The sequence below is a fragment of the Pocillopora verrucosa genome, chromosome 11 (genome assembly GCF_036669915.1).
Source record: "Pocillopora verrucosa isolate sample1 chromosome 11, ASM3666991v2, whole genome shotgun sequence".
Classification (NCBI taxonomy): domain Eukaryota; kingdom Metazoa; phylum Cnidaria; class Anthozoa; order Scleractinia; family Pocilloporidae; genus Pocillopora; species Pocillopora verrucosa.
In genome coordinates, this window is record NC_089322.1 from 4664661 (window position 1) to 4725608 (window position 60948).

General features: G+C 37.6%; 5 protein-coding genes and 2 pseudogenes across 6 annotated transcripts; all 7 read left to right on the forward strand.

Moving 5' to 3' along the window:
* The first annotated feature begins 2606 nt into the window (after positions 1–2606).
* On the forward strand, positions 2607–4066 carry LOC136277039 (uncharacterized). The gene is made up of 2 exons (XM_066158655.1): positions 2607–2720; positions 3372–4066. Exons 1-2 carry the CDS (start codon positions 2663–2665, stop codon positions 4064–4066), a joined length of 753 nt encoding a protein of 250 aa, XP_066014752.1. The 5' UTR covers positions 2607–2662.
* A 4407-nt stretch (positions 4067–8473) lies between these two features.
* Positions 8474–10915, forward strand: LOC136284102 (uncharacterized). The gene is made up of 3 exons (XM_066173915.1): positions 8474–8788; positions 9543–9576; positions 10221–10915. Exons 1-3 carry the CDS (start codon positions 8474–8476, stop codon positions 10913–10915), a joined length of 1044 nt encoding a protein of 347 aa, XP_066030012.1.
* A 1225-nt stretch (positions 10916–12140) lies between these two features.
* Positions 12141–14571, forward strand: LOC131786719 (uncharacterized; annotated as a pseudogene).
* A 3616-nt stretch (positions 14572–18187) lies between these two features.
* LOC136276986 (uncharacterized) lies at positions 18188–21224 on the forward strand (annotated as a pseudogene).
* An 11377-nt stretch (positions 21225–32601) lies between these two features.
* Positions 32602–39015, forward strand: LOC136276949 (uncharacterized). Of its 2 annotated transcripts, none has more exons than XM_066158473.1 (4): positions 32602–32668; positions 32782–33106; positions 37262–37295; positions 37885–39015. In XM_066158473.1, the coding sequence occupies exons 2-4, from the start codon at positions 32795–32797 to the stop codon at positions 38580–38582; spliced, it is 1044 nt and encodes a 347-aa protein (XP_066014570.1). In that variant the 5' UTR covers positions 32602–32668; positions 32782–32794; the 3' UTR covers positions 38583–39015. The 2 variants fall into 2 exon arrangements, with proteins under 2 accessions (XP_066014570.1, XP_066014571.1); XM_066158474.1 differs by having other exon boundaries at positions 37909–39015.
* Positions 39016–48816: 9801 nt separating this feature from the next.
* On the forward strand, positions 48817–50890 carry LOC136276993 (uncharacterized). The gene is made up of 2 exons (XM_066158554.1): positions 48817–49123; positions 49777–50890. The coding sequence occupies exons 1-2, from the start codon at positions 49066–49068 to the stop codon at positions 50469–50471; spliced, it is 753 nt and encodes a 250-aa protein (XP_066014651.1). The 5' UTR covers positions 48817–49065; the 3' UTR covers positions 50472–50890.
* A 3563-nt stretch (positions 50891–54453) lies between these two features.
* On the forward strand, positions 54454–56899 carry LOC136284103 (uncharacterized). The gene is made up of 3 exons (XM_066173916.1): positions 54454–54768; positions 55524–55557; positions 56205–56899. Exons 1-3 carry the CDS (start codon positions 54454–54456, stop codon positions 56897–56899), a joined length of 1044 nt encoding a protein of 347 aa, XP_066030013.1.
* Positions 56900–60948: the final 4049 nt, after the last annotated feature.

A 60948-nucleotide genomic window follows, 5' to 3' on the forward strand; every position in this document is an offset into this window, starting at 1 on the left:
CTTGACTCTCCTCCGCGAATATTCTGACAGAACGTTACAATTTAATCAATATACTTGCCGCTGTTCCCTAGGGCAAAATCCTTGTTTTTCGGACTGTATATTTAATTTTTAAAAATTTTTGCGATGTTATTGTTTCTACTTTATCAGACTTTATTAAACAAACAAAAGACATCAAGAAAAAAAAGCCGAACGAAAAGCAAAAAAAAAATCATTAAAAATCACAGGGAGGGATCCTTTCATTTTTCTAGCAAATTCTCGGCACTATTTGGTATCTGTACATTTAGCCAGCCCTTTTTAGCACGTTTTATAACTGTAGCCAACAATCTGCAACATCATCAAACTTGTAAATGATCCAATTCTCTCGCTGAATTATGCAAGCCTTGCTATTTAATTTCCATTCAGGAAAGTAACTCCTCTTTGCCAGGTGTTTAATACAAAAGGCTGTGTTTTCATGATCAGTTTTAATTTTGTCTCTTACCAATTTTCTTTTTTTCAGCCTTCCGGTATTTCCATATTCTGTTTACCTAAAAGTCATGATAATTGCATTATAAACCTGCAAGACTTGTGCATTTCATTTAAAATGTCAAAATAGAGTTGTGGAGTAATTGGAAACGTGTTGTTAAGAAAACAAAATGTCAAAGCTGTATTGCTGTATCCAAATAGAAAAATAGAACGGTCAAGCGAAGATCACGGAATCATTATTTGCTAAGGGAATTTTATGCAAAGTTACTTTTTCTTCTTTACTGCTTTAAAATTTCATCCAATAAATCCTAAGGCTATGGACCGTTATTCTCTTGGAGCATGCGCTGAAGCGGGTCTTGCTATCAATTGGATAGTTGCCCTGGAGATCATTGGCTTACACGTGATGCTAGTGGAGAGTCGAGCTCAACCAAGTGAAAAATGATTGTTCGATCTTGAAAAAATTATCAAACATGTATTAATATATGTAATAAATGTAATAAATAAAAGGAAAAATATCAGGTTGAAAGGACTGGTTAACAAATAACATTAAATCATCTCTACAAAAGCAGGCCCTACTTTTTCATTTGCACTCAAAAAAGTACTTTTTCTTTGCCAGGTGTTTCAAACAAAAAAGATGTGTTTTCATCTCCAGTTTTAATTTTATCTCCCACCAATTCTTTTTGTTTTTAAATTTGCATTTTAAATTATTTTCTTCTTCGCTGAACTGTTTCATAAAAGAGCTTATCGCAACCTTTCCGGTATTTCCATATTCTGTTTACCTAGATATCGTGATAATTGCATTATAAACCTGCAGGACTTTTGTTTTCATTTAAATGTCAAAATAGAGTTGTGGGGTAATTGGAAACTTATCGCTAAGAAAACAAAAGGTCAAAGCTGTATTATTATACTTAAATAGACAAATACAATTCAGACGAAGATCACGGAATCAATAATAAATTTACAATTGGTACTAACGGTGCAAACTTATACACAAAGGTTTGAGCGTGTCGCGCGCTGTTTTTGTTAAAATCAAAGGGTGGGTTAAAATTTCTCTCCCTTTCTGTCTTGTCAGACAATTTTGTCTGAAGGCAGGTAATTTATATGATCCATACATTTACTAATCATAAGTTTGTCCTAAGATTCTCTCGACAGATGTTTCCGCAGGTCGAGTACCTATTTTTAGTCGTCTTGTTCTCGGCGGCAAAGACAACTGAAGGAGCCGAAAATGGCGTTTTCTTTCAAATCAAAGAAAATACTTTTTTCCAGCTACAGAGAAGAAAGCCTCTTTTGGTCTGGAGAAACTGATTCTTTGCTTTCCTGTTCGGTTTTGTGTGCGAGACAAGCTTCGTGCTGAAGTGCAAACTTTCTGGAAAACCCAGGACTTTGTTACCTTCTTGGCGGCGAAATGCAAACAAGTTCAGCAACTGAGCGGCTATTAAAGCGAGATGGCTCTTTCTATCTAACAAAGATATTTGGCATTGATGACATGGCATTTTTTTCGGTGACACCATCCGATAATGTACACCTTATCACGAACAAGTTCGTACTAGCAGAAAAAACTAGTACCGTTAAAATAAAAGGACAAATTTTGTTTCGTCTGCTACATCCGCACTAAAAATTTTAAAGCCGTCAAATTCCGTCAGCGGCCGATCTATTCATCAGACCAGCCAGCATAGTTTGCCAAGGGGTTTCACCCCCAATCTGCGCTTGTAAAATGTTTATGATGATTTGCCAAATTAAACAATTGCCAAAATAAACAATTTTTTCGCTAGTGCGGAATGGCCTTAATCCTCTTTCCTAGCTGCAGTACGGAGATTTTTTGACAACGATAATGATAACTACTATGATCATTTTATAAAACAAGAACACCGCAAACTTTTTGACTTAGCTCATCAGATCTACGTAAGAGACTTGGTCGGACGTTTAAAGTAATTTGCGCTTTAGCAGGAAAAAAGCTGAAACATGAGAGGACCTTTGTGGAGGGACGCGAATGAGTTGAGATGAGACCTTATAAGAAAAAGTTAAGACGACAAGACCCACAGAAGCTCGTCTTAGCATCAAGATCATAATATAAAACTTTATGAAACGTTCAGTTTTAAGCAGAAGCCACCAACAACTGAAATAAGACCACAGTCGCCCGGTGAACCTTCAACAATTTCGTACATATGCGCATGACACAAAGTACGGATACTAACTATAAATGTCTTGTTTAACTCCAATTCAGGTTCACCTTGCTGAAAGAGCTGATTCACCCCGAGGTGAGAGTTACGAATTCAGTATTATTAACGTAAGTAACCCGAGCGCTAATGTAAATTACTACCCATAGCTATTGGATAAATCTTGATGCACCAAGATAAACTTGGATCTTTTATAATTTTCAATTTCTTCATTTCCACCACGTTTTGGTGTCCTCCATGTTCTTCCCTCTTCCATTATCCCTCCTGGCCTATTGCTGCCAATTTTAGTTGTTTTTTTTTTTGCGCTGAATACTTTTTCCTTATTTTCTATTGTCATTAAAATAAAACACAAAAATTGGGACACTTACACAGCTACATAGAAAGGTTTCGAATGTCCTAGTAGTCGTTCGTTCACCTATTGGATCATTTATTTACGAGGTTAATATTGAGGAAATGATTGAGTTTGAATCCTAATTGTCTGAAACAGCTCAACGGAATTAAAAAAAAAAAAAAAAAGGAAAGAAAAAATCCAAGTTAGAACGCATGCCAAAAAACATTGGGCCGGTGTGTAAGTCTAGATCCTTTTAAATTGCTCAGTAACATAATATTGGTTCTTGTTTGATGTTCGTGACTGAATTTAGGTCGCCAGCTCTATTTTCCCTTACAAGGCTTCAGCACACGCAAAAGATACTTTACTAGACTCACTTTCAATTTTCAACTTTATGGCTATAGAGCAAAACACTTCTCTACCCGCTGGTTCTAACCAGCACTCAGCAGTAACCTCATGCCAGACTCTCCTCAAACAGTCTCCTGCAACGTCCACTGGTGTTTATTGGATCGATCCTGATGGTGGATCCAAGGCCAACGCTTTCAAGGCTTACTGTGACATGGATACGAATGGAGGGGGCTGGACATTAGTATGGAGCTATTCCTTTACTAACTACACTCATTTTAACGATGATTCAAATGCGATCACTCCTAGGCCAAATTGGCCGGTCAAAAATGAAGGGAATGTTCCAATCTCCACAATTTCTCCATTAAATGACACAGACTACAATGCCATGAACTTCTCACTCTGGAAAACACTCGGTAGACAGATCCTCATCAAAAGCGACATAAACAACTGGCTGTTGTGTCATCCGGCAGATGGCAGCCTGGTTGATTGGCAGAAAGGTGACGTCAACTGTACAATCACCAAATACGTGGCTGACCCAAGAGCATCAGCTTCGGCGCCTTCCAAGTTTTCACCATATATCAACTATGGACCAATGTTCCATTCGAGTGGGCGCTGGAACAGCTCCTTTTATTATTTCAATAGTTACACGTGCAAATATTGGCCTACCCATGATCCTTGTGGAAAAAATAGGCCAAACCAAAAGAAAAATGTTCTTGATCCACACGGTAACATTTATATTCGAGCTGAGTAGGAAAGACAGACAATGAGAAATCTTTACGCACGTATCATCTAGAGGACCTTGAGGGTATTAAACTGATAGAACTCTTCTTCTGTCGTAATTACTGAGAAAACCCCATCAGAAGAGAGAATTTTGAATCAGATCTTGGAGGCTGAAGGTTCAAGCTTGGTTCACTCTCGTAAGTTGACAGAAAGCAAGACACCAGTTACGCTCATCATGTGAGGTCGGGGGATTATCTTTCAGAATTTTACTTTCCCATGGAACTTTCGATAATTCAAATCACTTCGCGAAACTTTGACTTGATTAGGTTCCAATTTCTTCTTTGTTGTTGTACAACAAAATTTAAGCTCTCAATGTTTTTAATAATGACTACTTTTACCGCTGATGTTTACAAAACTCGTACCAACCACTAAACCAGATAGTGCAATCAGCTAGGGCAATTTTTAGAATAAAATGAATAAATAAGATTCATTTAAGGAAGACTGGATCAGTTACCCCATTAAATAATTGTCGCCACAGTTTTTTTTTTCATATTTCCATGGAAAGGCCAGGAGTAATGAGTAATGAGTAACGGGTTGAATAATGAGCATTAATTGATAGTAAAAACATATAACGAAGTTTGAAAATGGTATTCTGAGTGGAAACTTAGTTTGTCTTTTAGACTAATTACCTTCGAAATGCTAATAAAAACAACTTGTATTCCATGTTAAGACCATAGTGTGGTACGCTTTTCTTGATGATGAAAATGCTTTTCAAAGTGAAAAGGCTGACTCTATATTGACTTGTGCTCGAATGTATAGGAGAGAAGCTGCTTGTAAAGAAGCAAATTTCTTGGCGAACAAAACCACCCATTCGCTTTTTGACGAAGTACAACAGGCAAGAAAGGTGGAAATATTTGTAAAACGGGATGGTTCTTTCTATATAGAAAAGGTATTTCTAGAATTTTGTAGATTTTACAGATTAATATAAGTTGTGTTACCATTTCTTTCTTTACTCCGTGCGATTACAAAGGAGTGGAGTGAGAGCCGGATGTTTTGGGTAGTTTTATGCAATGGCAATTTTTTATACAACTTGTTCATGTTTCAATTTAGTTTTCACTGTCCTTTTCATTAAGTAGGAAATAAAATTTTTCTCATGTCCGTAATGTCACACAGCCGCTGTAACCTGATCAATAAAAGATCCTTAAAAGATGGGAGTCGGCATGTTTTATCGAGTCCGTTTTGTAATTATGTTTATTTTACATCTGTATCAATACATTTTCAAGTTTCGGTTGCCTCAAAAAATACTTCTCTTTTCATGTTGTGCCCGTCTACTTTAAATCAGATTACTTAAAATGACTCTGGGACAATTTTCCAACTATTGACTAAAACATTAGACGAGAGAACGGCAGAAAAGGAAAGGTGATAAAATTTAAGTTTAAAAATGAATATCTTTAAGACAAAAAGACCCCTTCCCTCAGCTTTTACAGTCATTAAAACAGAAAACTCAAACCTTAAGTTGATGAGGATCAGGTAATCAGGGCAAACATTTTGAAAAAGTGATCAGAGACAAGACTTCTTTTTGCTCGTCTTTTTAATCGAAATGAATACCTACTTTTTTTCAAATAAATGTACAAATTTAAGTGTAGCTTTCAAACTATGAATATGAGTGAAAGTTTCTTACTCAAGCGAAAGTCTGTCTGTTTTTGGCTCACTTAATAGGTTACCTTTCAAGGAGTCTCTAGTCCACAAGGTATGTGATTTTTTTACGGCAAATTTGTCCTTACACAAAGCTCAGTTCATGGTGGCTCACACTGGATTTCGTCATTTTTAAGTCACCAACTCCTCAAATGAATGATATTGCCACACCTTTTTGCGTGCTCGGTAGAATGTGTTTTCAAAAAATACCTATTCCGTCTCTAAATGTCACATTTAACACAACAGCCCTACAAAAACAACTCTTTTTTTAGGTTTATGTGTCTGTAACTTAAAGCAGAGATCGATAACCATATTTTTTGATCATAGGAAAGAACACGCCAGCACCCCGTGGATTAACCCAGCATTCAGCAGTCCCATCGTGCAAGACTCTCCTCGACCAATCTCTCCCTCCCTCCACAGGTATTTATTGGATTAATCCTGAAGGTGTGTCTCAGTCCAACGCTTTCAAGGTTTATTGTGATATGGAAGACCAGTGGTGGAGGTTGGACTCTAGTATTGAGTTAGTCCTTTACTAAATACAGCCACTTTCGTGATCGCTCAAATGCGATCACTCCAAGAACAAACTGGCCTGTTTGGTTTTATAGGTATATGCATGTTCCTGTCTCCGCAATCCCTTCATTAAATGAAACAGACTACAACGCCGTGAACTTCTCACTCAGGAAAAACTCGGCAGACAGATCCTCATCAAGAGCAACATAAACAACTGGCTGGTGTGTGATCCGAGAAATGGCAGCGTGGTAGATTGGCAGGAAGGTGATATCAACTGTTCGATCATCAAACACGTGACTGGCCCAAGTTACGAGTTTGTCCCATCGAGGTTTTCACCGAATCAAAACAATAGCTATGGGCCGCTGCTTTGCATGACCAAACGCTATAACAGCACTAATTATTATTTTGATGGTCACACTGAAAACCATAGGCCTACCCATGATCCTCTCGGAGGAAATAGTCCTAACCAAAAGAAAAATGTTGCAAATCCACATGGTAACATTTTCATTCGAGTCGAGTAGGAAAGACAGACTCTAACAAATTTCTACTCAAATTACTTCAGAAGTAATTAACTTCTCACAATATCAATACCATATCCACCAGAAAAGTTATTAAAATGAACGAACCTATCAGCAAAAGGGTATCATTTTGATATTTCTCTTTATTCTTTAAACTACTTTACTGTACAAGAGCACAGAAGCCAAAAATGAGAAATTTGAATCACATCTTGGAGGCTTGAGTGATAAGATGATGGCCCCACATCTGCTAAGGGAATTTTATGCTAAGTTACTTTTTCTCTTTTATTACTTTAAAATTTCACCCAACAAATCCCAAGGCTATGGACCGCCATTCTCTCGGAGCATGCGCTGAAGTAGGTCTTACTTTTAATTTGATAGTTGCTCTGGAGATTATTGGCTTACACGTGATCCTAGTGGAAGAGTCGAGCCTAAGCAACTGAAAAATGATTGTTTGATCTTGAAAAAATTATCAAACATGTATTTATGTAAAAAATAATAATGATAATGATAATGATAAGGAATTTATATAGCGCTCAAACTTTAAACAATATTCAGAAGCGCTTTACATAAGTTAAAGTTCTATACTAATTAAAACTAAAATATTCAAAGGCAATAAACATTAGATCTATCAAAACAAACTAAAAGCTTTCCTAAATAGAAATTTTTTAAGTTGCTTTTTAAAAACGGTAAGGCTACTACTTGTAGCCTACTAGTACTTGTAAGAAATAAAAGGAAAAATATCAGTTTGAAAGGACTGGTTAACAAATAACATATTAAATAATTTCTACAAATACAGGCCTACCTTTCCATTTGCACTCAAAAAAGTACTTTTTCTTTGCCAGGTGTTTCAAACATAAAAGATGTGTTTTCATGTCCAGTTTTAATTTAATCTCCCACCAACTCTTTTTATTTTCAACTTTGCATTTTAAATTATTTTCTTCTTCACTGAACTGTTTCATAAAAGAGCTGATCGCAACCTTTCCAGTATTTCCATATTCTTTTTACCTAGAAGTCGTGATAATTGCATTATAAACCTGCAGGACTTGTGTTTGCATTTAAATGCCAAAACAGAGCTGTGGGGTAATTGGAAACGTATTGCTAAAAAAACAAAAGGTCAAAGTTGTATTATTATACTTAAATAGAAAAATAGACTTTCAGACGAAGATCACGGAATGAATAACTTTACAATTGGTACAAACGGTGCAAACTTATTCACTAAGGTATGAGCGGGTCGCGCAGTTTTTTTTATTAAAATCAACGGGTGGGTTGAAAATTTCTCTCCTTTTCTGTCTTGTCTGACTATATTGTCTATAGGCGGGTGATTTATATGTTCCATACATTTACTAATCATAAGTTTGTCCTTAGATTCTCTCGACAGGACTTTTGTTTTCAATTAAATGTCAAAATAGAGTTGTGGGGTAATTGGAAACTTATCGCTAAGAAAACAAGGTCAAGGTCTGTATTATTATACTTAAATAGACAAATACAATTCAGACGAAGATCACGGAATCAATAATAAATTTACAATTGGTACTAACGGTGCAAACTTATACACAAAGGTTTGAGCGTGTCGCGCGCTGTTTTTGTTAAAATCAAAGGGTGGGTTAAAATTTCTCTCCCTTTCTGTCTTGTCAGACAATTTTGTCTGAAGGCAGGTAATTTATATGATCCATACATTTACTAATCATAAGTTTGTCCTAAGATTCTCTCGACAGATGTTTCTGCAAGTCGAGTACCTGTTTGTAGTCGTCTTGTTCTCGGCGGCAAAGACAACTGAAGGAGCCGAAAATGGCGTTTTCTTTCAAATCAAAGAAAACACTTTTTTCAGCTACAGAGACAAAAGCCTCTTTTGGTCTGGAGAAACTGATTCTTTGCTTTCCTGTTCGGTTTTGTGTGCGAGACAAACTTCGTGCAGAAGTGCAAACTTTCTGGAAAACCCAGGACTTTGTTACCTTCTTCGCGGCGAAATGGAAACAAGTTCAGTAACTGAGCGACTTTTACAGCGAGATGGCTCTTTCTATCTGACAAAGGTATTTGGCGTTGATGACATACCATGTTTTTTGGTGACAACTTCCGATAATGTACACTTTATCACGAACAAGTTTAAGGGCCTTCCCGCACTAGTAGACAAAATTAGAATTGCCCGGTTAAAATGAAAGGACAAATTTTGTCATGACAAATTTTTGTTCCGTCTGTTATATATAAAAGCTGTCAAATTCCGTCAACGCCCGATCTATTCATAAGACCAGCCAGCATAGTTTGCCGAGGATTTCACCTGTTTGTTTATGATGATTGGAAATTTGTCAAAATAAACCGTGACGTTTTCGCTAGTGCGGAATGGCCTTAATTTTCTTTCCTAGCTGATGTACGATAGAGATTTTTTAAAGCGATAAAGATAAATGCTACGATCATTTCACGAAACAAAAACTCCGCAAACTTTTTGATTTAGCTCATCAGATCTACGTAAGAGACTTGATCGGGCGTTTAAAGTAATTTGCGCTTTAGCAGGAAAAAAGCTGAAACATGAGAGGACATTTGTGGAGGAACGTGAATGAATTGAGATGAGACCTTATAGGAATGGTTGAGACGACAAGACCCACAGAAGCTTGTCTTAACATCAAGACCATAATTTAAAACTTTATGAAACGTTCAATTATAAACAGAAGCCACTAACAACTGAAATAAGACCACAGTCGCCCGGTGAGCCTTCAACAATTTCGTACATATGCACATAACACGAAGTGCGGATACTAACTATAAATGTCTTGTTTAACTCCAATTTAGATCGACCATCCAGAAAGAACTGACTTACCCCAAGGTGAGAGCTAGGAATTCAGTTTTATTAAGATCAGTAACCCGAGCACTAATGTAAATTACCACCCATAGCTATTGGATAAATCTTGATGCACCAAGACAAACTTGAACTTTATAGTTTTCAATTTCTTCATTTCTACCACGTTTTGGTGTCCTCCATGTTCTTCCCCTCTTCCATTATCCTTCCTGGCCTATTGCTACCAATTTTAATTTTTTTTTTTGCACTGAATACTTTTTCCTTAATTTCGATTGTCATTAAATAAACAAAAAAATCGGGACAGTTATACAGCTACGTAAAATGGTTTCGACTGTCTTAGTAGTTGTACGTTCACCAATAAAATCATTTATTTACAAGGTTGATAGTGAGGAAATGATTGAGTCTGAATCCTAATTGTCTGAGACAACTCAACGGAATTGTAAAAAAAAAAAGGAAAGATAAATCCAAGTTAGAACGCATGTCAGGAAACGTTGGGCCGGTGTTTAAGTTTAGATCCTTTTAAATTGCTCAGTAACATAAAATTAGTTCAGTCTTGTTTGATACTCGTAACTGAATTTAGGTTGCCAGCTCTATTTTCCCTTACATGGCTTTAGTAAACATAGAGGATACTTCAGTAGACTCACTTTCAATTTTCAATTCTATGACTGTAGAGCAAAACATCTCTCTACCCCCTGGTTCTAACCAGGACTCAGCAGTAACCTCGTGCCAGACTCTCCTCAAACAGTCTCCCGCTACGTCTACGGGTGTTTATTGGATCGATCCTGATGGAGGATCCAAGGCCAACGCTTTCAAGGCTTATTGTGACATGGAAACGAATGGAGGGGGCTGGACATTAGTATGGAGCTATTCCTTTACTAACTACACTCATTTTAACGATGATTCAAATGCGATCACTCCTAGTCCAAATTGGCCGGCCAAAAATGAAGTGAATGTTCCTGTCTCCACAATTTCTCCATTAAATGAAACAGACTACAATGCCATGAACTTCTCACTCTGGAACAAACTTGGTAGACAGTTCCTCATCAAAAGCAACATAAACAACTGGCTGGTGTGTCAACCGATAACTGGCAGCCTGGTTGATTGGCAGAAAGGTGACGTCAACTGTACAATCACCAAATACGTGGCTGATCCTAGAGAATCAGCTTCGGCGCCTTCCAAGTTTTCACCATATATCAACTATGGACCAATGTTCCATTCGAGTGGGCGCTGGGATAGCAACTTTTATTATTTTAATGGTTACACGGGCAAAAATTGGCCTACCCACGATCCTTGTGGAAGAAATGAGCCCAACCAAAAGAAAAATGTTCTTGATCCACACGGTAACATTTTTATTCGAGCCGAGTAGCAAAGATAGACAATGACAAACCTTTACACACGTATCTTCTAGAGCTGGTTAACTTATCTGCACAAAATCACTACATTACTTTGAAAACGTGCGACGAGAATCATCTGTAGGACCTTGAGGGCATTAAACTGATACAACGCTAAATTCTTCTATCGTAATTACTGAGAAAACCCCATCAGAAGGGAGAATTTCGGATCAGATCTTGGAGGCTGAAGGTGCAAGCTTGTTTCACTCTCGTAAGATGACAACAGGCAAAGCACCAGTTACACTCATCATAAGAGATCGGGGGATTATCTTTCAGAATTTTACTTTCCAATGGAAGTTTAGAGAATTCAAATCACTTCGCGAAACTTTGACTTGATTAGGTGCTAGTTTCTTCTTTATTGTTGTACAACAAAATTTAAGCTCTCAGTGTTTTTAATCATGACTACTTTTGCCGCTGATGTTTACAAAACTCGTGCCAACCACTAAACCAGATAGTTGCAATCAGCTAGAGCAATTCTTAGAATAAAATGAGTAAGTAAGATTCACTTAGGGAAGCCTGGATCAATTACCCCATTAAATAATTGTCGCCACGGGGTTTTTTTTCTTTTCATATTTCCATGGAAAGGCCAGGAGTAAAAGGGTTGAGTAATGAGCATTAATCAATAGTAAAAACATATAACGGAGTTTGAAAATGGTGTACTGCGTGGAAACTGAGTTTTCCTTTTTATGCTAACTACCTTCGAAATGCTAATAAAAACAACTTTTATTTCATGTTAAGACCATAGTTTTTTCTATTACTCATTCTGCATTTATAAACCTTAATTGATATATTTCAGGAGCTTTCCAAAACCACTTTGAGTTTTTTTGGTAATTGAGTACAGCCACCTGATCAAATCAATTCTCGTTAGATTTCTGGTTATTATTACAGGTGTTTTTGCCTTTTATGATTGTTTTCTTAGATTCATTCGATAAAAAAAGGCAAATTAAAGCTGATCTTTATTTCAAGGTTTTGAACCACGCGTTCTGAACTTCTGAACACTCAATCTTTTTTCCCAAAAACTCGCACACCCATACTTTCTCCGATCCCCGAGAGAATGATAAGTATTAACAAATAAAAAAGACCATAAAATCCTTTTATGTTGTACTCGAATGCATTGCGTTTATTTTTGTTTGACAAACAAAACTCAATAAAATGACAAGGAGTAAAGGTCTGCTCCCAATGTTACTTTTCCCATCGATGATGGCTTTAAAATTTGTGAGTAACTTCTCTTCAAAGTTTTGCAATATGTTAAGCAATAATCCAACAGGGTCCTCCTACTTTGACTGTTCTTCCTTATGTTATCATATTTTAATTTCCTTTCTTGCAGATCTTTCCTTGGGACATATTTGCTCTCATATGGGCTTTTTTGGTAACACCTAAGATATCTGCAGAGGAAGATCGGGGCATGTTCTTTCGCATAGAAGAAAACGCTTGTCTCGTCGATGAAAATGCTCTTCAAAGTGAAAACGCTGACTCTTTATTGGCCTGTGCTCAAATGTGTAGGAGAGAGGCTTCTTGTAAAGGAGCAAATTTCCTGGCGAGCAAAGGCACCTGTTCGCTTTTTGGCGAAGGACAACAAGCAAAAAAGTTGGAGAGATTTGTAAAACGGGATGGTTCTTTCTATGTGAAAAAGGTATTTCGTAAATTTTGTATACTTTGCCGTTGCCATTTATTTTTTTATTCAGTGCGATCTCAACTGAATGAAACTTTCTTTGAGAGCCAGATATTTTAGGCAATGCTGTGCGGTTGTTGTTGTTGTTTTTTTATTTTATTGTTTTCTTTCACATGTTTATGTTTCAATTTGGTTTTCATAATCCTTTTCGTAAAGCTTGACTGGAAATTCTATGTTCTAGTGTCGGAAATGCCATATAGCCGGAAGACCGGATCAATAAAAGATAGATGTCGGCATGTTCTATCGTATCCATTTTGTAAATGTTTGTTATTAATTCTCATTAATTTACTTTGAAGTATTGGAAAAGAAAATTGCACCTGTCGCTTTCATCTGTATGTACCCTCTCAGGTAGCCTGAATCAAAGACTAATTTAAATGAACCGTGATAAAATTCCACAGCAAGCTAACAGTTTAAAAAATTATTAGAGAAAAAACCTAGAGCAAAAAAAGATGACCATAATTGAACTTCGTTGCGGTTCACAGGTTGTCTCTCCTGGAATATCTGGTCCACGAGGTATGTGATCATTTTCTATATTCACCATGTCTTCCTTGTACCCAAAAGGGCTCCGTGATTAAGACCTATTCTATGAATAGAAGTAAAGCTGTTCGAAAGAACTAATTGTACCACACACCTTTTAATGCACCGCAACGAAAAAGGGGTTGACGCATAAGGTCACTGTAGCAACGTTCCACCCTGTAATTGAGCTCTGTACTTTTGTAACGCAGGGCAAATTAGTCGACCCCATTCCATCAGGACAAAGCAGCAGAGTGCCCATGCCCAGAATTGCACGGTTCAACCTAACATTTAGCGGTAACCGCGAGCCAGATTCTCCTCAACCAATGTCCCACTTCGACTTCGGGTGTTTATTGGATTGGTCCTCATCGTGAATCCCCTGTCAACTTATTCAAAGCTCTCTGTGACATGGAGACTGATGGGGGAGGTTAACTTAAACGGTTCGAAGTTTTTCCTTTCCTATATATATCACCAATTAAACTAATTTTTATGATGGTTTAAATGCATATCACCCCGAAACTGTAAAAGAGGTGATACTGGTCAAATTTTTATACCCATTCGCACATGATTGTATTGTCGATGAATAGCCCGACTGTTGCCAGTATGGAAATAAATCCTACTTCTGATCACCAAACATGTTGTTATCGTCTTTCCGAAACATCTGTTACCCTGTAGGTCAAAGCATTCCCTTGCACTCTGGTTCAACCCAGCATTCAGCAGGACACTCGTGTCAGACTCTCCTCAGTAAATATCCTACATTGATCTCTGGCGTTTATTAGATTGATCCTGATGGTGGATCCCAGGCCAACGCTTTCAAGGCTTACTGTGACATGGAGACTGATGGAGGAGGCTGGACACTGTGGAGCTATTCCTTCACTAATTATAGTCATTTTACGAGCAAATCAAATGCAATCACTCCGAGGCCAAATTGGCCGGTGAGACCCGAAGTGGATGTTCCTATCTCCACAACTCCTCCATCAAATGAAACAGACTACAACGCCATAAACTTCTCACTCTGGAAACAACTCGGCAGACAGGTTCTCATCAAGAGCAACGTAAACAACTGGCTGGTGTGTCATCCGGGAAATGGCAGCTTGGTTGATTGGCAGGAAGGTGACGTCAACTGTAAGATAATTAAACTCAAGCATATCATTTTCTTCTGCGCCTTCTGAGTTTTCGCCGAACCGAGCCTATGGACCGCTGTTCTTCCTGAGTACACCCTGGGGGAGCACTTCCTATTACTTTGATGGTTTTACAGGAAATCATTGGCCTACCCATGATCCTAGTGGAAGCAATAGGCCTACCCATGATCCTAGTGGAGGCAATAGGCCTACCCATGATCCTAGTGGAAGCAATAGGCCTACCCATGATCCTAGTGGAGGCAATAGGCCTAACCAAAAGAAGAATGTTGTTAATCCACATGGAAACATTTTTGTTCGACCTTGAAAATATTAAAGATGCATTAGTATAGGAAATAAATGGCATAAATAGAAAGTTAAATATCACTTTGAAGTTCAAGCCGGCTGATGACTCGCAATTCAAATTTAGTGTTTTGTAAACATTTTTTCTTGAAAACTTTCAATACATATTACTTTTAAAAATATTCAGACTGAAATATTGACTTCGGCATCTACGTTATTATTTTGTTTCATCTCAAATGCGTTTGCGAGGCCGGTTGGTAACAATAATTTTGCTCTAGGACACACATTTTTAAACATTTACATTTTCATTTGTACTCAAAACATTTAAGTTTCCTTGCTAGGTGTTTCAAACAACTTTACTGCAGTTAGATGTTCAGTTTTAATTCGTCTTCCACTAATTTTTTCGTCATTCATTTTTCCGTTGAAGCCTTTTGGATGTTCTTCCCAAATGCTGTTTATTTATAGAAGTCATGATAATTGCATTATCAACCTGCTGGGCTTTTGTTTTTCAGTTTAAAGTCAAAAAAGAGTTGTGGAGTAATTGGAAACGTATTGTAAAGAAAACAAAATGTCAAAGGGGTATTTTTTCTACTTAAATAGAAAAATCGACTTTCAGACGAAGATCACGTGCACGGAATCAGTAAATTTGAACTAATATATACCGATGGTGCAGATTTATTCACAAAGGTTTCTGTGTGTTGCGCGGTGTTTTGCCATTAAAAGAAAAGAGCGAGTTAAAATTCCCTTTCTGGATTGTTTTACAATTTTCTCAACAAGAAGGCAATTTATATGTTTCACACGTTTACTAAAGAAAAAAATTTGTCGTGAGATTCTCTCGACATATGTTATTTCAAGTCGAGTACCGATTTGCATTGGTCTTTGTTCTTAGCGGAAAATATTGACAAACAGAAGTATGTTGTAACATCAAGTTTTGTATCCAAAGGTACATAAAATGTTCCCTTGGAGGTGCAGGCCACCGATAAATATGAGCACATTTATTAATCATTATAGTATGCATTGTTTAACTCCAATACAGTTCGAACTCCCAGAAAGAACCAACTCACCCCAAGGTGAAAGCCACAAATTCTTATTGATAAGTCTTGATGCACCGAGATAAACTTGAATCTTTTACATTTTCCTAGTTCACCATCTCTACTCGGTTTTAGTGTCACCCTTTTCCACCTCCTCCATGACCCTTCCTTTCTTATCGTTGCCATTTTTAGGTTTTCTTTCGCACTAAAAAGTTGTGAGCAGTCTTCTAAGTTTCGTTCGCCGTCAAAACACGACACGAAAAGTCGGAACATGTATACAGCTACTTAGAATAGTTTCGAACGACTCTTGGGCCGCTTATTGGTATAGTATCATTGATCAGACAAAGTTCATAGAGAGGAAATGTTTTGAGTCTAATAATTGTCTGATACAGCTTAATGGAATTGTGAAAAAAGTCTGTAAAAGCGTATGCCAGTAAACATAAGGCTGGTCTTCGGGGCCTTGCCGTCGGAAAATGTAGATGATCATTTCGTCGTTGTTATGTTATACTAAGAGACCAGAAACACGTGGAAAAGGAAACGGAAACTCGTGATTATGATCTTTCTTTTGCTAGGGTAAAAGGTCGTCATATATCTTCAGCTCGTTAATTAAAAAGGTGCAGATTTATTAGGAAACGTGTGTTAGTGCGTTTTTGACAACACTTTCCCATATAAATGCTATTCACCGCATAACTGTAAACCAAAACAAAAAATTGCGCTATACATCGGATAGAGATTTATCTAGTGGATACCTATGTCTGCCCTTCGAAGAACCGGAGCCAGGTCTATATCCTTTTATATATATCCTTTTATATGTCCTTAGTCACGTGGTGATCTTCTCCAAGTTTTCACTGCACCAACAAAATCGGACCACTGTTCTATTTGACTGAGCGCTCGCATAGCTTTTATTACTATTTTGACGGTTACACAGGGAAGCATTGGTCTACCCATGATCCTATGGGAAGAACAGAGCCAAACCAAAAGAAAATGTTGTTGATCTACACGGTAACATTTTTATTCGAGCCAAGTGGCAAAGACATAGTAATAAAACCACACATATATCTTTCAGAGGTGATTGAATTCTTAAAATCATTGCATCCGAGAACTGGCAGCTTGGCTGATTGGAGGGAAGATGACATCAGCTGTCAGGTCATCAAGCACGTGACTGACACGTGAAAAGATACACCGGCATCTTTATTTTTTGAACGGATAGTAAGCTGTGGACCGATTTTCTAAGCCCTCAACCCGTACTATTATTTTCGTATCAAGAAAAGCGGATCGGACTAAAGTTGAGCAGCTTTGTTTTAAGACTAACAATGACTGTATATGGCTACTTTGGAACAATGGCGGGTTAACGGTTCCACAGGGTGTAACTGGCTTGTCCATGATCAGAGAGCATTTCATTTGTTAAATTAGTCTATGAAAGTTAGTTGCTCTGTAATGAGCACCTGTTCCCTTTATCCGTATATTTCTTATAGCACATTTACCCAGGGAAGGGTATACAAAACAGTCATAAGGAAAATTCAAGTAAAACAAATTCATATTGCTTGATTAGTTTTTCTTACTAAAAGACACAGAGAATGCCCAACCCCTGATGATATTTTAATAAATCAGCTGCAGTACCAAGATAGTACATTCTCTTGAAAATACTGTCAAATAAAATAATTATCACAATTTGATTAAATTGATTTATGTGAATTAAACGTTGTCTTGTATTGTCAATAACGTGAACCTTTTCGTTATAGGGGTTGATCGCGATCTTTAAGTCAAGTCACTACAGATTCTCGCTTCCTCATATTAAAATCATTCATTGACAAACCTAAGATTTTTTCTCGTATCACAAAATTACCACTTGACTCTCCTCCGCAAATATTCTGACAGAACGTTATTATTTCATCAATATACTTGCTGCTGTTCCCTGAGGGAAAATCCTTGTTTTTCGGACTGTATATCTGATTTTTATAAATTTTTGCGATGTTACTGTTTCTACTTTATTAAGTAAAAACGAACGAATAAAAGCAAAAACAAACAAAAGACATTAAGAAAAAAAAGCGAACGAAAAGCAAAATAGAAATCATTAAAAATCACAGGGAGGGATCCTTTCACTATTCTAGCAAATTCTCGGCACTATTTGATATCTTTAGCCTTCCCTTTTAGCACGTTTTACAACGGTAGCCAACAATCAGCACCATTATCAAACTTTTAATTGATCCAGTTCTCTTGCTGAATTATGCAAGCCTCACTTTTTCACTACCATTCAGGAAAGTAATTCTTCTTTGCCAGGTGTTTCATACAAAAGGCTGTGTTTTCATGTTCAGTTTTAATTTTGTCTCTTACCAATTTCCTTTTTTTCTTTTTTTTTTTAACTTTGCATTTCAAATTTTTGATATCTTCACTGTTACATAAAAGAACTTTTTTCAGCCTTCCGGTATTTCCATATTCTGTTTACTTAAAAGTCACGATAATTGCATTTTAAACCTGCAGGACTTGTGCATTTCATTTAAAATGTCAAAAAAGAGTTGTGGAGTAATTGGAAACGTGTTATTAAGAAAACAAAATGTCAAAGTTGTATTGCTGTATCCAAATAGAAAAATAGAACGGTCAAGCGAAGATCACGGAATCATTAAATTTACATTTAATATTGATGATACAGATCTGTTCACAAAGGTTTCTGTGTGTCGGGCGGTGTTTTTCCATCAACAGAAAAGGGTGGGTTTAAATTTCTCTTCCTTTCTGATCTTTCTGTCTTGTTTGACTATTTTGTCTATAGGCAGGTAATTTATACGTTTCATACCTTTACTGACTATACCTGATTTTGTGTCAAGATTCTCTTGACAGATGTTACTTCAAGTCGAGTACCGATTTGCAATCGTCTTGTTCTTAGCGACAAAGACAACTGAAGGAGCCGAAAATGGTGTTTTCTTTCAAATCAAAGAAAATATATTTTTCAACTTTGGAGAAGAAAGCCTTTTGTGGTCTGGAACGGGTTCTTTGCTTTCCTGTTCTATTTTGTGTATGAGGCAAGCCTCTTGCAGAAGTGCAAACTTTCTGGAAAAAGCCGGACTTTGTTATCTTCTTCGCGACGAAGTGCAAACAAATTTAGCAACTGGGCGGCTTTTAAAGCGGGATGGCTCTTTCTTTTTAAAAAAGGTATTTCACGTTGATTTTTTCACATGTTATAGTTTTCGGATGACAACTTGCGATCATTTTAGCATTATCACGACCCAGAAAACCGTTGCTCGATCTTTCCCATTAAAGGGAAGACTTTTCACAGCAAAACTGATTACTGTTTCCATCGTTTCAAGAGACAAAAACTCTACCAAATTTAATTTCAGTCAAAAAAAATTACGAAAAAGACTAGCGCGCCGAAGTAATTAAAAATGGAAAGTATTAAAGCGCATGAATATTCATAAAGAGCAGCATAATCAATCGAGATACGCGTTAAAGAAAGTATTTTGGTTTTATCAGCTGAGTTGATAATGTTAATTGGCCGCCTTCAAGAGATTTTAGAGCTGACGTCTCGAGCCATGGCCCTCCTTCAGCTTTAGAAACTCGATGTTGGCCAATTTACATTATCAGTTGATAAATCAAATTATCTTGTTATAAACCCCACCGACTTAACACCACCGCTTCTTTCGAAAATTACCCCCTTTAGTTAGAAATGGAGACGACAAGACCAATTACCAGATATTCATTTCAAAATTAAGCTTATCATCCAAGCACATAAATTGTTCAGTTATAAGCTGAAGTCACCAACAACTGAAAGCACACAATTACTAACCAATGAGCCTTCAAGAACTTCGTATGCATGCGCACATGCATGCATGCATGAGGTATGGGTATTAACTGATATATATTGTTTTACTCCAATGCAGGTTGACCTCCCAGGAATAACCACTTCAACCCAAGGTGAGAGCGGAAGATTAGTGTTGATATTGGTAACTAGGATACAGATTTAAACTGTTATATTTAACTCTCTGCAGCCTATCGTTAGTATGCATATTCTACATGCATACATTTCCTAAGGTACTGACAAAGAGAATTTCTTTATCTATCAAGAGGCTTCGTTAGTTGGCGATCATTTCCTTTATTTTCGTAATTCTGATTCAGGGGTGATTTTTTAATGAAAAATTAAATGCCAGTCACTCTCACGGGTAAAATGATTAATGAACAGTTGATAGCAGTTTCTTAACTTTCATACCGCAGAAATACACGACGCAAAAAATCGGAAGTTGGTAATTGCATGGTTTTGAAAGACTGTGATCGTGATATCAAAATTGTGATTTCGTGATAAAGTTGGCAAACATCAAAAATTTTAAAAATGAATAATACTTGCTTTAATTATCGTTGAATGGTCAGATCGATGAGCAGGTGAGAGAATAAGAACTAGACGATGAACTGGGAACTGGGAACTGGTCCTCAGCACAGAAATCTTTACGAAACCCAGTTTTAATCATTGAAAAACCTGATTTTTTTTTTTAACTTTGTGATCCAATAAGTCAAACCATTCCTTTGCACTCAGGCTCAACCCAGCATTCAGTAGTAGGTCACTCGTGCCAGACCCTCCTCAGGAAGAATCCTACTTCAAACTCTGGTGTCTATTGGATTGATCCTTTTGGTGGATCTCGGGCCAACGCTTTCAAGGCTTACTGTGATATGGAGACTGATGGAGGAGGCTGGACACTAGTATGGAGCTATTCCTTTACTAATTACACTCATTTTAACAGTAAATCGAATGCGATCACTCCGAGGCCAAATTGGCCGGTGAGATCTGAAGTAGATGTTCCTATCTCCACGACTCCTCCATTAAATGAAACAGACTACAACGCCATGAACTTTTCACTCTGGAAACAACTCGGTAGACAGGTCCTCATTAAGAGCAACATAAACAACTGGCTGTTGTGTCATCCGGGAAGTGGCAGCTTGGTTGATTGGCAGAAAGGTGATGTCAACTGTACTATCATCAAACAGGTGACTGATCCAAGTCACGAGGTGGTCCCTTCCAAATTTTCAACATTCCAAAATGGGTATGGACCGCTGTTCTATTTGAGTGTGCCCCCGCCTAACTTTTATTACTATTTTGACGGTTACACAGGAAATCATTGGCCGACCCATGATCCTCTGGGAACAAATAAGCCTAACCAAAAGAAAAATGTTCCTGATCCACATGGCAACATTTTTATTCGAGCCGAGTAGCAAAGACATAATAACAAACTCTTGCACACAAATACTTCAAAAGGTGATTAAAACTTGATTGCATTACCCTGAAAATCATTACATTACCTGGCAAACAATTGACGAAAATTAATCAGCGTATCAGCTAGAAAGTGTCATTCTGATAGAGCTCTTAACTCCTCCAACTTGTTTTCAATGAAAAAGCATTGCTACTGGAAAGAAGAATTTCGGATCAGATTTTGGAAACGGAAGGTTCACGCTTGATTCGCTCTTATGAGATGAGCACGAGCGAGATCTCCTACTTTGCGGAACACTCTATAGAGAACATGCGCCAATTGGTAACGCAATAAAAAAATGTGTAACGCAAAAACAACATGTATTTTCCTGAAAGACTGTACAGTTAACACTCTAAACGTTAAAATTGATGTTAATCTGCACAGAATATCTATTACACAATCACTCCATTAAACATGTTTAGAACTACAGTTTGCAATGTAAACCTTAGACTACTCAACAACTGTAGGCTTGATGGGGGAGGGGTAGGGAGCACCTCTACATTTGATCTAAGAGAGTTTGACTCAACAGCTTTAGGCTTGATGGGGGAGGGGTAGGGAGCACCTCTACATTTGACCCAATAGAGTTTTCCTTGCCCAACAGGATTTGGTAATCATTTTGGGCCTCACAAAGGGTATGAACCAAAGGGTATGTAGGTTCCTCATCCAGCGTCTTAAGCTGTTCGATGGAACTGTCGCTCTTATATACATAAAGTATAAGGATCTAGAAACTTCTCTAAAGAACTAAATTTAGTAGATTAACACGGTTTCTAAATTTGAACAATCACGTAAGTAATAGAACGTTCCAGAATGTTCTCTTTACTAGAAGGTCACGTCTAGATGACTTAGGATTCTAGAATACTCTATTAGAATGTTCTGGGACTTTACTTAGACAATTTTTCGTAACAGAAAGTAACTCCACTTTGCCAGGTGTTTCATACAAAAGACTGTGTTTTCATGTTCGGTTTCAATTTTGTCTCTTACCAATTTCCTTTTTTTTCTTTTTTTAACTTTGCATTTCAAATTTTTTATTTCTTCACTGTTACATAAAAGAACTTCTATCAGCCTTCCGTTATTTCCATATTCTGTTTACCTAGAAGTCATGATAATTGCATTATAAACCTGCAGGACTTGTCCATTTCATTTAAAATGTCAAAATGAAGTTGTGGAGTACTTGGAAACGTGTTGTTAAGAAAACAAAATGTCAAAGCTGTATTACTATATCCAAATAGAAAAATTGACTATCACAAGAAGATCACGGAATCATTAAATTCACATTTAATATTGATGATACAGATCTGTTCACAAAGGTTTCTGTGTGTCGGGCGGTGTTTTTCCATCAACAGAAAAGGGTTGGTTTAAATTTCTCTTCCTTTCTGATCTTTCTGTCTTGTTTGACTATTTTGTCTATAGGCAGGTAAGTTATATGTTTCATACGTTTACTGACTATACCTGATTTTGTCTCAAGATTCTCTTGACAGATGTTACTTCAAGTCGAGTACCGATTTATATTCGTCTTGTTCTTAGCGGGAAAGACAGCTGAAGGAGCCGAAAATGGTGTTTTCTTTCAAATCAAAGAAAACAAATTTTTCAGCTATGGAGAAGAAAGCCTTTTTTGGTCTAAAACGGATTCTCTGCTTTCCTGTTCTTTTTTGTGTGTGAGGGAAGCTTCCTGCAGAAGTGCAAACTTTCTGGAAAAAGCTGGACTTTGTTATCTTCTTCGCGACGAAATATTAACAAGTTCAGCAGCTGGGCGGCTTTTAGAGCAAGCTGGTTCTTTCTATTTAAAAAAGGTATTTTACATGTATTTTGTTTTACATGTTATAGTTTTCGGATGGCAACTTGCGATCATTTTAGCATTATTACGACCCGGCAAACCGTTGCTCGATCTTTCCCATCAGAGGGAAGAGTTTGCACAGCAAAACTGATTACTGTTACTATCATTTCAAAAAAACAAAAACCCTAACAAATTTAATTTCAGTTCAAGAAGACTACAAAAAAGACCAGAGCGTTTAATTCATAGCGCGCCGAAGTAATAAAAAAAGGGAAAGTATTGAAATGCATGAATATTCATGAAGAGCAGCATACTCAATGGAGATAAGTCTTAAAAAAAGGTATTCTGGTTTTATCAACTGAGTTGATAATGTTTATTTGCCGCCTTCAAGAGATATTAGACCTGACGTCTCGAGCCATGACCCTACTTGAGCTTTAGAAACTCAATGTTGGCCAATTTACATTATCAGTCGATGAAATAAAATTATCTTGTTATAAACTCCACCGACTCAACACCACCGCTTCTTTCCCCGTTTGGTTAAAAAATGGAGACGACAAGACCATTACCAGAAGTTCATTTCAAAATCAAGCTTATCATCCAAAGCATGAGCGTTCAAGAACTTCGTATGCAGGCATAAGGTATGGGTATTAACTAATATGTATTTTTTGACTCCAATGCAGGTTAACCTCCCAGGAATAACCAGTTCACCCCAAGGTGAGAGCGGAAGATTAGTGTTGAGATTGGTAACTAGGAGACTGATTTAAACTGCCATATTTAGCCCCTTATAGCCTATCGTTAGTATGCATATTCTCCATACCAGTCTATATACATTTCCTTGGGTGCTAACAAGGAGAATTTGTTTATCTATCAAGAGCTTCGTTAGTTGATGATCATTTGCTCTATTCTCGTGATTCTAATTCAGGGTTGATTTTGCGATGAAAAAATAGATGCCAGTCACTCTTAGGGGTCAAATGATAAATGAAAAGTTAAAGCAGCTATTTAACTTTCATACCGCAGACAAACACAACGCAAAAAAAACGGGAGTTAGGCATTGCATGGTTTTGAAATATCAAAATTGTGACATCGTAATATAAAGTTGGCAAAAATAAAAAATGTTAAAACTGAGTAAAACTTGTCCAAAATATCATTGAATTGTCAGGTTAATGAGCAAGTTAAGGAATAAAGATTAGATAACGAGTTAGAAACAGAGAACTGGTCTTTAATACAGAAATCTTTGTGAAATCCAGTTTTAATCATTAACAAACGTGTTCTCCATTTTTTCAAAACCTTGTGACCCATTAGGTCAACCCATTCCTTCGCACTCTGGTTCAACCCTACATTCAGTAGGACACTCGTGCCAGACCCTCCTCAGGAAGAATCCTACTTCAGACTCTGGTGTTTATTGGATTGATCCTTTTGGTGGATCTCAGGCCAACGCTTTCAAGGCTTACTGTGATATGGAGACTGATGGAGGAGGCTGGACACTAGTATGGAGCTATTCCTTTACTAATTACAGTCATTTTAACCATCACTCGAATGCGATCACTCCGAGGCCAAACTGGCCGGTGAGATCTGAAGTGGATGTTCCTATCTCCACAACTCCTCCATTAAATGAAACAGACTACAACGCCATGAACTTCTCACTCTGGAAACAACTTGGCAGACAGGTGCTCATTAAGAGCAACATAAACAACTGGCTGGTGTGTCATCCGGGAGATGGCAGCTTGGTTGATTGGCAGGTAGGGGACGTCAACTGCACGATGATTAAACAAGTGCCGGATGATCCGAGTAACACGTTGGTTCCTTCCCGTTTTGTTCCAAACAGCTATGGACCACTCTTCTCCTTGAGTTGGTCGTGGAATACCGTGTACTACTATTTTGATGGCTCTACCAAGAACCATTTTCCTACCCATGATCCTTCCGGAACAGATTCGCCCAACCAAATGAAAAATGTTGTAAATCCACATGGTAATATTTTTATTCGAGGCTTATAGCCAAGGCAGACTGTAACAAATTAGTTCTCACACACAGAACGTCCAAGGGCCGAATACTTTCTTTGTAAATATAAATACATTACCCAAGTGATAAGAATCGATGAAATGATCAGCTGTTTTATTTAATGTTGCACCAAATCTTGATATGCTTATAGCTGCGAAAAGGAAGAATCTTGCACCTAATCATGAAGCTGACGTTTTAAACATATTTTAGGGTTAGACGAGCACAAGGGAAGTGTTGGCTACGTTCATCATGTAAAATCAACTGATTATTTAACTGGATTCTCTTTTTAGAGCAATTTTCGATGGGTGCCGAAAGTAACCCAGGATTGCTTTGTTTGTTTACCGACGATTCCCCATAACCTGAGACTTGAGGAGAGGCTGTAAAGGGCTCGAATTACCTTGATCACGATTTTAGTTCTTCTGAACTTAGTATATTGTTTGTTAGTGCTAGTCCTTGTTCGCACCCTTTATCTCTTAGCCATCTTGTGGCGGAGCTCGCAGCGCGCAGCGAAGCCCCATACATATCAAAAATGGTTACTAAACTAATATCAAACTCGATTTTAAGGACTGTGTCTCGTTAGTGTAAGAACAAGTCGAAAGTTAAAACTATATTGCTTCCAGATTAAATGATACGAAGGAATTTAAAGAGAAGAGGAAATTCCTTCTCTTTAGTATTTAAAATGCGATATAGTTATTAAGGTAAACTAACCTATACATTGCTATTATCTATTGTAAGACTGTATGATAGTCTTGTTAGCTGCATAAGGGTAGCAAAAAATATCTGTGGTGCATGCAATGTTAAAATAGAAAGCTGATGTTGATGCAAAGGGTGACATTGAGAGTTGAGCTCAACCAAGTGAAATATGATTGTTCGAACTTTAAAACATCACCAAACATATATTACTATACGTATAAATAAAATAAAAAATAAAACGTAGAATATCAGTTTTAAAGGGCTGGTTCACAAATAACATATTAACTTATCCCTACAAATAGAAGCCTTTCTTTTCCATTTGCACTCAAAAAAGTACTTTTTCTTTACCAGGTGCTTCAAACTATAAAGATCTATAAAGATGTGTTTTTATATTCAGTTTTAATTTTATCTCCCACCAATTTTTTTTATCTTTACCTTTGCATTTCCAATTTTTGTTTTCTTCACTGAACTGTTACATAAAAGAGCTTATTGCAGCCTTTCCGGTATTTCCGTGATAATTGCATTATAAACCTGCAGGACTTGTGTTTTTCATTAAAATAAAGTATTAGAAAAGTATTGCTGAGAAAACAAAATGTTCAAGCTGTATTATTATACTAGAATAGAAAAATGGAATTTCAGATGAAGATCAGGAAGTCAATAAATTTATAATTGGTACTAAGGGTGCAAACTTATTCACAAATGTTTGAGTGTGTCGCGCGGTGTTTTTCATTGAAATCAAAGGACGGGTTAAAATTTCTCTCCCTTACTGTCTTGTCAGACTATTTTGTCTGTAGGTAGGTACTTTATATGTTCCATACATTTACTAATCATAACTTTGTGTTAAGATTCTCGCTCTCGGCAAGTCGAGTATCTATTTGCATTCGTCTTGTTATTGGCGGCAAAGACAACTGAAGGATCCGATATCGGCGTTTTCTTTCAAATCAAAGAAAACACTTTTTTCAGCTACGGCGAAAAAAGCCTCTTTTGGTCTGGAAAAACTGATTATTTGCTTTCCTGTTCGGCTTTGTGTGCGAGACAAGCTTCGTGCAGAAGTGCAAACTTTCTAGAAAACCCATAACTTTTTACCTTCTTCGCAGCGAAATGCAAACAAGTTCAGCAACTGGGTGGCTTTTACAGCGAGATGGCTCTTTCTATCTAACAAAGGTATTTGGCATTGATGACATGCCATGTTATTTGGTGACACCTTCCGATAATGTACACCTTATCACGAACAAGTTTAAGGGCCTTCCCGCAGTAGTAGACAAAACTAGAATTGTCCGGTTAAAATAAAAGGACAAATTTTTGTTTCATCTGTTGCATCCGCTTTAAAACTTTTAAGGCCGTCAAGCGCCCGATGTATTTATAGAACCAGCCAAAGGATTTCACCTCCAATCCGCACTTGTAAAATGTTTATGATGATAGAAAATTTGTCAAATTAAACAACTTTTTCCCCAGTGCGGAATGGCCCTAATTTTCTTTCCTAGCTACAGTGCGAAGGAGATTTTTTGATAGCGATAAAGATAACTGCTACGACCAAATCATGAAACAATAACTCCACAAACTTTTTGATTCAGCTCACCAAATCTACGCACGAGACTCGATCGGTCGTTTACACTAATTTGCGTTCTAATATTGATTCCTTGTTTAATGCTCATAACTAAATTTAGGTCGCCAGCTCTAACTTCCGTTACAGGGCTAAAGCACACATAGAGGATACTTTGCTCGACTCACTTTCAATGATGAAATTGTTTTTCTAATTTTAAACTATATGATGGTAAAGTAAAACACTTCTCCATCCCCTGGTTCTGACCAGCACTTACCTAACAGTAACCTCACGCCATACTCTCCTCAAACAATTTCCAAGGACGTCCTCGAGTGTTTATTGGATTGATCCTGATGGTGGATCCCAGGTCAACGATTTTAAGGCTTACTGTGACATGGATAATAATGGCGGGGGCTGGACACTAGTATGGAGCTATTCCTTTACTAACTACAGTCATTTTAGAGATGACTCAAATGCGATCAGTCTAATACCAAATTGGCCGGTTACGAATAAGGTGAATGTTCGTATCTCCACAACTCCTCCGTTAAATGAACAGACAAATCTTCAGACTCTGGAAACAACTCGGTAGACAGATCCTCATCAAGAGCAGCATAAACAACTGGCTGGTGTGTCATCCGGTAACTGGCAGCTTGGTTGATTTGCAGAAAGGTAACGTCAACTGTACGATCACCAAATACGTGCATTACGTGACAGACCCTAGTAAATCATCTTCGGCGCCTTCCAAGTTTTACCAAGCACCAACTATGGACCAATGTTCTATTCGAGTGGGCGCTGGAACGGCACCTTTTATTATTTCAATAGTTACACAGGCAAACATTGGCTTACCCATGATCCTTGTGGAAGAAATAGGCTCAACCAAAAGAAAAACGTTCTTGATCCAAACGGTAACATTTTATTCGAGCCGAGTAGCAGATAGACAATAACAAACCTTTACACACGTATCTTCCAGAGCTAGTTAACTTATCTCCACAAAATCATTACATTACTTTGAAAAAGTGTGGCGAGAATCATCTGGAGAACCTAGAGGGTCTTATACTGATAGAACTCTAAATTCCTCTATCGTATTTACTGAGAAAAAACCCACCAGAAGGGAGAATTTAGGACCAGATTTTGGAGGCTGAAGCTTGATTCACTCTCGTAAGATAAGAACAAGGAAAGCAACAGTTATACTCGTCATGTGAAGTCGGGGAATTATCCTTCAGAATTTTGCTTTCCAATGGAGTTTTAGAGAATTCAAATCACTTCACAAAACTCTGACTTAATGAGGTGCTAGTCACTATTACAGAGACTTCGTAATTTTTTTAAAATTTGTTTTTGTATGCCTTTTTCTTCTTTGTTTTTGTACAACAAAATTTAAGTTCTTGATGTTTTTAATAATAACTCCCTTTACCGATATTGCTTACAAAACTTGTGCCAGCCACTAAATTAGTTAGTTGCAATCAGCTAGAGAAATTTTTAGAATGAAATGAATAAATAAGGTTCACTTAAGGAAGCCTGGATCAATTACCACATTAGATAATTGACGTCACAGCTTTTTATATATTTAAGGCGCAAAATAATGGGTTTAGTAACGAGCATTACTTAATAGTAAAAACATATTTTCCCAGTAACAAAGTTTCAAAACGGTATACAGCTTGGTTCTAAAGGGTGCAAACGTTTCCTAGACACTTCATTTTCTTTTCTACTATATGTTGAAACTTAGTTTGCCCTCTAGCCTAACTACCTTCGAAATGCTAATAAAAACAACTTGTATTTCATGTTAAGACCATAGTGTTTGCTTTTCCTTATTCTGCATTTATAAACCGTAATTGATATATTTCAGGAGCTTTCCAAAGCCACTTTGGGTTTTTTTGGCAATTGAGTACAGCTACCTGACCAAATAAATTCTCGTTAGATTGTGGATATCATTACAGGTGTTTTTGCCTTTTATGATTGTTTTCTGTAACTCATTCCTTAAAAAGGCAAATTAAAGCTGATCTTTACCTCAAGGTTTTGAATCACGCATTCTGAACTTCTGAACACTCAGTCTCATTTCCAAAAAAACTCGCACACCCATACCTTGTCCGATCCCCGAATGAATGATAAGTATTAACAAATAAAACAGAGCATAAAATCCTTTTAGATTGTACTCGAACATGAGGGGACGCAAATCGTCTGTACTGTAAGTATCCCAGAGAGTCCCCTACATTTTCTTAGACTTTTAGTCTAAGAAAATGTATGGGGACTGTAAGGTGTCATAATCCTGTTGCTGCTGACATCGATGTGACAGATAATTGCTTTTGCACTGTTTTCTTTGCAGGCTTATACTTGTCATCAAGGTTCAATAAGACGGCTATCATTTTTCACAAGAATAATGAAGTTTTCGTAAATTGTGAGATCGGATGGGATTAAAATGGGATTAAATCACCTACAGAGCTTGATATGTACTTACAGTGCAGACGATTTGCGTCCCCTCATGATTACGTTTGTTTTTGTTTGAGAAACAAAACTCGATAAAATCATGAGGAGTAAAGATGTGCTCCTGTATCAATATGCCTAAGAGCACTCAACAGACAAAAAGGGAGAGACCTTGTGGTAAACGACAAGCTATCTTTAATGGCCGGAAGAACAACCTTTTCCAACATCCGGGAATCTCTGAATACGGGTTTGACAAATTAGGGCATGTCACGCAATATGTTACAGCTCCCAATGTTACTTTTCTCATCGATGATGGCTTTAAAATTTGTAAGTGACGTCTCTTCAAATTGTTGCAATATATTAAGTAATAATCCAACAGAGTTCTCTTCCTTTGATTGTTCTCCGTTATGTCATTATATCATTTTAATTTCCTTTCTTGCAGATCTTTGCTTGGGACATATTTGCTCTCATAAGGGCTTTTTCGGTAACACCAAAGATATCCGCCAAAGAAGATCAGGGCATGTTCTTGCGCATAGAAGAAAACGGTTTTTTTGACAATGAAAATGCTCTTCAAGGTGAAAAGGTTGACTCTACATTGACCTGTGCTCAAATGTGTCGCAGAGCAGCTGCTTGCAAAGGAGCAAACTTCCTGGCGAACAAAGACTTGCTTTTTGGCGAAGGAAAACAAGCAAGAAAGTTGGAGAGATTTGTAAAATGAGATGGTTCCTTCCATGTAAAAAAGGTGTTTCATAGAGTTTTGTATATTTTGCCGTTACCATTTTGTGTTACCATTTCTTTATTATTCAGTGCGATCACAAATGAATAAAACTTTCTTTGAGAGCTAGATATTTTAGGTAATGCTATGCTGTTGTTGTTTTTCATTTTATTGTTTTCTTTCACATGTTTATGTTTCAATTTGGTTTTCATAATCTTTTTCCTAAAGCTCGACTGGAAATTTTATGTTTTAATGTCGGAAATGCTTTATAGCCGGAAAACCTAATCAATAAAAGACATTTGTCGCCATGTTCTATCGTATCCGTTTCGTAAATGTTCGTTTCTCCTTCTCATTTATTTACTTTTAAATTTTAGAAAAGAAAATTGCACCTGTCGCTTTTATCTGTTTGTACCCGTTCAGGTTGTCTAGATAAAAAACTAATTTAAATGACCCGTGATAAAATTCCACAAGCTAAAAGTTAAGAAACTTATTAGATAAAAAAACCCAGAGTTAAAAAATATGACAAAAATTAAACTTCGTCTTGGTTTACTTCACGGGTTGTCTCTCCAGGAATATCTGGCCCACGAGGTATGTAAACATATTCTGTGTCCACCATGTCTTCCTTGTACTCAGAAGGGCTCCGTAATTAAGACCAATTCTTTGAATAGAAGCAAAACTGTTCGGAAGAACTGATTGTCCCACACCTTTTAGTGCACTCCAAGGAAAAATGTACGCAAGGAAAATTAGTTGACCCCACTCCAACATAATAGCACCCCTTGGCTCAAGTCAGCATTTAGTAGTACTGTGAGCAAGACTCTCCTCAACTAATGTCCCACTACAACATCGGGTGCTTATTGAATTGGTCCTCAAAGTTCTCTGTGACATGGACACTGATGGGGGAGGTTGAACTTCAACGGTAAGGAGTTATTCCTTCCCTATATCATTAATTAGACTAATTTTTATGATGGTTCAAATGCACATCACCCCGAAACTGAAAAGAGGTGACACTAGTCAAATTTTTAAACCGATTGGTACTAGATTGAATTATCGATAAATAGCCCAACCGTTGAACAAGCTAGGGAGTAAATCCTACTTCTGATCATCAAACGTGTTGCTATCCTCTTTCCGAAACTTCTGTGACCCTATAAGTCAAACCATTCCTTTGCACTCTGGTTCAACCCAGCATTCAGTAGGGCAGACCCTCCTTAAGAAGAATCCCTCTTCAAACTCCGGTCTATTGGATTGACCCTTTTGGTGGATCTCAGCTCAACGCTTTCAAGGCTTGCTGTGATATGGAGACTGATGGAGGAGGCTGGACACTAGTATGGAGTTATTCCTTTACTAATTACGGTTATTTTGACGATAAATCGAATGCGATCACCCCGAGGCCAAATTGGCCGGTGAGATCTGAAGTGGATGTTCCCATCGCCACAACTCCTCCATTAAATGAAACAGACTACAACGCCATGAACTTCTCACTACGGAAACAACTCGGCAGACAAGTTCTCATCAAGAGCAACATAAAGAACTGGCTGGTTTGTCATCCGGGAAATGGCAGTTTGGTTGATTGGCAGGAAGGTGATGTCATCAAACAAGTGACTGACCCAATTCAAGGGGTGGTCCCTCTAAGTTTTCAACTGACCAACAAAATCGGTATGGACCGCTATTCTATGTGAGTGAGCACTTGCCCAGCTTTTATTACTATTTTGACGGTTACACAGGAAAGCATTGGCCTACCCATGATCCTCTGAGGAAAAATGGGTCCAACCAAAAGAAAAATGTTGTTGATCCACATGGTAACATTTTTATTCGAGCCGAGTAGCAAAGACAGTAAAAAACTCCTACATACATATATCTTTTAGAGGTGATTGAATTTTTAAAATCATTGCATTACTGGTGTGCCATCCGAGAACTGACAGCTTGGTTGATTGAAAGGGAAGGTGACATCAGCCGTCAGATCATAAAACACGTGACTGACAGGTACAAAGATACACCGGCATCTTCACGTTTTGAACGAATAGTAAGCTGGATCGATTTTTTAAACCGTTTACCTGTACTATTATTTTAATGGTTCTACAGGGCGTAACTGGCCTGTCCATAAACCATATGGACAAAACAGACTCAACCATTTAAATGGTGTCGCTAAGCCTTATGGGAACATTTCATTTGCTAGTTTATGAAAGTTAGTTGTTCTCTGATGAGCACCTGTTCCCGTTATCCGTATATTTCTTATAGCATATTAACTTAGGGAAGGGTATACAAAACACTTATAAGAAAAATTCAAGTGAAACGAATTCATATTGTTTGATTAGTTTTTCTTGCTAAAACAGCTGGTAAAGAAACAGAGAGTGCCCAACTCCTCACGAATTCACTGGGCCTCTAAAATATAATTTTTATCGACTTCAAGTGCTAAAATTATTCCATTTACGCAGGAGCCCATCACTTATTCCCATATTCTGTTTACCCAGAAGTCAAGTCATGATAGTTGCAGTATAAACCTGCAGGACTTGTGCATGTCATTTAAAATGTTAAAATAGAGTTGTGGAGTAATTGGAAACGTGTTGTTAAGAAAAAAATGTAAAAGCTGTATTACTATATGCAAATTGAAAAATAGACTGTCAAGCGAAGATCACAGAATCATTAAATTGACAATTTATATAACAATACAGATCTGTTCACAAAGGTTTCTGTGTGTCGGGAGGTGTTTTTCCATCAACGGAAAAGGGTGGGTTTAAATTTCTCTTTCTTTCTAATCTTTCTGTCTTGTTCGACTATTTTGTCTATAGGCAGGTAATTAATATGTTTCATACCTTTACTAACTATAAATTTTGTCTCAAGATTCTCTTGACAGATGTTACTTCAAGTCGACTACCGATTTGCATTCGTCTTGTTCTTAGCGGCAAAGACAACCGACGGAGCCGAAAATAGTGTTTTCTTTCAAATCGAAGAAAATAAAATTTTCAGCTATGGAGAAGAAAGCCTTTTGTGGTCTGGAACGGGTTCTTTGCTTTCCTGCTCTGTTTTGTTCATGAGGCAAGCTTCTTGCAGCGGTGCAAACTTTCTGGAAAAAGCTGAACTTTGTTATCTTCTTCGCGACGAAATGCAAACAAGTTCAGCAACTGGGCGGCTTTTACAGCGAGATGGCTCTTTCTATTTAAAAAAGGTATTTCACATTAATTTTTTTACATGTTATAGTTTTCGGATGACAACTTGCGATCATTTTAGCATCATCACGACCCAGAAAACCGTTGGCCGATTTTTCCCATCAGAGGGAAGACTTTTCACGGCAAAATTGATTACTTTTACCATCATTTCAAGAGAAAAAAACTCTAACAAGTTTAATTTCAGTTCAAGAAAACTACGAAAAAGACCAGAGCGTTTAATTAAAAGCGCGCGGAAGTAATAAAAAGGGGAAAGTTTTGAAACGCATAAATATTCATGAAAAGCAGCATAATCAATGGAGATACGCCTTAAAAAAATAGATATTTTAGTTTTATCGACTGAGTTGATAATGTTAAGAGGCGATCTCTGTAAGAGCGGTCCAGGGCATTTCGCATCGGAAAAAAGTTTTCCCTCAAACTTTTCCCAATAAACTATCTTTGGTTACAAGTAAATAAAACCACATTAGTTTCTGGAAATACGTTAACATAAAATTCTTAGAGCTCTCATAAGTCAAAGCTGCAAAAGGCCCTTTTTTGACATCTTGCGACATCGAAAATTTCAAAAGTTGAATAGCTCGGTCCTCGTATCACACCGCATGCAGCAAAAAATATTTTTTATTCTTAAAGTGTGTGATATATAAGGTGTATAAAATGCATTTCAATTTTGATATTCGTTTATTCAGAGGCTCGTCAAAATTTATTTAAAAACACTCGTTGAACAGCTTTCTGAAATTGGTTAAAAGTACTCTTTCTTTCTTGGTTGATATTGCTCAAGTCCAGACCAGACCATTAAAAACGCCGCTTGATTTCTGCTAATAAGATGTTTGGCTGCAGAAAAATATAAAAACATCTTGCACTTATTGATTTTCTTCGCCGAGGTGACTTCAAGCTTTTAGCGATATTGCTAGCGTGACAGCCGATTATGCAAATTAGTCCATTGAGCAAACTCCGACCGTTTTATATGAGTAGCTCAATAAATCTTAGATTTTAACCATTTTAAGTAGAAAATACAGTAGGACAGAGCTTTAAAACCACACTGATTAATACTTTAAGCTTTTCAAAAGGCCAAAATTTGACAATTTTTAATATCTCGTGACGAAAGACGTCAACAACAACATATCGAATATCATAATTTGATTAGCGCTCGCGAACTTATTTAAAAATTTGGCTTCTGTTATTTCACATTTGAGTTCTGATGGCTTACGCTATTCAATCCTGTATGAATATTTCAAAACCAAACTACAGGATTCTATTTAGTGTAACCGGCGATAACAGCACACACAGAAATACACCATGACCATTGACTCTGTCACGTAAACGGACAAACTGTGTAATTGTCCTGAATACTTCTCATGTCTAAATAAAGCAGCGATTGCTCGGATTTCTAGCTGAAAGGGAAAAAAAATGATATTTGGTCGTCACGCCTGTCTGCATAACAGTCCCTTCTCATAAGTTTGAAGAGTTCTTGTGAAAAAGGATATCGCATTTGCATAATTAACGGGTGGACGTCATAACTAGATTGCATAACATCTGCACTCCGAAATCATTTCCTCCATTTTTGCAAGAGGTGCTGCATTTGTATCTTGCATTTGGAATGCGAGCTCAAAATGTTTGCACATGTCTCTTAGCATCTTGACTTTGAGGCTAGGCAACCTTGCTTCTCTTGCCACGAGCACACGTCATAGATATCAAACATGATTGGATGTTTCAATCCTATCTCATCCATTACTGTGTTCCTCGCCTCTCTCTGAAACCTACCCAACTGCATTGTGTACTCAGAAATAGCGCCTTTTACTCCTTCAAAAATACTCTTCAGCTGCTCACAATCCTCACACCTCACGTTGTGACTGTGACTGCATACTTTCTGAACGTCAGTGTTACCAGCATGACTCAGTGCAAAGACCCTAGAGTGATCGGTACATTTTCTATCTTCCGCTTCGTAGCGATTACGGTATGTAGTCTTCAAATACAACTTGCTCTCCTAAAGCCTCTTCCCAACTTCTTTACCCTAGTCCTTTTCTGCTCCCACGCTTTCCAATTCGTCTATAATTTGGAGAAAAATCTTTGAAACCATCCGCTCCCTCAGCTGCAGTATTGTCTAAACCTCTATAGAACGCCATACATCTTAGAAATGGCCTTTGAGATTTGCAAATTGACAGAATACCGGCTCTTTACCCATTTGGAATCGCTACCAGGGTGTGTCGGATACTGGCACGCTGAACTTTGGCGCCAGAACTTCCCATAAGTGTGCCTATGCTTTGCGCAGACCCACATTTTGCCATAACTGAGTCTTCTACATCGAACAGGCCAGCCCTTGCAAAGATAAGCTCTCCTTCTGTGAAACTCTCTTTTAACAAATGGATTAAGCAGAGATGACTCTTTATTGAGTCAGTACTCTGAGGCAAGTTAAACAAACCGGAAACTCCTCGTCAGTCTCCGAACGAAGTTTCTGAGGAACGCGACTGAAAACAGGACTTCTTGTGGCGAATACCGTTTCAAGGATTTTTTTTTTATTAATCCCAAGCAAACCAGTACCGAAAGAGACATATGAATTACAGCTAATAAAATTACACGCTTTACGATATAAATATAGCTAATTTTTGGAAAAATGAGATGAGACGTAACGTAATAATTTATTTCCTCAAAAATCGCGGGGTCCTTTTCCAAAAGAACTCTCTAGAGTTCTGAATAGAAACTTTCATAAAGACCGGTGTGCAGGCAAAATTTCTCTTATTTCTGCCGACCAGAATTCTGATCCAAAAGGCGATGTTATCGCTGCTTTATTACGAAGGGAGAAGCAATTCAGGATAATTACACAATTGAATTATGTGACAGTGGTCACGGTGTATTTCAGTGTGTGCTGTTATCGCCGGTTACACCAAATAGAATCCTGTAGTTTGGTTTTGAAATATTCATACAGGTTTTAATAGCGTAAGCTGTCAGAACTCAAATATGAAATAACAGAAGCCAAATTATTTAAAAGGGGTTTGCGAGCGCCAATCAAATTATGACATACGATATGTTGTTGTTGACGTCTTTCGTCACGACATAATAAAATTTGTCAAAATTTTGGCCTTTTAAAATGTTTAAGGTATTAATTGGTGTGGTCTTAATGCTTTTCCACTATATTTCCTATTTTATTTTCTACTTATAATGGTCAAAAGCTAAGATTTATTCAGCTACTCACATAAAACGGTCGGAGTTTGCTCAATGAACTAATTTGCATAATCGGCTGTCACGCTAGCAATATCGCTAAAAGCTTGAAGTCACCTCGGCGAAGAAAATCAATAAGTGCAAGATGTTTTTATATTTTTCTGCAGCCAAACATCTTATTAGCAGAAATCAAGCGGCGTTTTTAATGGTCTGGTCTGGACTTGAGCAATATCAACCAAGAAAGAAAGAGTACTTTTAACCAATTTCAGAAAGCTGTTCAACGAGTGTTTTTAAATAAATTTTGACGAGCCTCTGAATAAACGAATATCAAAATTGAAATGCATTTTATACACCTTATATATCACACACTTTAAGAATAAAAAATATTTTTTGCTGCATGCGGTGTGATACGAGGACCGAGCTATTCAACTTTTGAAATTTTCGATGTCGCAAGATGTCAAAAAAGGGCCTTTTGCAGCTTTGACTTTTGACAGCTCTAAAAAAATTTATGTTAACGTATTTCCAGAAACTAATGTGGTTTTATTTACTTGTAACCAAAGATAGTTTATTGGGAAAAGTTTGAGGGAAAACTTTTTTTGGATGCGAAATGCCCTGAACCGCTCTTACAGAGATCGCCTCTTAATTGGCTGCCTTGAAGAGATTTTAGAGCTGAAGTCTCGAGCCATGACCAATTTACATTATCAGTTGATAAATTCAAATTGTCTTGTTATAAACCCTACCGACTTAACCCCACCGCTTCTTACTAAACTTATCCCCTTTAGTTGACAAATGGAGACGAAAATACCAATAACCAGAGGTTCATTTAAAAATCAAGTTTATCATCCAAAACACATAAAACGTTTTGTTATAAGCGGAAGCTACCAACAACTAACAACACACAGTTACTAACCAAGAAGCCTTCAAGAATTTCGTATGCATGCGCATAGGCATGCATACATGAGTTATGGGTATCAACTGATATGTATTGTTTGACTCCAATGCAGGTTTACCTCCCAGGAATAACAACTTCAACCCAAGGTGAGAGCGGAATATAAGTGTTGAGATTGGTAACTAGGAAACTGATATAAACTGCCATATTTAACCCTCCATAGCCTATCGTTAGTATGCATATTCTCCATACCAGTCTCTATACATTTCCTAGGGTACTAACAAAGAGAATTTGTTTATCTATATCTATATCTATCAAGAGCTTTGTTAGTTGATGATTATTTCCTTTATTCTCGTGATTCTGATTCAGGGTTGATTTTGCGATGAAAAATAGATACCAGTCACTCTTAGGGGTCAAATGATTAATGAAATGTTGAAAGCAGCTATTCAACTTTCATACCGCAGACAAACACGATGCAAAAAACGGGAGTTAGGCATTGCATGGTTTTGAAATATCAAAATTGTGACATCGTAATATAAAGTTGGCAAACATCAAAAATGTTAAAACTGAATAAAACTTGTCTAAAATATCGTCGAATTGTCAGGTCGATGAGCACCTTAGGGAATAAGGAGTAGATGATGAGTTGGAAACAGAGAACTGGTCTTCAATACAGAAACCCAGTTTTCAATCATTTAAAAACGTGTTCTCCATTTTTTTCAAAACCTTGTAACCCTATAGATCAAACCATTCCTTCGCACTCAGGTTCAAACAAGCATTCAGTAGTAGGTCACTCGTGCCAGACCCTCCTCAGGAAGAATCCTACTTCAAACTCTGGTGTTTATTGGATTGATCCTTCTGGTGGATCTCGGGCCAACGCTTTCAAGGCTTACTGTGATATGGAGACTGATGGAGGAGGCTGGACACTAGTATGGAGCTATTCCTTCACTAATTACGGTCATTTTAACCATCACTCGAATGCGATCACTCCGAGGCCAAATTGGCCGGTGAGACCTGAAGTAGATGTTCCTATCTCCACAACTCCTCCATTAAATGAAACAGACTACAACGCCATGAACTTCTCACTCTGGAAACAACTCGGCAGACAGGTGCTCATTAAGAGCAACATAAACAACTGGCTGGTGTGTCATCCGGGAAATGGCAGCTTGGTTGATTGGCAGGAAGGTGATGTCAACTGTACTATCATCAAACAGGTGACTGATCCAAGTCACGAGGTGGTCCCTTCCAAATTTTCAACACTCCAATATTGGTATGGACCGCTGTTCTCTTCGAGTGAGTCCCCGCCTAACTTGTATTACTATTTTGACGGTTACACAGGATGGAATTGGCCTACCCATGATCCTCTGGGAAAAGATAAGCCCAACCAAAAGAAAAATGTTCCTGATCCACATGGCAACATTTTTATTCGAGCCGAGTAGCAAAGACATAATAACAAACTCTTGCACACAAATACTTCAAGAGGTGATTAAATTCTTAAAACTTGATTTCATTACCCGGAAAATCATTACATTACCTGGCAAACAAATGACGAAAATCAATCAACGTATCAGCTAGATGGTGTTATTCTGATAGAACTTTTAACTCCTAGCAATACTTTTTCACTGAAAACAAGTTGGACTGGAAAGAAGAATTTCGGATCAGATTTTAGAAGCTAAAGGTTCACGCTTGATTCGCTCCTATGAGATGAGCACGAGCGAGATCTCCTACTTTGCGGAACACTCTATAGAGAACATGCGCCAATTGGTAACGCAATAAAAAATGTGTAACGCAAAACAACATTTAGTTTTCTGAAAGACAGTACAGTTAACACTCTAAACGTTAAAACTGATGTTAATCTGCACAGGATATCTATTACACAATCACTTCATTAAACATGTTTAGAACTACAGTTTGCGATGTAAACCTCAGATTACTAAACAGCTGTAGACTTGATGGGGGAGGGGTAAGGAGCACCTCTACATTTGACCTAATAGAGTTTGCCCTAACGACAGCTTTAGGCTTGATGGGGGAGGGGTAGGGAGCACCTCTTCATATGACCTAATAGAGTTTGCCCTGCCTAATAGGATTTGGTAATCATTTCGGGCTTTACAAAGGGTATGAAAAAAAACAAACATTGGTTCCAACCTAACTAAATATATACCCAGTGTGAATCCTTCTTTTCGTTCTTATCTTGGTGATAATAACCATCCTTCCATTAACTTAAAGCCCACCACAGCTAGTGAACTGGAAAGCATTTGTGGCATGTTCGCTTCAGAGAAGGCTCCTGGCTATGACAGTATCCCAATGCATGTCACTAAGTATTCATTTCACCTTATTTCTGCTCCATTGGCAGATATTATTAATCTATCTCTGCTAAAAGGCATTTTCCCGGACAAACTTAAAATCGCCACAATTATTCCCATCTTCAAAGCAGAGGATCCAAACTTTTTTGTAAACTACAGACATATTTCTATGTTGTCTAATTTTTCCAAATTTTTCGAAAAAGTCATATGCAATCGCTCAGTAGAATTTGCTGAAAAAAAAACGATATACTTTACCGCTGTCAGTTTGGATTTCGCAAAAATCACTCAACATCGTACGCACTAATTCATTTGGTAAATAAAATAGCTTCTGCAATCGACCAACACGAAACAACGGTGGGTGTTTTCCGAGATCTTTCCAAAGTATTTGACACTCTCGACCATCAAATCTTGTTTGCCAAATTGGAGCACAATTATATGCGTGACGCGGCTCTGCAGTGGTTTAAAAGCTACTTTTCTTGCCGCCAGCAATTTGTCCAATTCAATCAAGCTTGCTCTCCAGTGCAAACCATCAAGTGTGGTGTGCCTCAAGGTTCGAGTTTAGGCCCTCTATTGTTCATTCTATACATAAATGAGCTCCCTAATGCCTCTGAATTAACAGACCCTCTGCTTTTCGCTGATGACACCAGTATCCTTTATTCTCACTCAAACCCAAATTGCTTAGAATCCTTACTTAATGATGAACTCCAAAATATTGATGTTTGGCTAAAATGCAATAAGCTCTCAGTTAATCTAAAGAAAACTAACTAGGTAATTTTAAACCCAGACAGAAGACATTTAACTCCAGCATTTCTCTCTCCTTTGGAAGTAAACCCCTACAACAATCTAACATAACTAAATTCTTTGGGGTCTATATTGATGATCATCCCACCTGAAAACACCATATCAGCTATGTATGTAAACAAATCGCTAAATCAATAGGTATTATGTTCAGGTCTCGCTTTTTCCTATCCTCTACAACCAAACTCACTTTTTACTACACCTTAATTTATCCTTATATCGTCTATTGTAACTGCGACTGGTCGTCCACATACGTATCTAACTTAAACAGAATTTATTACTTGCAAAAGCGAGCTGTGCGGGCTATCACCAACTCAGACTATCGAACCCATTCCGCTCCTTTATTCTCCAAACTACGAATTTCATATATTTCCAAGTCAATACGCTTGAAATCGCCAAATTCATGTTTTATTATAGAAATAACTTATTGCCTCCATTGCTTCCTCAATCTTTTTGTAACGAATAGTCAAGTTCACAACTATGGTACCAGAACAGCCAGTAATTGTCGAACGCATTTGTGCCATACAAATCTCAAGCAATTTACAATTCTCTACCAAGGTCCTAACATTTGGAACTCTCTTCCTGTTTCAGTCACTCGTTCGACAAACCTTCTTAGTTTTAAGACGAAAATGTAAGAGTTTTTACTTAAATAATCACTGAATTGGCCTAGCCGCACATTCGCAGCACTTTTTTATTTCCTTGATTTATTAATGTAAGTGAAGTGGCTCTCCCATAAGCCCGGTGGCTTCCTGGGTCTCCTCGCCTTCCAGCTATAACTGCTGTAAATAAGTTTTTTGTATTGTGTAAATAAGGCAAATGAAAGATGATGTTGATGATGATGATGAATCAAAGAGTATGTAGGTTCTTCATCCAGCGTATTAAGCAGCCTGGATGAGTTGCTGTATCACGAGTCTAAACTGATTTGTTTTCTGTACCAAAAGGCTTAATGACACTATCGAAAGAACATAGAACACCAAAGGTAAGTGAACATTACTTATCTGACCCCGGCCTAAAAACATATTTAAGGAATCAAAGGTGCAAAAAATGCGTGAGAGACATTTTAGTTCGAGCTTGAAAAGGTCATTAGGAAAATTCAGCTTTATCGGAGCATACTTGCCTAACCAACCATACAATTGGGTGGGATAATTCTAAAATTATCACTACTAATCGGCGTTACCACCAGCGCCTTTGTTTGGAGGCTTGGCACATTAACTCCGCCCACGCTCCTTTAAATCGTGACGATGGCGGTCTGCTTCCTGACGCCTATTTACACCTCGTCAGAAAAAAAAAAGGCCGCTAATTAGTGATCATATAAAAGGACCTCTTGTTGCAGCGTTTAGATCACCCCTGATGAAGGCACTAGACAGGAGTGTCGAAACGTTGGGTCTATGAATTGTAACTTCTTCGGTTACATTCATTAAATCTGCAAACCAGTGTAGCTTCAAACTATGTCTGATTGTCCACCTGGTTGCCGTGTGAACTTTAATATACATATTACTAAATTTAATAAATGCAAGGAATAAAGTTAAAGTATAGCATTAGATTGAAAGGATTACTTAATGAATAGCTGATGATATTTCAATATATTTTAACATAGTAAACGAAATTTCGAGCATTATAAAACATTATTTCTGCGAATATATTCGGCTGAATTTGACTTAAAATTCAAAATGTCTACCTCTGACATGAGGCTGTTCCATCCGTCTTAAATGTTTACGAGGTCTGATGGTGACTCTGTTTTAGCCGGACAGAAATTAAGCTTTTCATTCTTACAGTTTGCATTCAAAAAATCAATTATCAATCAATGCCAGATATCTAACAGGATAGAATTTTTACTCTAGATTTAATGGTTTTCTCTTTTTTAGGTGAAATAGCACATTATAGTCTTTCCGGTGTTTCCATATTCTGTTTGTCTAGACGTTATGATGATTGCATTAAAAACCTGCAGGACTTGCAATTTTCATTTAAATGTCATAATAGAGTTGGGAGTAATTGAAAATTTATTGTTAGAAAGCAAAATGTCAAAGCTATATTGCACCACTCAAAGAGAGAAATACACTTTCAGACGAAGATCACAGAATCAGCAAATTTACAACTAATACTAACGATGCAGATCTATTCAGAAAGGTTTCTGACTGTCTGACTGTCGCGCGGTGTTTTTCATAAACGAAAAGCGTAAGTAAATATTCTTTGCCTTTCTGATTTTTCTGCCATTTTCTCAACAAGTAGGCAATTTGTATTTTCATATGTTTACTAAATAAAAAAAATTTGTCGTAAGATTCTCTTGACAGATGCTATTTCAAGTCGTGTACCGATTTGCTTTCGTCTTGTTCTTGGCAAAGACGACAACTGAAGGATCCGAACATGGCGTTTTCTTCCAAATCAAAGAAAACAGCTTTTTTGGTTTCAGTGAGGAAAGTCTCGTTTGGTCTGGCAAAACTGACTCTTTGCTTTCCTGTTCTGCTTTGTGTGGGCGGGAAACTTCTTGCAGAAGAGCAAACTTTCTAGAAAACCAAAGACTTTGTCACCTTCTTCGCGGCGAAATGCAAACAAGTTCAGTAGCTGGGCATCTCTACCAGCGAGATGGTTCTATATATTTAACAAAGGTATTTGCCATTGATGATATGTTGCAGTTTTAAGATGATAACTCAAAACACGATAATTTTAGCACTACCACCAACAAGTTCAACCCTCCTTCCTTCCCACCAAAGGGGAGGTTTCTTCACAGCGATCATGATTACTTTCACCATCCTTTCACGAGAAAAACATTACGCAAAATGTAATTTTTGTTTAGGAAAAACTATGAACGTAACAGGACTTTGACGTTTTATTTACATTGCTCTGTAAGTCCAAAGAAAGAGAAATATCTCTAAAGATCGACGTAAATAAATTGAGATGAGTATTCGTTTCAAGCGTTAACCCTACGTCAGCTTTAGAAACTCTTTACGGTGACAGGTTTACATTAACGACTCAGTTGATAACACCAAAATATCTTATGATACCCCCCACACGCTTAGCACCACAGTTTCCTCAGAAAGCATGCATGATCAAAGGAAGTTCATTCAATATCAGTTTCTCTATTTAAACACCCATAAAACGTTCGGTTAAAAGCGGAAGCCAAGAGTGCAAAGATACACTGTGTGCCAATGGGCCTTTAGGAATTCCTTAAAGATGCACTTGGCATGACGTATGGATGTTAATTGAGATGTTTTGTCTAACGCCAATACAGGTTGACCTACCAAAAAAATCCGGCTCATCCCAAGGTAAGACTGAGACGCAAATTGTTTGAATTGGTAACTATAACACTGATGTAAACTATCATTTAGCATTATCAACTGAGTTAATACCGTAAATTGGCCACCGTAAAGAGTTTCAAAGCCAGTTCGCAACGTCAGCTTTGAAACTCTATACAGTGGCCAATTTACGTTATCAATTTAGTTGATATTGCCAAATTACACTTTTATACGCTCCCACCGACGCGGCACCATTAGGAAATATTTATGAAACCTAGTTTTAATCATTAAACATCTTGTCATCCTCTCTCTAAATTTCTTGGACCAGGTCAAACCACTCCTTTGCACTCTGGTTCAACCCGGCATTCAATAGGAAACTCGTGCCAGACCCTCCTCAGGAAATATCCCACTTCCCCTTCGGGTGTTTATTGGATTAATCCAAGTGGTGGATCTCAGGCCAATCCTTTCAAGGCTTGCTGTGACATGGAAACTAATGGAGGAGGTTGGACTCTTGTATGGAGTTATTCCTTCACTAACTACAGTCATTTTAGGCGTAAATCAAATGCGATCACTCCGAGGCCAAATTGGCCGGTGAGATCTGAAGCGGATGTTCCTATCTCCACAACTCCTCCATTAAATGAAACAGACTACAACGCCATGAACTTTTCACTCTGGAGGCAACTCGGCAGACAGGTCCTTATCAAAAGCAACATAAACAATTGGCTGGTGTGTGATCCGGGAAGTGGCAGCTTGGTTGATTGGCAGGAAGGTGACGTCAACTGTACGATAATTAAACAGGTGCCGGATGATCCGAGTAACACGTTGGTTCCTTCCCTTTTTTTTCCAAACAAGTCGCCCCAAAGCCATGGACCACTTTTCTCCATGAGTGGGCCGTGGAACACCGTGTACTACTATTTTGATGGCTCTACCATGAACCACTTTCCTACCCATGATCGTTCCGGAACAAATTCGCCCAACCAAATGAGAAATGTTGTAACTCCACATGGTAATATTCTTATTCGAGGCTTATAGCCAAGGCAGACTGTAACAAATGAATTCTCACACATATGACGAGGGCTGATTACTTTCTTCGTTCATATCAATAAACTACCCAGCAAACAAGTGATAAGAATCGATGAAATGATCAGCTGTCTTATTCTATCTTGCATCAAATTCTGATATGCTTATAGCAGCGAAAAGTAAGAATTTTGCACCTAATATTAAAGCTGACGTTTTAGGCATTTTTAGGGTTAGACGAACACGAGCGAAGTGTTGGCTACGTTCATCATGTAAAATCAACTGATTGTCTCCCTGGATTCCTTTTTTTAGAGCAATTTTCAATTGGGCGTCGATATTTATCCACGATTGCTTTGCTTGTTTACAGACGAGAAACGGAGAAAGACTCTAATTACCTTGAAACAAAAGTGAACGGCTAGAAATAGGAAGGAAATAAGGGGTGGGGAGGGAGAGGCAATATCATGCAATCATGCAAAAGCATGCAAAATCCAAGTTTAAACCAATCTTTAGGCGAAATTCTTTTCGCGATGGTGTTGCGAAAAACTATTAACAGATATTCCAGCGTATACACAATCAGGGACCGGTGAAACACATCGTTAAGTCCAATAACTGAATAAAAACTGACAACCTGAAAGAGAGAGGTTTTAACTATGTGGCCTTGTGGCATCATTTGAAAAGGCCACCTCTGGGCATGCTCTAAACTTAGATGACTCGGTGGGAACCCAGGCTAGGCAATGCATCGACCAGCCTAAACAGTGGTAGTACCGTAAAAAGTGTTGTGGTGGCAAGGGGTGAAATGGAATGTTCGCTGTGTTCAATTGTTGGCATTTTAAGCAAAGCAAGTACTGGCGATAATGTTAGTCTTGGAAAGTGAGATAAGGACATGTAATATTATTTAAGGGCATTTTATGTACACTTAGTAACGTATAGTGTTGTAAATAAAGTTGGGAAAGTAGTAGTTAAAATTTTGACTTCAGTATGAAGGGATCGAATGAAAAGCGGCGGAAGTTAATAAAGATGTAATGCACTGTGATTAATGTATCCTTAAGACGCCAGTCATTACTATCACCGGGGGTGAGAAGATGTTTGGTTGATTCACGATAAAATTCATTGGATTCCTAATAAGGCTCTGGAATGTTCCTATGATCCCCCTAATTGACAGTTAATTGGCAGCCAATTCTTTTTATAGTCCTTCCTTTAGACTCTTTCTTGCTGTGCAGTTCAGTTTTGACCCCACGGAGAAAGAGAATTGGTTAAACCACCTGCAAAATTGGCTGACATCAACTGTCAGGTCATCAATCACGTGACTGACACGTGCAAAGATACACCGGCATTCTCATTTTTTGAACGGATAGTAAACTGTGGACCGATTTTCAAAACCGTCAACCCGTACTATTATTTTAACGGTTCCACAGGGCGTAACTGGCCTGTCCATGATCAAGGAGCATTTCATTTGTTAAATTAGTTTATGAAAGTTAGTTGTTCTGTGATGAGCACCTGTTTCCGTTATACTTATATTCCTTATAGCACATTTACTCAGGGAAGGGCATACAAAACAGTCATAAGGAAAATTCAAGTGAAACGAATTTATATTACTTGATTAGTTTTTCTTGCTAAAACAGCTGGTAAAGACACAGAGAATGCCCAAACACTGATGATTTTTTAATAAATCAGCAATAACAAGATAGTACATGTCCTTGAAAATACTATCAAATAAAATAATTATTATAATTTGATTAAATTGATTTTATGTAAATAAAACGTTGTCTGGTCTTGTCAACAGCGTAAACCTTTTCGTAATAGGGATTGATCGCGATCTTTAAGGCAGGTCACTGTAGATTCTCGCTTCCTCATATTCAAATCATTCATTGACGAACCTAAGATTTTTTCTCGTATCACAAAATTACCACTTGACTCTCCTCCGCGAATATTCTGACAGAACGTTACAATTTAATCAATATACTTGCCGCTGTTCCCTTGGGCAAAATCCTTGTTTTTCGGACTGTATATTTAATTTTTATAAATTTTTGCGATGTTATTGTTTCTACTTTATCAGACTTTATTAAACAAACAAAAGACATCAAGAAAAAAAAGCCGAACGAAAAGCAAAATAGAAATCATTAAAAATCACAGGGAGGGATCCTTTCATTTTTCTAGCAAATTCTCGGCACTATTTGGTATCTGTACATTTAGCCTGCCCTTTTTAGCACGTTTTATAACTGTAGCCAACAATCTGCAACATCATCAAACTTGTAAATGATCCAATTCTCTCGCTGAATTATGCAAGCCTTGCTTTTTTATTTCCATTCAGGAAAGTAACTCCTCTTTGCCAGGTGTTTAATACAAAAGGCTGTGTTTTCATGATCAGTTTTAATTTTGTCTCTTACCAATTTTCTTTTTTTCAGCCTTCCGGTATTTCCATATTCTGTTTACCTAAAAGTCATGATAATTGCATTATAAACCTGCAAGACTTGTGCATTTCATTTAAAATGTCAAAATAGAGTTGTGGAGTAATTGGAAACGTGTTGTTAAGAAAACAAAATGTCAAAGCTGTATTGCTGTATCCAAATAGAAAAATAGAACGGTCAAGCGAAGATCACGGAATCATTATTTGCTAAGGGAATTTTATGCAAAGTTACTTTTTCTTCTTTACTGCTTTAAAATTTCATCCAATAAATCCTAAGGCTATGGACCGTTACTCTCTTGGAGCATGCGCTGAAGCGGGTCTTGCTATCAATTGGATAGTTGCTCTGGAGATCATTGGCTTACACGTGATGCTAGTGGAGAGTCGAGCTCAACCAAGTGAAAAATGATTGTTCGATCTTGAAAAAATTATCAAACATGTATTAATATATGTAATAAATGTAATAAATAAAAGGAAAAATATCAGGTTGAAAGGACTGGTTAACAAATAACATATTAAATCATCTCTACAAAAGCAGGCCTTACTTTTTCATTTGCACTCAAAAAAGTACTTTTTCTTTGCCAGGTGTTTCAAACAAAAAAGATGTGTTTTCATCTCCAGTTTTAATTTTATCTCCCACCAATTCTTTTTATTTTTAAATTTGCATTTTAAATTATTTTCTTCTTCGCTGAACTGTTTCATAAAAGAGCTTATCGCAACCTTTCCGGTATTTCCATATTCTGTTTACCTAGATATCGTGATAATTGCATTATAAACCTGCAGGACTTTTGTTTTCATTTAAATGTCAAAATAGAGTTGTGGGGTAATTGGAAACTTATCGCTAAGAAAACAAAAGGTCAAAGCTGTATTATTATACTTAAATAGACAAATACAATTCAGACGAAGATCACGGAATCAATAATAAATTTACAATTGGTACTAACGGTGCAAACTTATACACAAAGGTTTGAGCGTGTCGCGCGCTGTTTTTGTTAAAATCAAAGGGTGGGTTAAAATTTCTCTCCCTTTCTGTCTTGTCAGACAATTTTGTCTGAAGGCAGGTAATTTATATGATCCATACATTTACTAATCATAAGTTTGTCCTAAGATTCTCTCGACAGATGTTTCCGCAGGTCGAGTACCTATTTTTAGTCGTCTTGTTCTCGGCGGCAAAGACAACTGAAGGAGCCGAAAATGGCGTTTTCTTTCAAATCAAAGAAAATACTTTTTTCAGCTACAGAGAAGAAAGCCTCTTTTGGTCTGGAGAAACTGATTCTTTGCTTTCCTGTTCGGTTTTGTGTGCGAGACAAGCTTCGTGCTGAAGTGCAAACTTTCTGGAAAACCCAGGACTTTGTTACCTTCTTGGCGGCGAAATGCAAACAAGTTCAGCAACTGAGCGGCTATTAAAGCGAGATGGCTCTTTCTATCTAACAAAGATATTTGGCATTGATGACATGGCATTTTTTTCGGTGACACCATCCGATAATGTACACCTTATCACGAACAAGTTCGTACTAGCAGAAAAAACTAGTACCGTTAAAATAAAAGGACAAATTTTGTTTCGTCTGCTACATCCGCACTAAAAATTTTAAAGCCGTCAAATTCCGTCAGCGGCCGATCTATTCATCAGACCAGCCAGCATAGTTTGCCAAGAGGTTTCACCCCCAATCTGCGCTTGTAAAATGTTTATGATGATTTGCCAAATTAAACAATTGCCAAAATAAACAATTTTTTCGCTAGTGCGGAATGGCCTTAATCCTCTTTCCTAGCTGCAGTACGGAGATTTTTTGACAACGATAAGGATAACTACTATGATCATTTTATAAAACAAGAACACCGCAAACTTTTTGACTTAGCTCATCAGATCTACGTAAGAGACTTGGTCGGACGTTTAAGTAATTTGCGCTTTAGCAGGAAAAAAGCTGAAACATGAGACGACATTTGTGGAGGGACGCGAATGAGTTGAGATGAGACCTTATAAGAAAAAGTTAAGACGACAAGACCCACAGAAGCTCGTCTTAGCATCAAGATCATAATTTAAAACTTTATGAAACGTTCAGTTTTAAGCAGAAGCCACCAACAACTGAAATAAGACCACAGTCGCCCGGTGAACCTTCAACAATTTCGTACATATGCGCATGACACAAAGTACGGATACTAACTATAAATGTCTTGTTTAACTCCAATTCAGGTTCACCTTGCTGAAAGAGCTGATTCACCCCGAGGTGAGAGTTACGAATTCAGTATTATTAACGTAAGTAACCCGAGCGCTAATGTAAATTACTACCCATAGCTATTGGATAAATCTTGATGCACCAAGATAAACTTGGATCTTTTATAATTTTCAATTTCTTCATTTCCACCACGTTTTGGTGTCCTCCATGTTCTTCCCTCTTCCATTATCCTTCCTGGCCTATTGCTGCCAATTTTAGTTGTTTTTTTTTTGCACTGAATACTTTTTCCTTATTTTCTATTGTCATTAAAATAAAACACAAAAATTGGGACACTTACACAGCTACTTAGAAAGGTTTCGAATGTCCTTGTGGTCGTTCGTTCACCTATTGGATCATTTATTTACGAGGTTAATGTTGAGGAAATGATTGAGTTTGAATCCTAACTGTCTGAAACAGCTCAACGGAATTAAAAAAAACAAAAACAAAAAAGAAAGAAAAAATCCAAGTTAGAACGCATGCCAAAAAACATTGGGCCGGTGTGTAAGTCTAGATCCTTTTAAATTGCTCAGTAACATAATATTGGTTCTTGTTTGATGTTCGTGACTGAATTTAGGTCGCCAGCTCTATTTTCCCTTACAAGGCTCTAGCACATACAAAAGATACTTTACTAGACTCACTTTCAATTTTCAACTTTATGGCTATAGAGCAAAACACTTCTCTACCCGCTGGTTCTAACCAGCACTCAGCAGTAACCTCATGCCAGACTCTCCTCAAACAGTCTCCTGCAACGTCCACTGGTGTTTATTGGATCGATCCTGATGGTGGATCCAAGGCCAACGCTTTCAAGGCTTACTGTGACATGGATACGAATGGAGGGGGCTGGACATTAGTATGGAGCTATTCCTTTACTAACTACACTCATTTTAACGATGATTCAAATGCGATCACTCCTAGGCCAAATTGGCCGGTCAAAAATGAAGGGAATGTTCCAATCTCCACAATTTCTCCATTAAATGACACAGACTACAATGCCATGAACTTCTCACTCTGGAAAACACTCGGTAGACAGATCCTCATCAAAAGCGACATAAACAACTGGCTGTTGTGTCATCCGGCAGATGGCAGCCTGGTTGATTGGCAGAAAGGTGACGTCAACTGTACAATCACCAAATACGTGGCTGACCCAAGAGCATCAGCTTCGGCGCCTTCCAAGTTTTCACCATATATCAACTATGGACCAATGTTCCATTCGAGTGGGCGCTGGAACAGCTCCTTTTATTATTTCAATAGTTACACGTGCAAATATTGGCCTACCCATGATCCTTGTGGAAAAAATAGGCCAAACCAAAAGAAAAATGTTCTTGATCCACACGGTAACATTTATATTCGAGCTGAGTAGCAAAGACAGACAATGAGAAATCTTTACGCACGTATCATCTAGAGGACCTTGAGGGTATTAAACTGATAGAACTCTAAATTCTTCTATCGTAATTACTGAGAAAACCCCATCAGAAGAGAGAATTTTGGATCAGATCTTGGAGGCTGAAGGTCCAAGCTTGGTTCACTCTCGTAAGTTGACAGCAAGCAAGACACCAGTTACGCTCATCATGTGAGGTCGGGGGATTATCTTTCAGAATTTTACTTTCCCATGGAACTTTCGATAATTCAAATCACTTCGCGAAACTTGATTAGGTTCCAATTTCTTCTTTGTTGTTGTACAACAAAATTTAAACTCTATATTGACTTGTGCTCGAATGTGTAGGAGAGAAACTGCTTGTAAAGAAGCAAATTTCTTGGCGAACAAAACCACCCATTCGCTTTTTGACGAAGGACAACAGGCAAGAAAGGTGGAAATATTTGTAAAACGGGGTGGTTCTTTCTATATAGAAAAGGTATTTCTAGAATTTTGTAGATTTTACAGATTAATATAAGTTGTGTTACCATTTCTTTCTTTACTCCCTGCGATTACAAAGGAGTGGAGTGAGAGCCGGATGTTTTGGGTAGTTTTATGCAATGGCAATTTTTTATACAACTTGTTCATGTTTCAATTTAGTTTTCACTGTCCTTTTCATTAAGTAGGAAATAAAATTTTTCTCATGTCCGTGATGTCACACAGCCGCTGTAACCTGATCAATAAAAGATCCTTAAAAGATGGGAGTCGGCATGTTTTATCGAGTCCGTTTTGTAATTATGTTTATTTTACATCTGTATCAATACATTTTCAAGTTTCGGTTGCCTCAAAAAATACTTCTCTTTTCATGTTGTGCCCGTCTACTCTGAATCAGATCACTTAAAATGACCCTTGGACAATTTTCCAACTATTGACTAAAACATTAGACGAGAGAACGGCAGAAAAGGAAAGGTGATAAAATTTAAGTTTAAAAATGAATATCTTTAAGACAAAAAACCCCTTCCCTCAGCTTTTACAGTCATTAAAACAGAAAACTCAAACCTTAAGTTGATGAGGATCAGGTAATCAGGGCAAACATTTTGAAAAAGTGATTAGAGACAAGACTTCTTTTTGCTCGTCTTTTTAATCGAAATGAATGCCTACTTTTTTTCAAATAAATGTACAAATTTAAGTGTAGCTTGCAAACTATGAATATGAGTGAAAGTTTCTTACTCAAGCGAAAGCCTGTCTGTTTTTGGCTCACTTAATAGGTTACCTTTCAAGGAGTCTCTAGTCCACAAGGTATGTGATTTTTTTACGGCAAATTTGTCCTTACACAAAGCTCAGTTCATGGTGGCTCACACTGGATTTCGTCATTTTTAAGTCACCAACTCCTCAAATGAATGATATTGCCACACCTTTTGGCGTGCTCGGTAGAATGTGTTTTCAAAAAATACCTATTCCGTCTCTAAATGTCACATTTAACACAACAGCCCTACAAAAACAACTCTTTTTTTAGGTTTATGTGTCTGTAACTTAAAGCAGAGATCGATAACCATATTTTTTGATCATAGGAAAGAACACGCCAGCACCCCGTGGATTAACCCAGCATTCAGCAGTCCCATCGTGCAAGACTCTCCTCGACCAATCTCTCCCTCCCTCCACAGGTATTTATTGGATTAATCCTGAAGGTGTGTCTCAGTCCAACGCTTTCAAGGTTTATTGTGATATGGAAGACCAGTGGTGGAGGTTGGACTCTAGTATTGAGTTAGTCCTTTACTAAATACAGCCACTTTCGTGATCGCTCAAATGCGATCACTCCAAGAACAAACTGGCCCGTTTGGTTTTATAGGTATATGCATGTTCCTGTCTCCGCAATCCCTTCATTAAATGAAACAGACTACAACGCCGTGAACTTCTCACTCAGGAAAAACTCGGCAGACAGATCCTCATCAAGAGCAACATAAACAACTGGCTGGTGTGTGATCCGAGAAATGGCAGCGTGGTAGATTGGCAGGAAGGTGATATCAACTGTTCGATCATCAAACACGTGACTGGCCCAAGTCACGAGTTTGTCCCATAGAGGTTTTCACCGAATCAAAACAATAGCTATGGGCCGCTGCTTTGCATGACCAAACGCTATAACAGCACTAACTATTATTTTGATGGTCACACTGAAAACCATAGGCCTACCCATGATCCTCTCGGAGGAAATAGTCCTAACCAAAAGAAAAATGTTGCAAATCCACATGGTAACATTTTCATTCGAGTCGAGTAGGAAAGACAGACTCTAACAAATTTCTACTCAAATTACTTCAGAAGTAATTAACTTCTCACAATATCAATACCATATCCACCAGAAAAGTTATTAAAATGAACGAACCTATCAGCAAAAGGGTATCATTTTGATATTTCTCTTTATTCTTTAAACTACTTTACTGTACAAGAGCACAGAAGCCAAAAATGAGAAATTTGAATCACATCTTGGAGGCTTGAGTGATAAGATGATGGCCCCACATCTGCTAAGGGAATTTTATGCTAAGTTACTTTTTCTCTTTTATTACTTTAAAATTTCACCCAACAAATCCCAAGGCTATGGACCGCCATTCTCTCGGAGCATGCGCTGAAGTAGGTCTTACTTTTAATTTGATAGTTGCTCTGGAGATTATTGGCTTACACGTGATCCTAGTGGAAGAGTCGAGCCTAAGCAACTGAAAAATGATTGTTTGATCTTGAAAAGATTATCAAACATGTATTTATGTAAAAAATAATAATGATAATGATAATGATAAGGAATTTATATAGCGCTCAAACTTTAAACAATATTCAGAAGCGCTTTACATAAGTTAAAGTTCTATACTAATTAAAACTAAAATATTCAGAGGCAATAAACATTAGATCTATCAAAACAAACTAAAAGCTTTCCTAAATAGAAATTTTTTAAGTTGCTTTTTAAAAACGGTAAGGCTACTACTTGTAGCCTACTACTACTTGTAAGAAATAAAAGGAAAAATATCAGTTTGAAAGGACTGGTTAACAAATAACATATTAAATAATTTCTACAAATACAGGCCTACCTTTCCATTTGCACTCAAAAAAGTACTTTTTCTTTGCCAGGTGTTTCAAACATAAAAGATGTGTTTTCATGTCCAGTTTTAATTTAATCTCCCACCAACTCTTTTTATTTTCAACTTTGCATTTTAAATTATTTTCTTCTTCACTGAACTGTTTCATAAAAGAGCTGATCGCAACCTTTCCAGTATTTCCATATTCTTTTTACCTAGAAGTCGTGATAATTGCATTATAAACCTGCAGGACTTGTGTTTGCATTTAAATGCCAAAACAGAGCTGTGGGGTAATTGGAAACGTATTGCTAAGAAAACAAAAGGTCAAAGCTGTATTATTATACTTAAATAGAAAAATAGACTTTCAGACGAAGATCACGGAATGAATAACTTTACAATTGGTACAAACGGTGCAAACTTATTCACTAAGGTATGAGCGGGTCGCGCAGTTTTTTTTTATTAAAATCAACGGGTGGGTTGAAAATTTCTCTCCTTTTCTGTCTTGTCTGACTATTTTGTCTATAGGCAGGTGATTTATATGTTCCATACATTTACTAATCATAAGTTTGTCCTTAGATTCTCTCGACAGGACTTTTGTTTTCAATTAAATGTCAAAATAGAGTTGTGGGGTAATTGGAAACTTATCGCTAAGAAAACAAGGTCAAGGTCTGTATTATTATACTTAAATAGACAAATACAATTCAGACGAAGATCACGGAATCAATAATAAATTTACAATTGGTACTAACGGTGCAAACTTATACACAAAGGTTTGAGCGTGTCGCGCGCTGTTTTTGCTAAAATCAAAGGGTGGGTTAAAATTTCTCTCCCTTTCTGTCTTGTCAGACAATTTTGTCTGAAGGCAGGTAATTTATATGATCCATACATTTACTAATCATAAGTTTGTCCTAAGATTCTCTCGACAGATGTTTCTGCAAGTCGAGTACCTGTTTGTAGTCGTCTTGTTCTCGGCGGCAAAGACAACTGAAGGAGCCGAAAATGGCGTTTTCTTTCAAATCAAAGAAAACACTTTTTTCAGCTACAGAGACAAAAGCCTCTTTTGGTCTGGAGAAACTGATTATTTGCTTTCCTGTTCGGTTTTGTGTGCGAGACAAACTTCGTGCAGAAGTGCAAACTTTCTGGAAAACCCAGGACTTTGTTACCTTCTTCGCGGCGAAATGGAAACAAGTTCATTAACTGAGCGACTTTTACAGCGAGATGGCTCTTTCTATCTGACAAAGGTATTTGGCGTTGATGACATACCATGTTTTTTGGTGACAACTTCCGATAATGTACACTTTATCACGAACAAGTTTAAGGGCCTTCCCGCACTAGTAGACAAAATTAGAATTGCCCGGTTAAAATGAAAGGACAAATTTTGTCATGACAAATTTTTGTTCCGTCTGTTATATATAAAAGCTGTCAAATTCCGTCAACGCCCGATCTATTCATAAGACCAGCCAGCATAGTTTGCCGAGGATTTCACCTGTTTGTTTATGATGATTGGAAATTTGTCAAAATAAACCGTGACGTTTTCGCTAGTGCGGAATGGCCTTAATTTTCTTTCCTAGCTGATGTACGATAGAGATTTTTTTAAAGCGATAAAGATAAATGCTACGATCATTTCACGAAACAAAAACTCCGCAAACTTTTTGATTTAGCTCATCAGATCTACGTAAGAGACTTGATCGGGCGTTTAAAGTAATTTGCGCTTTAGCAGGAAAAAAGCTGAAACATGAGAGGACATTTGTGGAGGAACGTGAATGAATTGAGATGAGACCTTATAGGAATGGTTGAGACGACAAGACCCACAGAAGCTTGTCTTAACATCAAGACCATAATTTAAAACTTTATGAAACGTTCAATTATAAACAGAAGCCACTAACAACTGAAATAAGACCACAGTCGCCCGGTGAGCCTTCAACAATTTCGTACATATGCACATAACACGAAGTGCGGATACTAACTATAAATGTCTTGTTTAACTCCAATTTAGATCGACCTTCCAGAAAGAACTGACTTACCCCAAGGTGAGAGCTAGGAATTCAGTTTTATTAAGATCAGTAACCCGAGCACTAATGTAAATTACCACCCATAGCTATTGGATAAACCTTAATGCACCAAGACAAACTTGAACTTTATAGTTTTCAATTTCTTCATTTCTACCACGTTTTGGTGTCCTCCATGTTCTTCCCCTCTTCCATTATCCTTCCTGGCCTATTGCTACCAATTTTAATTTTTTTTTTTTGCACTGAATACTTTTTCCTTAATTTCGATTGTCATTAAATAAACACAAAAAAATCGGGACAGTTATACAGCTACGTAAAATGGTTTCGACTGTCTTAGTAGTTGTACGTTCACCAATAAAATCATTTATTTACAAGGTTGATAGTGAGGAAATGATTGAGTCTGAATCCTAATTGTCTGAGACAACTCAACGGAATTGTAAAAAAAAAAAGGAAAGATAAATCCAAGTTAGAACGCATGTCAGGAAACGTTGGGCCGGTGTTTAAGTTTAGATCCTTTTAAATTGCTCAGTAACATAAAATTAGTTCAGTCTTGTTTGATACTCGTAACTGAATTTAGGTTGCCAGCTCTATTTTCCCTTACATGGCTTTAGTAAACATAGAGGATACTTCAGTAGACTCACTTTCAATTTTCAATTCTATGACTGTAGAGCAAACCATCTCTCTACCCCCTGGTTCTAACCAGGACTCAGCAGTAACCTCGTGCCAGACTCTCCTCAAACAGTCTCCCGCTACGTCTACGGGTGTTTATTGGATCGATCCTGATGGAGGATCCAAGGCCAACGCTTTCAAGGCTTATTGTGACATGGAAACGAATGGAGGGGGCTGGACATTAGTATGGAGCTATTCCTTTACTAACTACAGTCATTTTAACGATGATTCAAATGCGATCACTCCTAGTCCAAATTGGCCGGCCAAAAATGAAGTGAATGTTCCTGTCTCCACAATTTCTCCATTAAATGAAACAGACTACAATGCCATGAACTTCTCACTCTGGAACAAACTTGGTAGACAGTTCCTCATCAAAAGCAACATAAACACCTGGCTGGTGTGTCAACCGATAACTGGCAGCCTGGTTGATTGGCAGAAAGGTGACGTCAACTGTACAATCACCAAATACGTGGCTGATCCTAGAGAATCAGCTTCGGCGCCTTCCAAGTTTTCACCATATATCAACTATGGACCAATGTTCCATTCGAGTGGGCGCTGGGATAGCAACTTTTATTATTTTAATGGTTACACGGGCAAAAATTGGCCTACCCACGATCCTTGTGGAAGAAATGAGCCCAACCAAAAGAAAAATGTTCTTGATCCACACGGTAACATTTTTATTCGAGCCGAGTAGCAAAGATAGACAATGACAAACCTTTACACACGTATCTTCTAGAGCTGGTTAACTTATCTGCACAAAATCACTACATTACTTTGAAAACGTGCGACGAGAATCATCTGTAGGACCTTGAGGGCATTAAACTGATACAACGCTAAATTCTTCTATCGTAATTACTGAGAAAACCCCATCAGAAGGGAGAATTTCGGATCAGATCTTGGAGGCTGAAGGTGCAAGCTTGTTTCACTCTCGTAAGATGACAACAGGCAAAGCACCAGTTACACTCATCATAAGAGATCGGGGGATTATCTTTCAGAATTTTACTTTCCAATGGAAGTTTAGAGAATTCAAATCACTTCGCGAAACTTTGACTTGATTAGGTGCTAGTTTCTTCTTTATTGTTGTACAACAAAATTTAAGCTCTCAGTGTTTTTAATCATGACTACTTTTGCCGCTGATGTTTACAAAACTCGTGCCAACCACTAAACCAGATAGCTGCAATCAGCTAGAGCAATTCTTAGAATAAAATGAGTAAATAAGATTCACTCAGGGAAGCCTGGATCAATTACCCCACTAAATAATTGTCGCCACGGGGTTTTTTTTCTTTTCATATTTCCATGGAAAGGCCAGGAGTAAAGGGGTTGAGTAATGAGCATTAATCAATAGTAAAAACATATAACGGAGTTTGAAAATAGTGAACTGCGTGGAAACTGAGTTTTCCTTTTTACGCTAACTACCTTCGAAATGCTAATAAAAACAACTTTTACTTCATGTTAAGACCATAGTGTTTGCTATTACTCATTCTGCATTTATAAACCTTAATTGATATATTTCAGGAGCTTTCCAAAACCACTTTGAGTTTTTTTGGTAATTGAGTACAGCCACCTGATCAAATCAATTCTCGTTAGATTTCTGGATATTATTAAAGGTGTTTTTGCCTTTTATGATTGTTTTCTTAGATTCATTCGATAAAAAAAGGCAAATTAAAGCTGATCTTTATTTCAAGGTTTTGAACCACGCGTTCTGAACTTCTGAACACTCAATCTTTTTTCCCAAAAACTCGCACACCCATACTTTCTCCGATCCCCGAGAGGATGATAAGTATTAACAAATAAAACAGACCATAAAATCCTTTTATGTTGTACTCGAATGCATTGCGTTTATTTTTGTTTGACAAACAAAACTCGATAAAATCACAAGGAGTAAAGATCTGCTCCCAATGTTACTTTTCCCATCGATGATGGCTTTAAAATTTGTGAGTAACTTCTCTTCAAAGTTTTGCAATATGTTAAGCAATAATCCAACAGGGTCCTCCTACTTTGACTGTTCTTCCTTATGTTATCATATTTTAATTTCCTTTCTTGCAGATCTTTCCTTGGGACATATTTGCTCTCATATGGGCTTTTTTGGTAACACCTAAGATATCTGCAGAGGAAGATCGGGGCATGTTCTTTCGCATAGAAGAAAACGCTTGTCTCGTCGATGAAAATGCTCTTCAAAGTGAAAACGCTGACTCTTTATTAGCTTGTGCTCAAATGTGTTGGAGAGAGGCTTCTTGTAAAGGAGCAAATTTCCTGGCGAACAAAGGCACCTGTTCGCTTTTTGGCGAAGGACAACAAGCAAAAAAGTTGGAGAGATTTGTAAAACGGGATGATTCTTTCTATGTGAAAAAGGTATTTCGTAAATTTTGTATACTTTGCCGTTGCCATTTATTTTTTTATTCAGTGCGATCTCAACTGAATGAAACTTTCTTTGAGAGCCAGATATTTTAGGCAATGCTGTGCGGTTGTTGTTGTTGTTTTTTTTATTTTACTGTTTTCTTTCACATGCTTATGTTTCAATTTGGTTTTCATAATCCTTTTCGTAAAGCTTGACTGGAAATTCTATGTTCTAGTGTCGGAAATGCCATATAGCCGGAAGACCGGATCAATAAAAGATAGATGTCGGCATGTTCTATCGTATCCATTTTGTAAATGTTTGTTATTCATTCTCATTAATTTACTTTGAAGTATTGGAAAAGAAAATTGCACCTGTCGCTTTCATCTGTATGTACCCTCTCAGGTAGCCTGAATCAAAGACTAATTTAATTGAACCGTGATAAAATTCCACAGCAAGCTAACAGTTTAAAAAATTATTAGAGAAAAAACCTAGAGCAAAAAAAGATGACCAAAATTGAACTTCGTTGCGGTTCACAGGTTGTCTCTCCTGGAATATCTGGTCCACGAGGTATGTGATCATTTTCTATATTCACCATGTCTTCCTTGTACCCAAAAGGGCTCCGTGATTAAGACCTATTCTATGAATAGAAGTAAAGCTGTTCGAAAGAACTAATTGTACCACACACCTTTTAATGCACCGCAACGAAAAAGGGGTTGACGCATAAGGTCACTGTAGCAACGTTCCACCCTGTAATTGAGCTCTGTACTTTTGTAACGCAGGGCAAATTAGTCGACCCCATTCCATCAGGGCAAAGCACCAGAGTGCCCATGCCTAGAATTGCACGGTTCAACCTAACATTTAGCAGTAACCGCGAGCCAGACTCTCCTCAACTAATGTCCCACTTCGACTTCGGGTGTTTATTGGATTGGTCCTCATCGTGAATCCCCTGTCAACTTATTCAAAGCTCTCTGTGACATGGAGACTGATGGGGAAGGTTAACTTAAACGGTTCGAAGTTTTTCCTTTCCTATATATATCACCAAAAGAGGTGATACTAGTCAAATTTTTATACCCATTCGTACATGATTGTATTGTCGATGAATAGCCCGACTGTTGCCAGTATGAAAATAAATCCTACTTCTGATACCAAACATGTTGTTATCGTCTTTCCGAAACATCTGTTACCCTGTAGGTCAAAGCATTCTCTTGCACTCTGGTTCAACCCAGCATTCAGCAGGACACTCGTGTCAGACTATCCTCAGTAAATATCCTACTTTGATCTCTGGCGTTTATTGGATTGATCCTGATGGTGGATCCCAGGCCAACGCTTTCAAGGCTTACTGTGACATGGAGACTGATGGAGGAGGCTGGACACTAGTGTGGAGCTATTCCTTCACTAATTATAGTCATTTTACGAGCAAATCAAATGCAATCACTCCGAGGCCAAATTGGCCGGTGAGACCCGAAGTGGATGTTCCTATCTCCACAACTCCTCCATCAAATGAAACAGACTACAACGCCATAAACTTCTCACTTTGGAAACAACTCGGCAGACAGGTTCTCATCAAGAGCAACGTAAACAACTGGCTGGTGTGTCATCCGGGAAATGGCAGCTTGGTTGATTGGCAGGAAGGTGACGTCAACTGTAAGATAATTAAACTCGTGATTGACCCAAGCATATCATTTTCTTCTGCGCCTTCTGAGTTTTCGCCGAACCGAGCCTATGGACCGCTGTTCTACCTGAGTACACCCTGGGGGAGCATTTCCTATTACTTTGATGGTTTTACAAGAAATCATTGGCCTACCCATGATCCTAGTGGAAGCAATAGGCCTAACCAAAAGAAGAATGTTGTTAATCCACATGGAAACATTTTTGTTCGACCTTGAAAATATTAAAGATGCATTAGTAAATGAAATAAATGGCATAAATAAAAAATTCAATATCACTTTGAAGTTCAAGCCGGCTGATGACTCGCAATTCAAATTTAGTGTTTTGTAAACATTTTTTCTCTAAAACGTTCAATACACATTACTTTTAAAAATATTCAGACTGAAATATTGACCTCGGCATCTACGTTATTACTTTGTTTCATCTCAAATGCGTTTGCGAGGCCGGTTGGTAACAATAATTTTGCTCTAGGACACGCATTTTTAAACATTTACATTTTCATTTGTACTCAAAACATTTAATTTTCCTTGCTAGGTGTTTCAAACAACTTTACTGCAGTTAGATGTTCAGTTTTAATTCGTCTTCCTTTAATTTTTTCGTTATTCATTTTTCCGTTGAAGCCTTTTGGATGTTCTTCCCAAATGCTGTTTATTTATAGAAGTCATGATAATTGCATTATCAACCTGCTGGGCTTTTGTTTTTCAGTTTAAAGTCAAAAAAGAGTTGTGGAGTAATTG

What these genes read in the sequence shown, in the direction of transcription:
- LOC136277039 (XM_066158655.1), top strand. Translation starts at nt 2,663, where the DNA reads ATGTCTTGTTTAACTCCAATTCAGGTTCACCTTGCTGAAAGAGCTGAT. An exon ending in AAGAGCTGATTCACCCCGAG is followed by an intron (nt 2,721 to 3,371) that starts GTGAGAGTTACG and finishes TTATGGCTATAG; the next exon opens with AGCAAAACACTTCTCTACCC.
- LOC136284102 (XM_066173915.1), top strand. Translation starts at nt 8,474, where the DNA reads ATGTTTCTGCAAGTCGAGTACCTGTTTGTAGTCGTCTTGTTCTCGGCG. An exon ending in GCTCTTTCTATCTGACAAAG is followed by an intron (nt 8,789 to 9,542) that starts GTATTTGGCGTT and finishes ACTCCAATTTAG; the next exon opens with ATCGACCATCCAGAAAGAAC. An exon ending in AAGAACTGACTTACCCCAAG is followed by an intron (nt 9,577 to 10,220) that starts GTGAGAGCTAGG and finishes CTATGACTGTAG; the next exon opens with AGCAAAACATCTCTCTACCC.
- LOC136276949 (XM_066158473.1), top strand. Translation starts at nt 32,795, where the DNA reads ATGTTACTTCAAGTCGACTACCGATTTGCATTCGTCTTGTTCTTAGCG. An exon ending in GCTCTTTCTATTTAAAAAAG is followed by an intron (nt 33,107 to 37,261) that starts GTATTTCACATT and finishes ACTCCAATGCAG; the next exon opens with GTTTACCTCCCAGGAATAAC. An exon ending in AATAACAACTTCAACCCAAG is followed by an intron (nt 37,296 to 37,884) that starts GTGAGAGCGGAA and finishes GTAACCCTATAG; the next exon opens with ATCAAACCATTCCTTCGCAC.
- LOC136276993 (XM_066158554.1), top strand. Translation starts at nt 49,066, where the DNA reads ATGTCTTGTTTAACTCCAATTCAGGTTCACCTTGCTGAAAGAGCTGAT. An exon ending in AAGAGCTGATTCACCCCGAG is followed by an intron (nt 49,124 to 49,776) that starts GTGAGAGTTACG and finishes TTATGGCTATAG; the next exon opens with AGCAAAACACTTCTCTACCC.
- LOC136284103 (XM_066173916.1), top strand. Translation starts at nt 54,454, where the DNA reads ATGTTTCTGCAAGTCGAGTACCTGTTTGTAGTCGTCTTGTTCTCGGCG. An exon ending in GCTCTTTCTATCTGACAAAG is followed by an intron (nt 54,769 to 55,523) that starts GTATTTGGCGTT and finishes ACTCCAATTTAG; the next exon opens with ATCGACCTTCCAGAAAGAAC. An exon ending in AAGAACTGACTTACCCCAAG is followed by an intron (nt 55,558 to 56,204) that starts GTGAGAGCTAGG and finishes CTATGACTGTAG; the next exon opens with AGCAAACCATCTCTCTACCC.